Source organism: Chiloscyllium plagiosum, unplaced genomic scaffold (assembly GCF_037043375.1).
Source record: "Chiloscyllium plagiosum isolate Xiang-an unplaced genomic scaffold, Cpla_swu_hap1 HiC_scaffold_3, whole genome shotgun sequence".
NCBI classification, from domain to species: Eukaryota; Metazoa; Chordata; class Chondrichthyes; order Orectolobiformes; family Hemiscylliidae; genus Chiloscyllium; species Chiloscyllium plagiosum.
This window is the reverse complement of record NW_028270141.1, coordinates 18401399-18473182: the sequence shown is the minus strand read 5'-3', so window position 1 is coordinate 18473182 and position 71784 is coordinate 18401399.

Below are 71784 nucleotides of genomic sequence, written 5' to 3'. Positions count from 1 at the left end.
TGATAACATCACTAGGCCATCACCTTCCCTGAAGACTTTGCTAGCCTCCTAAGAATGTTTCATGTTTCAACGGCATTGTCACTATAGATCTAGATGCAACTACTTGGAATAAATTGATTTCCTGCAGTGGCTGCTTATCTGGATAAGGGTCTTAAATTTTTCAGTAATAATACATATTTTATCAGCCTAAAGTGCCACTGTCTGATGAAAAATATAACTTGTTGCATTAAATATTGAGAATTGGCTGGAGTTTGCCAAAGAACAAACAAAATCTAAAATTACCTTTTAAGTATTTGACATTAAGTACAATCTAACTTTTTCATAGAATCCCTACACTATAGAAGCAAGCCATTAGGCCCATTGAGACCACATCAACCCTCCAAAGAGTATCCCATTCAAACCCTATCCCTGCCTTTCCCTGCTAATCCACCTAGCCTGCGCATTCCTGGATACTATGGCCAATTTAGCATGGTCAACTCACCTAACCTACACATCTGTGGACTGTGGGAAGAAACTGGAGCACCTGGAGGAAGCCCATGAAGACACGGGGTGAATGTGCAAACTCCAGACGGACAGTCACCCAAGGGTGGAATTGAACCTGGAAACCTGGTGCTGAGGCAGCAAGTTAACCATGCCACCATGCCACCCCCTCAGATTTAGCTGGAAATGATACCAACTGTCATTGACACAAAGTGCACTTTTGGCATCTGAAGTTGTGGGATTACTGCCCCCTTGGCCATGACCCCACCTCCCACCACCAAACCATCATCTCCCAGACCATCCATAACCTCATCACCTCAGGAGATCTCCCATCCACCGCCTCCAACCTCATAGTCCCACAACCCCGCACCGCCCGTTTCTACCTCCTGCCCAAAATCCACAAACCTGACTGCCCCGACCGACCCATTGTCTCAGCCTGCTCCTGCCCCACCAAACTCATCTCTGCATACCTCGACACGGTCCTGTCCCCCTTAGTCCAAGAACTCCCCACCTACGTTCGGGACACCACCCACACCCTCCACCTCCTCCATGATTTTTGCTTCCCCGGCCCCCAACACCTTATCTTCACCATGGACATCCAGTCCCTATACACCTCCATCCCCCATCATGAAGGCCTCAAAGCCCTCCGCTTCTTCCTTTCCCACCATACCAACCAGTACCCTTCCATTGACACCCTCCTTCGACTGACTGAACTGGTCCTCATTCTGAACAACTTCTCTTTCCAATCCTCCCACTTCCTCCAAACCAAAGAAGTAGCCATGGGCACCCGCATGGGCCCCAGCTATGCCTGCCTCTTTGTTGGATATGTGGAACACTCCATCTTCCGCAGCTACACTGGCACCACCCCCCACCTTGATGACTGCATCGGCGCTACCTCATGCTCCCACGAGGAGGTTGAACAGTTCATCCACTTTACTAACACCTTCCACCCTGACCTCAAATTTACCTGGACCATCTCAGACTCCTCCCTCCCCTTCCTAGGCCTCTCCATTTCTAAATCAGGCAACCGAATCAACACAGACATTTACTACAAACCGACCGACTCCCACAGCTACCTAGATTACACCTCCTCCCACCCTGCCCCCTGTGAAAGCGCCATCGCATATTCCCAATTCCTTCGCCTCCATTGCATCTGCTCCCAGGAGGACCAATTCCAATACCCGAACAACCCAGATGGCCTCCTTCTTCAAAGACTGCAATTTCCCCTCAGACGTGGTTGTCGATGCACTCCACCTCATCTCCTCCACTTCCTGCTCCTCTGCCCTTGAACCCCGCCCCTCCAATCGCCACCAGGTCAAACCCCACTCGTCCTCACCTACCACCCCAGCAACCTCCAGATACATCATATCATCCTTTCGTCATTTCTGCCACCTCCAAACAGACCCCACCACCAGGGATATATTTCCCTCCCCTCCCCTATCAGCGTTCTGGAAAAACCACTCCCTCTGCGACTCCCTCGCCAGGTCCACACCCCCCACCAACCCAACCTCCACTCCCGGCACCTTCCCCTGCAACCGCAAGAAATGCAAAACTTGCACCCACACCTGCCCCCTTACTTCCCTCCAAGGCCCCAAGGGATCCTTCCATATCCGCCACAAGCTCACCTGCACCTCCACACACATCATTTACTGCACCCGATGTGGCCTCCTCTACATTGGGGAGACAGGCCGCCTACTTGCGGAACGTTTCAGAGAACACCTCTGGGACACCCGCACCAACCAACCCAACCATCCTGTGGCTGAGCACTTTAATTCCCCCTCCCACTCTGCCAAGGACATGCAGGTCCTTGGTCTCCTCCATCGCCAGACCATGGCAACACGATGCCTGGAGGAAGATCACCTCATCTTCCGCCAAGGAACCCTTCAGCCACAAGGGATGAATGCAGATTTCTCCAGCTTCCTCATTTCCCCTCCCCCCACCTTTTCTCAGTCCCAACCCTCAGACTCAGCACCGCCTTCTTGACCTGCAATCTTCTTCCCGACCTCTCCGCCCCCACCCCCTCTCCAGCCTATCACCCTCAACCTTAACCTCCTTCCACCTATCGCATTCCCAACGCCCCTCCCCCAAGTCCCTCCTCCCTACCTTTTATCTTAGCCTGCTTGGCACACCCTCCTCATTCCTGAAGAAGGGCTTATGCCCGAAACGTCGATTCTCCTGCTCCTTGGATACTGCCTGACCTGCTGCGCTTTTCCAGCAACACAACTTTCAGCTCTGATCGCCAGCATCTGCAGTCCTCACTTTCCCCTAGAGTAGATGACAGAATCAATAAGGAATTTTGGATAGAAATCATATCTTGCTATCCCAGTGTAAAACTGTCTCAAGCTAGTAGTTGATGGTAATTACTTTACACAGTTTATCTTTAGTACTTGGTCTGCAGTTTCAGAAGTTGGTGGAAGCTTTGTTCATCATCCCAGAATTGAATGAAGGAAAATATCAAGAGGGCATATTTGTGGGGCCATAACAAAGAGACAGACTCATTTTGAGCTGAATGGAGTGTGAAAATGTTACACAAAAATTTTTCATTCTCCAATAACTCCTCGTGGGAAGCGATTTCAAAGTTCACTTGACAAGAGATAAGTTGAATCCTGAAGCAACACAAGCTGTTTGAAGCCTGAGTCCTGCTAAGTACTGCAGTTTATGTATATATTGTTTTTTTCTAGTCATTTGTTGAGCAGAATGGAATCTGATGTGCCATCAGTACATTCAAATAAACAACAAGCAAAAAGATATTTGTGCCAACAATGCAATGCATGTGGCAATAATTTATCAGAATATTGTAACCTGTAACCATTTAAAACATCAGCATAGTTGTGAAAACCTGCTTTTCTGTAAAAAATGTTTTATATAATGCATTTCTGAACATGTTGGGAAGGTTTATGAATTTGAAGGAGTTGTACTAGGTCACAATTTTCCATGTTGCCCTTGAGTCTGTATGAAATTTCTTCAAAGGAGCAAGCAAGCAGACTCCCCTGGCTCAAGCCTTGGCAACAAAAGTAGATGGGCTTTTTTTCTGGTCATATGAGACACTTCCTAGAGTAAGTTCGACTACTACCAACTTATGGTTGGTGTAATTTGCTGTCACCATCCTCTTTGCTTGATTAGGTCCAGGAGCCTACTTCATTTAGACTCAGAATCTGCTAAACATAGTCACTCTATAAAGTGAGGAGAAAGTGAGGACTGCAGATGCTGGAGATCAGAGCTGAAAATGTGTTGCTGGAAAAGCGCAGCAGGTCAGGCAGCCTCCAGGGAACAGGAGAATCGACGTTTCGGGCATCCTGTTCCCTGGATGCTGCCTGACCTGCTGCGCTTTTCCAGCAACACATTTTCAGCTCACTCTATAAAGTGGCATGTTGTTCAGTGGTTAGCACTGTTGGCTCACAGTGCCAGGGTCCTGGCTTCGCTTCAAGCCTCAGGTAACTGTCTGTGTGGAAGCTGCACATTCTCCCTACGTGTGCATGGGGTTCCCCTGGGTGCTCTGGTTTCCTCCCACAGTCCAAAGATGTCATGCTAAGTGGATTGCCATGGTAAATTGTCAATCATGTCCTGGGAAGTGCAGGCTAGGTGGATTAGCAATTGGAAATGCAGGGTGACGGGGTAGGAGGCTGAGTCTGGGAGGCGTGCTCTTTGGAGGATTGGTGTTGACTTGATAGGCCGAATGACCTGCTTCCAAACAGTAGAGATTCTTTGATAAGAATCAGGAAGCCTCAAAACAGATCTGATAGATGCCCCACAAGCCATTGTTACACAAAATTAAGGTTAATGAGATCAGAGGTAATATAGGAGAACAGTTTGTATATCTGTTAATGGACAGACTGTAAGAATAGACTTGAATAAAAGGAAAATACTGTGGATGCTAGAAATCTGAAACTAGCACAAAGCATTCTGGGGGAAACCCAGCAGGTTTGGTAGCATCTGTGGAGAGAGGAAATAAGAGTTAATGTTTTGAATATAATCTGATTCTTCTTCATAATTCTACCAGATTCAAAACATAAACTATAGCACTCTTTCCACAGATTTTTGATTGTTTGAGTAAGACTAATCTGATAATTTTCAGAATAACAGCTATAACTAGCAGAGTGCTGCAAAAAAAAATCAATACTTGGGCTGCAGGTATTTATAATCAAAATCAAAAAGTTGGTTGAAGGGACCAAGTGTTCTTTATCCCAATTAAATGGATAGTACAAAGCTGGAGAACAGATTCTGGGTAATCCAAGATGGAGGATGGGAGAAGTTTCTGGCCGTAACTTTCTGGCTGCTCCATTTTCGAGGTATTTTAGGTGTGGGAGGTGATTTCCTCAAATTCCAAGAGCAGCAATTACTGTTTTATATGCTGTTGCACTGTTTTGGAACTTTGGAGAAAAAAATAGTCAAAACAACAGCACTTTTAAAAGGGAGAGGAACAGACAAAGGAGGCACATGGTAAAGGCAGTGCAAGAGAGAGAGAGAGAGAAAGAAACCCACACTGCTAACTGATATTGCAGTGAACCTGCACAGTTACTGCCTTTGCTGTTTGAATTCATGTAACTTTGGACATCAGAGTGCGTCTGGGAAAGTTAACAAACCATGAAATTCACAACTGACCTTGGAGGAACCTGCTTGGGAGAGGTCACAGCACAGAAACATATAAGTAAATATTTTAAGCGCGGTCTGCAGTAGTGAGTAATGTGGGTTCTTTCTTGGTTATATGTTATATTGAGATATGTCTCTTGATTAAACTTAAAAATGTAAGCCATAAGTATTCATTTAACCTTTAGCAGTGTTTTGTAGAGGAATAAGACAATGCTATTTTCTGGATCTGTAGATTGAAAGAAGCAAAAATGGCCTCTAATAGAATGAAATGGTCTTTTTGTCGGATGTGGGAGTTCACGGAGAGTTTACAGGTTACTGAGGATTATATCTGCAATAAATGCTGTTGGCTGCGAATCCTATCAGATTGAATAGATCGATTGAAGAGACAATTAGAGGCAAAGAGGAATTTACAAGAGCAAGGGGATGTGATAGATGGCAGTTATAGGAAGGGGGAAAAGTTGCAGATACAGTCACATAGATGGGTTAACTCCAGGAAAAGTAAGAGAGGTAGGCAGGTAGTACAGGATACTTCTGTGGCTATCCCCATTTCAAACAAGTATGCTGTTTTGGAAAATGTAGGGGTGATGCACATTCAGGGGAACATAGCATGAACAGCCAAGTTTCTGGTATTGAGACTAACTCTAATGAAATAAGGGGTATGTTGGGTTCCAAACAATCAATTGTGTTAGTGGACTCTCTATTTTGAGGCACAGACAGGCGTTTCTGTGTCCAGCAGCAAAAAAATCAGAATGGTATGTTGCTTCCCTGGTGCCGGGATCAAGGATGTCTCAGAGAGGGTGCAGAATGTTCTCATGGGCGAGAGGGTCAGCAGGAGATAATTGTACACATTGGAACCAACGACATAGGAAGGGAAAAGGTTGAGACTCTGAAGGGAGATTACAGAGAGTTAGGCAGGAATTTAAAAAGGAGGTCCTCAAGGGTAGTAATATCTGGATTACTCCCAGTGCTATGAGCTAGTGAGGGCAGGAATAGGAGGATAGAGCAGATGAATGCATGGCTGAGGAGCTGGAGTGTGGGAGAAGGATTCATATTTTTGGATCATTGGAATTTCTTTTGGGGTAGAAGTTACCTGTACAAGAAGGACGGATTGCACCTAAATTGGAAGGGGACTAATATACTGGCAGGGAAATTTGCTAGAGCTGCTCGGGAGGATTTAATCTAGTAAGGTGGGGGGAGGGGGGGGGGAGTGTGGGGGAGGGGGGGGGGAGAGATGGATCCCAGGGAGATCAATCTGAGACAGGTACAGTTGAGAACAGAAGTGAGTTAAACAGTCAGGGCAGGCAGGGACAAGATGGGACTAATAAATTAAACTGCATTTACTTCAATGCAAGAGGCCTAACAGGGAAGGCAGACGAACTCAGGGATGGACTGGACTGGCAGCTTAATGGTCCAGGATACAAATGCTACAGGAAGGACAGAAGGGAGACAAGGGAGGAGGGGAAGTGGCATTTTTGATAAGGGATAGCATTACAGCTGTGCTGAGGGAGGATATTCCTGGAAATACATCCAGGGAAGTTATTTGGGGGGAACTGAGAAATAAGAAAGGGATGATCACCTTATTGGGATTGTATTATAGACCCCCCAATAGTCAGAGGGAAATCGAGAAACAAACTTGAAAGGAGATCTCAGTTATCTGTAAGAATAATAGGGTGGTTATGGTAGGGGATTTTAACTTTCCAAACATAGTCTGGGACTGCCATAGTGTTAAGGGTTTAGATGGAGAGCAATTTGTTAAGTGTGTACAAAAAAATTTTCTGATTCAGTATGTGGATGTACCTACTAGAGAAGGTGCAAAACTTGACCTAGTCTTGGGAAATAAGGCAGGGCAGGTGACTGAGGTGTCAGTGGGGGAGTACTTTGGGGCCAGCGACCATAATTCTATTAGATTTAAAATAGTGATGGAAGAGGATAGACCAGATCTAAAAGTTGAAGTTCGAAACTGGAGAAAGGCCAATTTTGATGGTATTAGGCAAGAACTTTCAAAAGCTGATTGGGGGCAGATGTTCGCAGGTAAAGGGATGGCTGGAAAATGGGAAGCCTTCAGAAATGAGATAACAAGAATCCAGAGAAAGTATATTCCTGTTAGGATGAAAGGGAAGTCTGGTAGGTATAGGGAATGCTGGATGGCTAAAGAAATTGAGGGTTTGGTTAAGAGAAAGAAGGAAGCATATGTAAGGTATATGTAAGGTATATGTCTATGTAAGGTATAGACTGGATAGATCGAGTGAATCCTTAGAAGAGTATAAAGGCAGTAGGAGTATACTTAAGAGGGGAATCAGGAGGGCAAAAAGGGGACATGAGATAGCTTTGGCAAATAGAATTAAGGAGAGTCCAAAGGTTTGTTACAAATACATTAAGGACAAAAGGATAACGAGGGAGAGAATAGGGCCACTCAAAGATCAGCAAGGCGGCCTTTGAGTGGAGCCACAGAAAATGGGGGAGATACTAAATGAGTATCCTGCATCAGTATTTACTGTGGAAAAGGATATGGAAGATATAGACTGTAGGGAAATAGATTCATGGGTGGCACAGTGGCACAGTAGTTAGCACTGCTGCCTCACAGTGCCAGAGATCCGGGTTCAATTCCCGACTCAGGAGACTGTCTGTGTGGAGTTTGCACATTCTCCCCGTGTCTGCGTGGGTTTCCTCCGGGTGGTCTGGTTTCCTCCTACAGTCCAAAAATGTGCAGGTCAGGTGAATTGGCCATGCTAAATTACCTGTAGTGTTATGTGAGGAGATAAATGTAGGGGAATGGGTCTGGGTGGGTTGCGCTTCGGTGGGTCGGTGTGGACTTGTTGGGCCAAAGGGCCTGTTTCCACACTGTAAGTAAATAATCTAAAAAAAATCTAATCATGTAGGCATCTTGAAAAATGTCCATATTAGAGAGGAGGAAGTGCTGGATGTCTTGAAATGTGTAAAAGTGGATAATTCCTCAGGACTTGATCAGGTGTACCCTAGAACTCTGTGGGAAGCTAGGAAAGTGATTGCTGGGCCTCTTGCTGTGATATTTGTATCATCAATAGTCACAGGTGAGGTGTCGGAAGACTGGAGGTTGGCTAATGTGGTGCCACTGTTTAAGAAGGGTGGTAAGGTCAAGCCAGGGAACTATAGACCAGTGAGCCTGACGTTAGTGGTGGGCAAGTTGTTGGAAGGAATCCTGAGGGACAGGTACATGTGTTTGGAAAGGCAAAGACTGATTAGGGAGACTGGTGAGCAATTTTAGATCTCATGGAATACAGGGAGAACTAGCCATTTGGATATAGATCTGGCTCAAAGGCAGAAGACAGAGGGTGGTGGTGAAGGCCTGTGACCAGTAGAGTGCCACAAGGATCAGTACTGGGTCCATTACTTTCCATCATTTATATAAATGATTTGGATGTGAGCATTAGAGGTATAGTTAGTAAGTTTGCAGATGACACCAAAATTGGAGGTGTAGTGGACAGCGAAGAGGGTTACCTCAGATTACAACAGGATCTGGACCAGATGGGCCAATGGGGTGAGAAGTGGCAGATGGAGTTTAATTTAGATAAATGTGAGGTGCTGAATTTTGGGAAAGCAAACCTTAGCAGGACATATACACTTAATGGTTAGGTCCTTGGGAGTACTGCTGAACAGAGACCTTGGAGAGCAGGTTCATAGCCCTTTGAACGTGGAGTCACAGGTAGTTAGGATAGTGCAGAAGGCGTTTGGTATGCTTTCTTTTATTGGTCAGAGTATTGAGTGTAGGGGTTAGGAGGTCATGATGCAGCTGTACAGGACATTGGTTAGGCCACTGTTGGAATATTGCGTGCAATTCTGACCTCCTTGCAATCGGAAAGGTGTTGTGCAACTTGAAAGGTTCAGAACAGATTTACAAGGATGTTGCCAGGGTTGAAGGATTTGAGCTATAGGGAGAAGTTGAACAGGCTTGGTCTGTTTTTCCTGGAGCGTCAGAGGCTGAGTTGTGAACTTTTTGAGGTTTACAAAATTATGAGGGCCATGAATAGAATAAATAGACAAAGTCTTTTTCCTGGGATGGGGGAGTCCAGAACTAGGTTAAGGGTGAGAGGGACAAGATAAAAAAGAGACCTACGGGGCAACCCTTTCATGCAGAGCGTGGTATGTGTATGGCATGAGCTGCCAGAGGAAGTGGCGGAGGCTGGTACAATTGCAACATTTAAGAGGCATTTGGATGGGTATATGAATAGGAAGGGTTTGGAGGGATATGGGCCAGGTGCTGGAGGGTGGGACTAGATTGGATTGGGATATCTGGTCAGCATGGACGGGTTGGATTGAAGGGTCTGTTCCTGTGCTGTACACATTTGTGCTGACAAGAGAACTCAACAGGAAGGTGCAAAGAGGTTTGGAAAGTAATTAGGCAAGAAGATGGCAATGGGAGTGGAATGGTTGGGATGATTGATTTGATTTGATTTGATTTATTGTTGTCACATATACAGAAATACAGTGAAAAGTATTGTTTCCCCTGCTTATGCAAGCAGACCATATTATCCAATATGGTATGAAGAATTTAAAAGTGGAATATATTTTATGAGATGACAGATGTTTAAATTGTGGTATAAAAATTAAAAATTTTGGAGATATCAGACAATTATGAAATGGTATTTTGGTAGGAAGGGTGAAGACAGGCAGCATAAAATAAAATAAATACAGCAGAGAGACCTGGGATGAGACGTGTAGATAGGTGACAGGGAATGTTGAGAAATCAAATGGGGGAAAGGGAGGTTATGATAAATGCATCCTAAACTCTATGCCAACCTCCAATTGATATTGTGTCCAATTATGGGCACTACAGGTTAGGAAAGATGTAAAACAACCAGGAGGTTCGAGAAAAGAGTCATGAGAGTTTCCAAGTATGAGACATGTAGCTATGTGGATATATTAGAGAGCTGTGGGCTCTTCTCAGAGACAAAAAAGAATGACAGCAGGTTTTACAGAGGTGTTCAAAATCATGCAGCATCCCTATGGAGTATTTACAGGAAGGATTGAGAATGAGAGGACACAATTTAAGGTGATTGGCCAAAGAAGCATTGGCAACACAAACAAACTGTTATTGTTGACCTTTAAAGGTAATTTTTACTTCAAGGAGAAACTTACTGGTATCTCCTTGTTGAGGCTAACTATTGGTACTTTGGGCAGTTAGGACTATTCTATTGTGATTTATTAACAGAACATTGAGCCTTCTGACATATATATATCCCTTATGCTTTTCAGATGTGGCATTCAGTGCTCTCTATATCATTCTCCCACAGAGGTAAAGACTTAAGTGGAACACAGTTAGACTGCTGGGAGTAACTGAGACAAGGCTCGTCAAGATAAATCAGTCCCCATTTTAATGTCATACATTCTGATCTTGTATTTAATGTACTATTATGACTTGTTGCCATTTTTCTTTAGCTGGGTAGGACTTTGACAATTTGGGAAGCAGAAAAGTAATTTAATATAGTTATTTGAAGCATACAAAGGCAACTATGCCCGAATGCAAATAAAATTGGCAAGCTGGCAGCCCGCTTTGTGTCTCGAGTCTTGTTTCGGTTGACTTTAATTGGGAGAGGTGCAAAACAAACTGCAAAATTGCAATTGCCATTTTATGCTGTTGCAGAAAGACAAATTGCCCTGAAGGGGTTCTCTGTAGTGAAGGATGAAGAACTGGCAATCACAAATACTTCTGCTGAGAGAGTGCTGACAGAGGAATTTATTCGAGAAGGAAAAATTGAGACTGAAGTATAAAGATGTGACAACCAAGAGTAAGTTTTAATCAATGAAGCACAGATACTAAAACATTTATGGGTATAATTTTGCTTATATGTGTATTTCTTCTGTTACTTAAACAGGGACTAACTGTTTATGACACAATTTTAATTCATTTTCAGATAATGGGGCAAAGTAGTAAGTAATGTTGATCTTGACTGTAAACCTGTTCTTTACTGTTCAGGTGCTCTTAAGCCCTACAGAAACATATCCTTCTACTTCTTATCTTCATTGTTTTAATTAGCATCAAAAGACTCCTATTAGTCACAAGTTCTGTTTTATTTTCAATGATTCACGGATATGGCTGCAACTGCCTAAGCCATTATTCACATCCAGAAGAGGGTGGTGGTAAGTCACCTTCAGGAACCACGATAGTTCTTGATATGTAAGGGTCAGCAGCTCAGTAGTCAGCACTGCTACTTCTCAGCACCAGGGACTCAGGTTCAATTCCACCCTCAGGTGACTATCTGTGTAGACTTTACATGTTCTCCCCATATATTTATGGGTTTCCTCCCATGGTCCAAAAATGTGCTGATTAGGCGGATTGGCCTTACTAGGTTGTCCAGAGATGTGCAGGCTAGGTGGATTAGCCAAGGCAAATGCAAGTTTACAGGATGGAGTGAGTCTGGGTGGGATGCTTTTCGGAGGGTTGGTGTGGGCTCAATTGAACTGCTTCTACACTGTCGGGATTCTATGTAGCAAAGCCCACTGTGCTGCTGGGAAGGGAGTTGCAGAATTTTGACCAAGCAACACTGGAGGAAAGGTAGTGTACTCCATGTCAGGGTGGTGTCTAACTGGGAACTGCAGGTGGGGGAGGTTCCTGTGTATCTGCTGTCTGAGACTTTTCTGTGGCTTCTAAAACCAACTTCACCTAAGGAGACATTGATCACTTCATCACCAGCTCCAAATTGGTTAGGAGACAATGACAGCCACCTGTTTGATGTAATTGAGGTGATGACAAAACCCATGTGAAGGCAATTGTATAATATTCAAGTTCCCATCATCCCACAGGACCAGCTAGACAAGAGGCAGATCACAATGCACATTCAATTAAAGCTTTCTGGCCAGGGCACCAATTGAAGCGATTTTTGCTTTTATTACTGTCTGAGTTGATTAGTCAGCAAACTGGGGCAGCCTCAGAAAGGACGGACTCGAACTGTGAGAAAGGGAAGGAAGAAGCATGAGGTCTACAGCTCCACAATATCGGTACATCAGACCAGTGTCTGTCTCTGCAAACAGGACCAATGGACAGCGCACGCTCTATGGAACAGGTATAGCTTTGAGGACTTTGACCAGAGAAGACACAACCCAGCAGCCAAAGTCATCAGTCAGGATGAATATTTCACCTGCAGCTTGCAGATGCTCAAATCACCACCATATATGGATTCCTGAAGAAGGGCTTATGCCCGAAACGTCGATTCTCCTGCTCCTCAGATGCTGCCTGACCTGCTGCGCCTTTCCAGCACCACACTTTTCAACTCTGGTCTCCAGCATCTGCAGTCCTCACTTTCTCCTAATCATCCCTCATGTCCTGATTAAACCTTAGGTGTCTTTGGCAGTAACTAAAGGAACCCGTAAGGAAAGAAATCTGTTTTGTTATTTTAAGAATGTTTAGCATTGGTTGTGCCATATTCATTGCATATATTAAACATGCTATTATTATTTAAAATCTGTGATGATTGCATCATTTGTCATCCTTCAGCTTGATTTATAGAGACAAACTCTGACCTTCGAGAATAAATAAGTGAGTTTGGTGGTAACCAGCAGGACCCACTTAACCAAAACAATCCCATGGTCTGGGATGGTGCTAGGTTTCTCCAGTAATGTTCATCCAGGTGAGTGGAAAATATTCTCTCACTCTCTGGCTTTGTGATGGTCTTGGGGAGACAGGAATTGAATTGTTCACTGCAGGATTCATAGCCACTGTACCCCCGACCTCACCAAGGACAACGGACCTACAATCACATTCACACAAGGGCTCTCACCTACCTTATCCTCTGTCATTGCAGACCCTTTCAGCTCACACACTTCACCACCTCCCTCATTCCTGCATCACCACTGACCGCTTTTCCATCTGCCACCGCCATACTCAAACTCTCTCTCTCTCTCTTGTCTCATTGCAGGAGTAATTGGCCCAAAACTGGGCCAAAGTTCCAATGAGGGTGGTGGACATTGGTTTTCTAACTCGCTTCAAGGAGAAAACAGAGGAGCTGAGTCAGCAAAGAATCTTGAATCTAACCAAGTTATGATCACTCTCTGCAAAATGTTCTCTCGCTCAAAATTTAACCACTCGCCTGGCTTCATTACCTGAATTTAAGGCCAGGGCTGTTCCTTCTCTTGTTGGGCCTTCTTTAAAAACCCTCCTGGATGCATTTTAAGAAGAATCATCGGACGTCTGGACTTGTTTTCCTTGGAGCAGAGGAGACAGAAGGGGGTTGCGATTGAAATGTGTAAAGGGCACAGACAGGATAGTCAGGAAGAAATGTTTCCCCGTGGTGGAGGGATCAATGACCAGGGGCATTCCTGATGAAGGGCTTATGCCTGAAACGCTGACTCTCCTGCTCCTCGGATGCTGCCTGACCTGTTGAGCTTTTTCAGCACCACACTTTTGACTCTGATCTCCAGCATCTGCAGTCCTCACTTTCTTGCATAGATTTAAGGTAAAGGGCATGAGGTTTAGAGGGGAGTGATAGAATCCCTACAGTGTAGAAATAGGCTATTCTGCCCATCAAGTCCATACCAACCCTCCAAACAGCATCCCGCCCAGACCCAACCCTCTAACCTAATACTGTAATCCTGCATTCCCTGTGGCTGATCCACCTAGCCTGTACTGGCTGCCTGGAAGGGTGGTAGAGGCAGGAACACTCAGAACATTTCAGAATTATTCAGATGTACACTTGTGATGCCCAGGCAAACAAGGCTATAGACCAAATGCTGGAAAATGGAATTAGATTAGTGGAGTGGTCATCTTTGACTGGCACAGATTTGCAGAGTCTTTATATATGCCGTAGACCTCGATGACTCAATGACCTGCTAGACCCCTTGGCAACCCTCTCCCATTCACTACAGGGTGTCCCCCTACCATCTGCAATTGCATCCTCTCACTGTTATCATTCTTTCAGTGACCGAATTCAATGAAGCTCAATCCCTAGGCTTTAGTTGTTAGAACTCCATGGACTGCACCTTGAAATGAACCCTTAGCATTATTGATCAAATCAGGCCAAGGCCCGAGACTGGTGTCTCCACAATACCCCAACTGATCTAGCTGCATTCCTCATACTTCTTACACTTGACTTGCAGGACTGATTGTGGCCCAGTGCTCATGCTGCAAGAATATGGAGGCCTAGACTCTTGTCGTACCAATCTCCTGACAGACAGCAGTCAATCCCCTGTAATGCAATGCAATGAGCCCCGAGACTAACTGCCATCCTCCTTCATCCCACTAAAGACTCTTCCCCTTTAAGTTTCATCCATCACCATTTTCTTGAAGCATGTGCAGTGTGTTTGCCACAGAAGCTGCTGGTGCAGGCTGCAGGGACATAGAACAATGCTGTCTCCTTATCTGACTGATAACTGTGCTGTTCAATGCTCCTACCATCACAAGCCTTTCCCACTGAATTAAACTGGAGGCTAAACCACAGCCTGAACTCAGTGCTGAATTATTTGAGTGCTAAGAACGGAAACTGAGAACTATAAGATGCATGTGTCCCTGTCAGCACAAAGGCATCCTGTGTACATTCATAAGATGCATAGGCTGTTCTTGCACGCAAAGCACAGTTAGTGTGAGAGCAGGCAGGAGGCTGTTTGTTTGCCAATGATGAGTTACATTGATGAATGGTTAAAGTAGATGCTACCCATGGAGTGTGCAGAACATTGTGCAGAAGAAGCATTTGCATGATGACCAGTACAGAATTCAGCCAACTCCAGCCACCTCCAAGATTTTATCGTTTGGGGTTTTGCATCATCTCATTTCTCAATAAGAAAGTGCAATGTAAGTAAGGCGCGTTGGGATATTAACAATACAAATAAGCTAGATACTACTCATGGGCGCAACTCTGAAGTTACCAGTTAATACGAGAGGAGAAAATCGTGCAAGATTTTCTTGATGTCAAGAATCAGATATTCTATTCCTTCTTGCAAAATGCAGTCACCTTACCTACCATTGCTCTTCCCACACCAATGAAGGGAAACTTCCACCCATTCTATGAATGAGCAAAGTGCACCCAATACAAATTTTGCCTTTTTAGTGGAGTTTTCCCAAATATTGTAAAACTCCTGGCTATAATATTTGAAACAAATGTATTAAACCTATAAGCTGTAAACGTAACTTTTCTCTGGAGATTTAGCACCTTTTTTGACCTGAGAATTAAACCCATGAACTCTATTAACAATGTATTAGTGACTAGTAATGATAATGAATGTCAAACCAAAAGCTTTACAAATCCCAAAGCTTTCTAATATCTCAAAGCTCCCAAAGGGAATGTTTATCTCAGAGAAATGTTTGAAATGCACCCAGTGATTGAGCAGCAATTTCCAGGATCTTAGAACTGTTCAGGCAGTCGGGAACTTCCATACAATTCCATATGGGTCATTCAGGATGAGTTAGAACTTCTTCAATGTAACCCAGAATGGAACGAGCTGCCAACACAATGGGATGCAAAGCAGAACTTAGTGTAAAGCCTACTTTATAGTTTACTTGGATTGCCATTAGCTAAACACCAACATCTACTGATTTAACTTCCATTAAACAGTGTTGTACAAATGTTGTTATGTGGCTTCTAGTGATTTTACCAGGAAATATGTACAACACAATATCAAGACAATTATTGAGGTGCTTTAGCCATCAAGGTTCCTAAGAAAGTGGAAGTTCCTGCACAGTCAAGGACATGGACACTAGAAATAAAAAAGGGAATTAATTTGGTTGCATGTCTTGTCAGTTCCTTCTTGCAGTTTAAATCCCTTGATAACACCACAGTTTTCAAAGTGGTGACTGCCTTAAGGTTTTAGGAAAGTACCTTCTATAATGGTGAAGGGTGAGTTTGAAACTGGACTAGTATATGCCAATGAGCAATTCAACTTTTACATTCCAGTCACAGATGCTGAGCGACACAATTTGTCTCCAAAAAAGAAGTGCGTTTGCTCTAAAATTACATTTAATCTGTTTCCAATCAAGAAAGATTTGTCACTCAGAGAAGCTTTTTGGCTTCTTGCAGCAAGTTCATGAAATAGATAAAGAAGCAATTGTCAATTATTCCTTCAAAGTGAAAGCAGGAAAGTGATACGAGGATTGGGCTATTTCACGATGTTTCATATCATTTTGTCATCTCTGGACGTGACTATTCCAACACATTCATTGGTAGTCTCCTAACTGCTAAGCTGTAAATTTATTTGAAATTGGCTGGCTGCAATTTAACTTTACCACATCCCATTCACTCATAACCCTACGCTAGTTAAATCTACGCTGGCTCTCACTTTAACACCTCAGCTTTTACATTCTTACCATTGTTTTCACATCCATCTATGGCCTCACCCTAATGTCTTATTGAAGCCACACCAGGAAGTCTGCGCTTGGACAATTCCAGCCTTCTTGCTCTTCACTCATTTTACTTGCTCCACCAATGATGGCAAAGCTCTAAAATTCATCGAAAGTATCTTTGCCTCTCTTAGGCAGGAACAGGATACTGATTGTGGATGATCAGCCATAATCATAATGAATGGTGGTGCTGGCTTGAAGGGCCGAATGGCCTACTCCTACAACAATTGTCTGTTGTGTATTGTCTATACTTCTCCTTCCTTCATCTATACTTCCCAGTGCCTCTGGAAAGCAGCCAACATAATCAAAGAGGTCTATTGCCCAGGGTAGGGGTGTCCAACACTAGAGGCATCTGGATTGGTATATGAATAGGAAGGGTTTAGAGGGATATGGGCCAAATGGGACTAAATTAATTTAGGATATCTGATTGGCAAGGACAAATTGGACCGAAGAGTTTGTTTCGATGCTGTATATCTCTATGACTCTATGACTCTAACTACCCAAATCATTACTGATTATCTGTGGCTAGATCTTATATCATAATTCTGTGGAACACTTCCTTGTCAATGGCAAGCAAGATTTGCCTTCTCGGGATTACTTGTTTCCATGCTATACATCTCTATGACTCACTCAATCCTCCCACCCTGGTTATACTCTCTTCCACAGTCTTCAGGCAGCCAAGTGATACGAAAGCTTGAAAACATGTACTGACAGACTCAAGAACAGCTTCTTCCCTGCTGTTATCAGATGTTTGAAGGAACCTCTCAAATATTAAAGTTGATCTCTCTTTGCTCCTTGTCTGTAGCTGTGACACTATAGTCTGCACTCTGTTCTATCACCCTGATGTACTTGCATAAGGTACAATTTGTCTGTGCAGTACAATACAAAACAATAATTTTCACTGTATTTCAGTACATGTGATAATAATAAATCAAACCAAATCATTTAAGTTGTTCTGAAAACCTACTGCTTTGACTAAGCTTTTAGTCATTTGGCCTATTGTTTCTATTGTGGCTCTGCATCAAATGGATTTGAATGATCCTTTTTTTATATATATATATAAAATGTGTTCAAGGCATAATGGTTATGACCAGGTGAGAAAGGGAAATAAGGTCTCGTCTATTTAACTCACTTTCAGTCAGTCTAAAGTTTGTTTTTTCTTTTTAGCACATAGAAGAATGTTAGCTATTAGAATTAAAATTTCTATTGCTAGAAAATGAAAAATCCAATTACCAAGGTGCTCTGAAATAAAAGAGTTATTTTATTGTCTAATAGCTCAGAAATAAAATTAAAACACAAGATTAAATATACGCACAAATACAGGGTAATAAGTTTTTTTATGTTTAGGGTGGCATGGACAGGGGGGAATAAATAGTTTGAGTCCTTAGAAGCTTTGAGATATTAGATACTAAACCTATGATGGTGGATTAATGGCTGACTTGTATCCATAGCAGTAGCACAATCTATAGGCATTTTTAGTTCTGTGTGGATAGTTATTTTCTCAATTTATATTTTTTTAATCAGACACTATTTTCTAAGATGATGAAGTAGGTAGGAAGAAAGAGTTCCAACTCTCATTGTCACAGATTAATTTTGTCTTCACTTCACGTTACTCTTCATAAAAACAAGTCAGCTAGGTTGCTTCAGTCAACTTGCTTATTAACAAACTTGTTCAAGCAAAGATGCAGATTAATGACAGTTTGGATTATGCAAATACATACGTTCAAATTTTTAATAAAAATTGATATAGATACTCAGCACAAACAGATGAACAAACACACTGTCTGAGGTGAATCAAAGAATGAAATGCTGTAGAGAGTTACTTTAAAGTACTTTGGCCTAGTAATAATTAAACCTCATGATAAATGGATAAGTCATGAATTGTCCCGGAAGGTATTCTGATTCTAAAGCAATTCTGTATACACACAACCTACTGACACTGTGTCCTCCAGGAATAGCTGTAATTTGTTGAATTTTCTTTGCTTCAGACAATCAGGTAGACACCAAGAAATCCTCTTCAGGATCTCTCCTCGAGTAGTAATGGAGACTTTCAGTGTCTTTTCATCTGATACATTTTGCTGAGATATTTTGCAAAGTGAGAGAGAGAGCAATGGATTACTGTTTCTCAGGTGGGTCTCAAATTTCATCCTGATTGAGTTCAAACTTTGCAATGGTCTTATACTATCGAAAAACTGGATCATTTAACCTCCCTCTAAAAATTCTCCAGATTGTGTGACTTAATTCAGGTTTTCTGCTCTTAGCAGGTCTTAGCCCTCTCAACCACAACCTCAGCTCCCATCACCAAACCATCAGCTCCCAGACCACCCACAACCTCATCATCCATAGACTCCCAACCTCATCGGCTGCAAACCCCACAAGCCCAATTCTACCTCCTACTGAAGATTCACAAACCTGGCTACCCCAGTCAAGCCAATGTCTCGACCTGCTCCTGTCTCACTGAACTCATCTCTGCATACCTTGACACCGTCCTGTCCCCCTTAGTCCAGGAACTCCCCATTTATATTTGGGACACCACCCACATCCATCATCTTCTCCAAGATGTTCATTTCCCCGGACCCCTACACCTTATCTTCACCATGGAAATCCAGTCCCTGTACAGATTTATCTGCCACGACGAAAGCATGCAAGCCCTCCATTTCTTCCTCTCATGCTGTCCCAACTAGTACCCTTCCACCCTCATCCACCTGGTTGAACTGGTCCTCGCCCATAACAACTTCTCCTTCCAAACCTTCCATTTCCTCCAAACCAAAGAGGTGGCCATGGGCATCTGATGGGCCCCGGCTATACCTGCCTCTTTGTTGGGTATGTGGAACAGTCCATTTTCTGCAGCTACACCGGCACCATTCCCCACCTTTTTCCTCCGTTATATCAATGACTGTATTCGGGCCACCTCATGCTTCCATGAGGAGGTTGAACAGTTCATCAACTTCTCTAACACCTTTTATCCCAACCTCAAGCTCACCTGGATCATCTCGGACACCTCCCTCACCTTCCTGGACCTCTCCATCTCCATCTCCGGTGACCGACTAATAACAGACATATACGACAAACCCACAGATTTGCACAGCCATCTGGTCTACACCTCATCCCATCCTGCCTCCTGTAAAAACACCGTCCCTTATTCCAAGTTCCTTTGCCTCCGCCACATCTGTTCCCAGCAAGAGCAATTCAACCAAAGAAAATCCCAGATGGCCTCCTTTTTCAAAGACCACAATCTCCCATCCAATTTGGTTAACGATACCCTCCAGCACACCTCCTCCACATCCCACACCTCCACCCTTCAACCCCACCCCTCCCAATACAACAAGGACAGAATGCCCCTAGTCCTCACTTTCCACTCACCAACCTCTGTATACATCGCATCATCCTCTGCCAATCCCACCATCTACAAACAGATATATTTCCCTTCCCAGCCCTATCAGCATTCCAGAGAGACCATTCCCTCCGCAACTCCCTTGGCAGATCTATACCCCCCACCAGCCCTCACCCCACTCCCGGTATCTTCCCCTGCCACTGCAGGATGTACAAAACCTGCACCCAACCTCCCTCCTCACCTCTATCCAAGGCCCCAAAGAACACTTCCACATCCAACATAAATTTACCTGCACCTCCACGAATGTCATCTACTGTATCTGTTGCACCCGATGTGGTCTCTTCTACATAGGGAGACAAGACGTCAAATTGCGGATCGTTTGAGAGAACATCTCTGGGACACCCGCACCAACCAACCCCACCACCCCGTGGCTAAACACTTGAACTCCCCCTCCCAGTCCACCAAGAACGTCGCCAAACGCTAACCACCCGACTCCTGGAGGAAGAACGCCTCACCTTCCGCCTTGGGACACTGAAACCATACGGGATTAATGGGGATTTCACCAGTTTCCTCTATTCCCCTCCTCCAAGCTCATCCCAGTCCCAAGCTTCTAACTAGGCACTGCCCTCTTAACCTGTCCATCATCCATCTATCCACTCCACCCTCCTCTCTGACCTATCCCCTTCTCCCCCACCTTCATCTACTTATTACATTCTCAGCTACCTCGCCCCCATCCCCACCCCCTCCCATTTATCTCTCAGCCCCCCAGCCCACAAACCTCAATTCTGATGAAGGTTTTATGCCTGAAACGTTGACTTTCCTGCTCCTCGGATGCCACCTGACCTCATGGAATCATAGAGATTAGATTACATTAGATTCCCTACAGTGCGGAAACAGGGCCTTCGGCCCAACCAGTCCACACCGACCCTCCGAAGAGTAACCCACCCAGACCCATTTTCCTCTGAATGATGCACCTAACACAATGGGCAATTTAGCGTGGCCAATTCACCTGACCTGCACATCTTTGGACTGTGGGAGGAAACCAGAGCAAACTCCACACAGACAGTCACCCAAGGCTGGTTTCGAACCCAGGTCTCTGGTGCTGTGAGGCAGCAGTGCTAACCACTGAGCCACCGCGCTGCCCGTGCCGCCCGGATGTACAGCACGGAAACAGACCCTTTGGTCCAACCCGTCCATACTGACAAGGTGTGCTTTTCCAGCACTGCAGTCTTGAATCTGATCTCTAACATCTGCAGCCCTCACTTTCTCTTCCTGTTAGCAGGTGTAATGTTGGTGTTGTTATTCTCTTAGCAAGGTGATCTTTACTTGAAAGTCAACATATATTTCTGTGAGTCCATACATTCTTATAAGAGTGAATATTTGGATCACATCTCTTCATAACACTGTTCACATCCGTTTCAGAGAAACTGGTGTTTCTCCATTTTTCTTTGTTCAGCTCACAGCCAGAACGTGAGGCAATCATTAAATTTGAATTGTGATAAATGTCCAGTCAACAGGAGGCGTAAATATACACTTGGATTCACCTCCCATGTGCATAATCATGAAGGCCAACTCACTTATGTTTATTTACATTCTTAAAACCTTCAGGAGAACTGAGCTAAATTTTTTGTCTGTCACCTGACTCACAGCAGCCATCAGTGCAAACCTGACGCCTTCCCTGGGCATGACATAGGTACTGCAATGTCCCCTCCCACGTGATTGATGATGCCCTCCTGTGCATCGCATCCTCTTCCTGCATAACCGCCCTCGAACTCTACCCTCCAACTGCAACAAGGACAGAATGCCCCTGGTTCTTACCTTCCACCCCACCAATCACTGTATACATCACATCATCCTCCGTCATTTCTGCCACGTATAAATGGACTCCACCACCAGAGATCTATTTCCCTCCCCACCCCTATCCACTTTCCGTAAAGACCATTTCCTCCTCGTCAGGTCCACGCCCCACACCAACTTATCCTCCCCCCTCCCCGGCACCCTCTCCTGCCACCGCAGGAATTGCAAAACCTGCGCCCACACCTCCCCCCTCACCTCTGTTCAAGGCCCCAAAGGAGCCTTCCACATCCATCAAAGTTTCGTTTGCACTTCCACACGTCATTTACTGTACCTGTCTCTCCTCATATAGTCTCCTCTGGGGAGACAGGATGTCTACTCGCTGAGCGCTTCAGAGAACATCTCTGGGACACCTGCACCAATCAACCCCACCGCCCCGTGGCTGAACACTTCAACTTCCCCTGCCACTCTGCTGAGGACATGCAGGTCATGGGTGTCCTTCATCGCCACTCCCTAACCACCCGATGTCTGGAGGAAGAATGCCTCATCTTCCACCTCAGGACCCTCTGACCTCACGGCATCGATGTAGACTTCACCAGTTTTCTTATTTCCCCTCCCCCAACCTTATCCCAGATCCAACCTTCCAACTTGACTTGTCCCACCTGTCCATCTTCCTTCCCACCTATCCGCTCCATCCTTCTTTCTGACCTATCACCACTACTGCCAACTCCATCCACCTCTCGCATTCTCAGCTACCTCCCCCGCAGCCCCATCCCCTCCCATTTATCTCACCCCTCAGGTTCCCAGCCTCATTCCTGATGAAGGGCTTTAACCGAAACGTCGATTCTCCTGCTCCTCGGATGCTGCCTGACCTGCTGTGCTTTTCCAGCACCACACTCTCAACTCTTATCTCCAGCATCTGCAGTCCTCACTTTTGCAGAGGTACCATTACTTAAATCATTAGCAATTCAGTTCAAACTCACAACTGCAAAGGAAGTCAATGCTTACATTCTCTGCCTGCTCTTCACCCAGACTTTCCAAACTAAGTTCTGAATAACAGAAGTGAAACTTTTGCATTCAACATTTATTTTCATTACATAGTTCTCTATAAATCAAATATCTAATTATTTGGAAACACTTATATCTCTTTTGGTTTGTAAATAATCAATACTGTGGTTGTTTCTTTTTGTTTATTCAGGCAAGTGCCAGAGTCGATCAGAAGCCATTATAACATGGCATTGCAGAACAAGAACACACATCATCCACAAAAAACGATTGTAGGCTACGATTTTGTGAAAGATTCATTTGTTTCTTCATCCAACATCTGAAAGAGATCTCCAGGTTTTAAAGGTCACCTTCTGCGGGTAATGCTTCAAACTGAGAAATAGCCATGTCATGGCCATACATTTTCTTTCTAAATGCAGAATGATAACAATGCTAAGGAAGGATTCTGAACAAGCCATGCTCCTGTGCTACAAGGTCACTTTCACAAATATACCATGAGATAGCATGACCAGCTGTTGAGATTACTTTCAGAAATGTCTTGCTGCATTTCTGATTTGATGAGACTGGAATTTAAAGTGGTTATTAATCCTTTCTGTGTTGCTATTGTCACATTGGACTTTAAAAGGTGTCTAATTACTGGATAAATTAACAATGCATTTTGAGGCATGGGGCATCACAGTTATACAGTCATAGATTCACAGAGATATACAGCACAGAAACAGACATTTCAGTCCAACTTGTCCATGCAAACCAGGAAACCTACATAAATCTAGTCCCATTTGCCAGCATTTGGCCCATATCCCTCTAAACCTTTCCTATTCATACACCCATCCAGATGCCTTTTAAATGTTCCAGCCTCTACCACTTCCTCTGGCAGCTCATTCCATACACGCACCAGTCTCTGCGTCAAAAAGATGTCCCTTAGCTTCCTTTAATTTCTTTCCCCCTTACCTTAAACCTCTAGTTTTGGACTCCCCCACCCCAGGGGAAAGACCTTGTCTATTTACCCTATCCATGTCCCTCATGATTTTATAAACCTCTATAAGGTCACCTCTCAGCCTCTGTGCTCCAGAAACAAGCAGCTCCTATTCAGCCTATTCCCTACAGCTCAAACTCTCCAGCCTGGCAACATCCTTGTAAATCTTTTCTGAACCCTTTCAAGTTTCACAACATTCTCCATATAGGAGGGAGACCAGAATTGCACATAATATTTCAAAAGTGGCCGAACCAATGCCCTGAGCAGCCACAACATGACCTCCCAACTCCTGTACTCAATGCACTGACCAATAAAGACAAGCATACCAAACACTTTCTTCACTATCCCATCTACCTGTGACACTACTTTCAAGGAACTATGAACCTGCACTCCAAGGTCTCTTTGTTCAGCAAAACTCTCCAGGATCTTATCAATAAGTGTATAGGTCCTGCTCAGATTTGCCTTTCCAAAATGCAGCACCATTCATTTACCTAAATTAGACTCTGTCTGCCACTCCTCAGCCCATTGGCCCACCTGATCAAGATAACATTGTACTGAGGTCACCTTTTTCGCTGTCCACTAAACCTCCAATTTTGTTGTCATCTGCAAACTTACTAACCTATATTCACATCCAAATCAGTTTTATAAATTACAAAAAGCAGTGGACCCAGCACCAATCCTTGTGGCACACCACTGGTCACAGGCCTCCAGTCTAAAAATCAACCCTGTACCATCACTCTCTGTCTTCTAACTTCGGGCCAGCTCTGTATCCAAATGGCTGACTCTCCCTGTATTCCATGAGATCTAATCTTGTTAACCAGTCTCCCATGGGGAACCTTGCCAATTGCCTTGCTGAAGTCCATATAGATCACAGCCACTGCTCTGCCCTCATCAATCATTTTTATTAGTTCTTCAAAAAAACTCAGTCAAGTCCATGGGACATGACTTCCCACGCACAAAGTCATGTCCGCTATCTTTAATCAGCCATTGTCTTTCCAAATGCATGTGAGTCTTCTCCCGTAGGATTCCCTCCAACAACTTGCCCACCACTGACATCAGGCTCATTGGTCTATCGTTCCCTGGTTCGTCCTCACCACTCTTCTTAAACAGTGGCACCACCTTAGCCAACCTCCAGTCTTGTGGCACCTTGCCTGAAGCTATTAATGATCCAAATATCTCAGCAAGAGGCCCAGCAATCACTTCCCTAGTTTCCCACAGAGTTCTAGGGTACACCTGGGGGATTTATCCACTTTTATGCGTTTTAAATATCCGGCATCTCCTCCTCTGTAATACAGACAATTTTTAAAGAAGTCACTATTTATTTCCCCATGTTCTCTATCTTCCATATTCTTCTCCTTGGTAAACACTGATGCAAAATACTAGTTTAGTGTCTCTTCCATCTTCTGCGGTTCCACAAGTAGGTGGCCTTGCTGATCAGTAAGGGGCCCTATTCTCGCCCTAGTTACCCTTTTGTCCTTAAAGTATTTGTAGAATCCCTTTACAGTTGTTTCACTCCTTCTAATGTCTTCGGGGCAGTTTTTTCTCCATCCAGTCAGTCTACTAGGATGGGAAATCTTAGCAACTATTGGTAGATCTATCATTTAATTAACAACAAATAAGAAACAATAACATGTCAATGTTTTTGGTTGAATAAGAGGTGCAACTCCATGCAATACCATTGCCTTCAGACACCTTTGGCAGGGTCATTATATTATCCCTGATTTTGCAGCCATTCCCTGACTGAGTTTACCTGTCTGTGCAATTGATTCTAGGACTTCATAATGATGTTGTCAGTAGTTGAGTTTTAATGATATCATAAAACATTCCAATCAGCTAATCACATTAAAGAACTTTACAGTCAAACAACCAGGAAATGAAATGGGTGAATATGTAAATTACTTTTTAATAAGCTTCACCGAGAGAAACATCAAGTTTGAGACTTAATCATGTGGTTAAGGCAGAAACTGAAATACAAACTTTCACAAACAAGTATATATTTCAAGGATCTAGTTTACAAAACCAACACTTAATCATTATGGAGATACTGCATAACATTCTACAAATGCAAAATTACTTTTTTGGAGCAGGTTGGTTGTTTAGACACGGTTATAACCAGATCACCACAGGAATAAGGGCTTTATTAATGGAGTTTCTAATAGCAATGTGGGAGCAGAGCAGAGGTCATTCTCACCAATTGAACTAATTTCATAGCTTAAAAAAAACTGAAAGAACTGTGGATGCTGAAAATCAGAAACAAAAACAGAAATTGCTCATCAGGTCTGACAGCATCTCTGGAGAGAAATCAGAGTTAATGTTTCAGGTCAAGTGACCCTTCCTCAGATTCTGTTTATGTTTCTAATTTCACGGCTTGTTGGCTTGGAGCAAGGTGACAACTTGTGGTGGAGCAGTGAGTTACAGGTCCCAACTGCAGGACATCCACATTAATTTGTGTTCATGTTAAATCTTAGAAGGTTCATCAGATCAAGAAAGCTAATGCCAGGAAAAAGTTCACCATCAAACTCCCTCAAATTCTGGTCCAATTCAAAAAGAGTTGGTGTACATCCCTCCGGAAACAGGACTAACTTGTTCCTTGCCTTGGGTGGTAAAACATTCTTGTCATACCTTCATTTAAATGGACAATGACAGTGTTGCTTCTATTTTGTCTGTATGTATTTGTGTTGGCTTCTTATTTGGGTTACACAGAAAAGTATTGAGTAAACTATTGGGATTGAAGGAAAACAAGTCTCCAGGGTCTAATGGTCTACATCATAGGGTCTTAAAGTAAGTGACTGGAGAGATAGAGGATCCACTGACTGTACTATTCCAAAATTCCTTGGATTCATGATAGGATCCAATGGATTTGAAAAATGCTAATGTAACAACCTTATTCAAAAAGGCAGGGAGGCAGGAAGTACCAGACTACAAACTAGTTAACATGTGTTGTTAGGAAATTGTTAGAATTGTAAGAAACTAAGAACACTTAGAAGGTCAAACTACAATACATCAGAGTCACAGCTTTATGAAGAGTAAATCACTTTTAAGACATTTGTGAGAGTTCTTTGAAAATGTAACAAGCAAAATGGACAACGCGTATCCTGTAGTTGTAGGAAATCTGGACTTCCAGAAGGTGTTTGCTAAGGAACAGCACAAAAGGTTGTTACACAAGGTAAGGTCACATGGGGTTGGGGTAATTTATTACTTTGGATAGAGATAACTATTTACAATTTATATAGAATTTACCACCCCAGAGTGTAGTGGATGCTGGACCATTCAGTAAATTTAAAAGAGGAGGTAGAGAGATTTTTAATTAATAATGGGTTGAACGGTTATGGAGAGTGGGCAGGAAAGTGAGATTGAGGTCAAGATGCAATTTACCATGATCATATCAAATGGCAGAACAGATTCAACAGGCTGAATACCTACTTCTGCTCCTAGTTTTTATGTTCTTATCATCGAATAGTTTTATTCCTGCAGAATTTTCATAACATCAAGGAAGGTCCTGGAATGTTGCATTCAAGTATCTTGAGTAACTCTGTAAGAAAAAAGATTTTTTGCTGAATGTGTGTTTAGTGTTCACTCCACTTCCCAGTAAAACCTGGAAAGGTTAACAGTACACTTAAATCTGAGGAGTTCAAGTTGATGCAAATTCCAAGTGCTTCCTTATGTATTAGGCTTCGTAACATATACCACAATTACTGGGTTTTTGTTCAGACAGTTATATTGAAATTTGCACGGTGGCTCAGTGGTTAGCACTGCTGCCTCACAGCACCAGGGTCCCAGGTCCGATTCCGGCCTTGGGCGACTGTCTGTGTGGAGTCTGCACATTCTCCCCGTGTCTGCGTGGGTTTCCTCCGGGTGCTCCGGTTTCCTACCACAGTCCAAAGATGTGCAGGTTAGGAGAATTGGCCGTGCTAAATTGCCCATAGTGTTAGGTGCATTAGCCAGAGGGAAATGGGACTGGGTGGGTTACTCTTCGGAGGGTCGATGTGGACTTGTTGGGCAGAAGGGCCTGTTTCCAAACTGTAGGGAATCTAATCTAAAAAAAACCCTTGTATCAGAATTGTCCGTGCCGTGATAGTACCTAACTGCCTTAAAGTTACAATGCCTTTTTCGGATCTGTGTAATAGCATAATACAAATAACCTAAGACCTGGCATTTTCCTCAAGTAATCCAAAGATATCTATGTGCAACCACAGCATATTTTGCATGCGCACATTTATTTTTGATAATTCTGTATGAAATGCTTGGGGACATTGTTCAATATTAAAGCTGCTACATGAATGCAAGTTGTTGTTGTCACAGCAGGTTCTAAATGAATGTGATGCAACCTGAACCATCACAGATTCAAAAGAAAGAATGAATGTAAAAATCTGAAGTAAAAATAGAAACTGCTACAAGTGCATTGCAGGTCAGTCAGCAGCTGGAAGATGCTGACATGGAACTCGTTCAGAGTCAAAGAGTCCCCAAAGGATGATCCTATCTGAAGCACCAATCTGCATTTCTTTCTGAAATTGCTGCATGCTGCCACCAATTTCTGACTTCATTTAGTTTCCAGCACTCTGTGGCTCTTTAGAGAAGAGAAACCAGCGATAAAGCTAAATTAATGTGAGGCACTTATCTTTTGATGTGCTCTATTTGATATTTTTTTTCAAAAATATCATTATCTGGTGAGAATTAGGATTCAGAGTCTTGGTAAAGGCCAAAACACATTCATTTCCATAATGATGGGGAAAAAAGGGTTCCTGTTGACAGTCACTAAGTGCAAAGTGGTGACTGCTCACTTCACTAATAATGGATAGAGTTGGTTACTTTCTGAATTATATTGTTTTCTTTTAACAATCAATGCTGGCAATGTTTTTTTTGTGAAACACAAGGATTAGAAAAGTCAGATCATTTTCTTCTGACATCCCTTCTTTCGTGTGTCTTGAAGGTGCTGCTTTCATTAGGAATGTGTGTGGGAAAGATTTTATGTAAAAATCTACTTCAATTTAAGATTACATTCTGTAACAAACAAACTTCTTTCCCAGAATCTGCCAGCAACAAAAGTCTGGAAAATGTTCAAAGCTCATCTTTGATAATCCACACCAATATGGCTGATGCAGTTGGCATCTTCAGGAGAGTTACTTGTTCTTTCCAAAGCTCCACCAGCTAAGATAATCTTATTACTGTCTTGGAAACATAGGTCAAAAATCACTCGACATCAGGTTAAAGTCCAATGGGTTTATTTGAAAACACTAGCTTTTGGAGCACTGCTCCTTCATCAGGTGCTGAGGGAGCAGAGCTCTGGAAGCTAGTGTTTTCAAATAAAACCGCTGGACAGTTAGATAATTTCATGACACAGACGATTCTGATAGAAAGGTTCAGTAGTGTTAATAAATTTTAACATGTCAGTCTGAACAAAAACTTAGTCATTGTGGTAAACGTTACAAGGCCTAATGTACAGGGAAGCACTCAGACCTAAGAAATCGCATCAATTTGAACTCCTCAGATTTAAGCATATTGTTAGCCTTTCCAGGTATTTCTGGGCATGTGGAATGACTACTGAACACAAGTAAATCATACAGCAAAAAAATCTTTTTTCTTACAGAGTTACTCAAGATATTTGAATGCAACATCCCAAGATCTTCCTTGATGTTTTGTAAGTTTTGATTTTTGACCTTGTCCAACCCAGTTCAACACCGGCACTTCCACATCTTGGAAACATAGGGTGATCTTTCAACAAATGATCATGTTTTCTGCCTCACCACCCTAAGGTTCAGCAAGGAATATATTTCCATTTATACTGGCTGCTCACAACCATTTAAAAAAAACCTTATTGAAGGTGATACACCACTCCCAAAGTGCACAGACAACTAAGACTTTCCCCACTCTATGAATTTCTCCTGCCTATCTCATAATTGAGGCTGGGTGAAAAATTGATCTTAAGGGGTTATGGGTGTTTTGATTGGGCCTGGCTTGGACCTAACCTGTCCTCCATGCGATTGTGGACAGGCCAGGACAAGCAGGAAGGCTACAGAATGGACAGGAGAATGTGGGATGGAGTGAAGGGCTGTGAGATAGCCATCCAGGAGATTTTATGGGCCTACCCTATGTGCACACTCACCTGCGTTTACTTGTACAATTCAACAAAGATCCTAGTTTGCCTTCCACCAACCTGGAATTCAAGTGTCCCAGGGATTATGGTGTTGTTCACAATGGTGAGCATTATTGATTAAGAAGTCTACAGTTATCCAGAATGGAGGCAAGGAAAGTTCATAGCGATATGAAACTTTGGAAACAATGTTTTCTCCAAAGAATGCAATCCGTACTAGGCATCATGTCTAAAGACTACCAGAAGTGTAGATGGGTAAGATAGTGAAAACTTACAGATTCCGACACAAGTCTTCGGTAACTGGAATGACACATTAATGGGAATCAAGATTAAAGGTCAAGAAGTGCGCAGCATAATGCAATGATCTTCTAGCTGAAGATAAAAGCAAGTCCGTTGTCATGAACATTACGAGGAACTCAGTAGCTAATCACCATGTGACTGAGCCCAGCAACTGCAACACGCGATCTCCTGCAGCCTTCACATTGCTATGTGTGTCATTTCCTCTAATAAATCTATATCTGGACTGCACATTCCTGACACAGATATAACATCTCCATGTTTATCTGCCTTGCAGCATTAATCAGCATTGAGGTATGTGTCCGTGAGTGCTGACCACTGTCCTGTGCCATGGGTAAGTAACCATCATATACGAATGAACCTTTATGATCACAGCAGAAATTTATTTGTCCTGCTTCCATCAGCAGAGCAGGTCAATGGTTAGCACTGCTGCCTCACAGCGCTAGGGACAGGGGATTCAATTCTACCCACGGGTGATTTCCTGTGTGGAGTTTGCACATTCTCCCCATGTCTATGTGGGTTGGCTCAGTTCACAGATGTGCAGGTTAGGTGTATTGGCCATGGGGAATGCAGGGTTACAGGGATAGGGTAGGGGGTGGTTCTGGGGGGGGATGCTCTTTGGAAGGTTGGTATGGGTTTGATGGGCTGAATTACCTGCTGCCACACTATAAAAATTCTATGCTCTCCACAATGTGTCAGTTAGGCTAGACACAATGGCATTACCATCTTTCCTCTCCCTCCCCCAGCCTCTAATCACTCTCCACTCATGACCATTTCCTGGCTGCAGCAGAGATCCCCAATCATCTACAACAACTTATATTTGTATCGCACTGCAACATAACACAACACTCCTAGGTGCTTCACAGAAGCATTTTATTCCAAAGTATGATAGTGAGCCACACAAGGAGATATTAGATAAAAACTTGGGTCAAAACACAGGTTTTAGGAAGGGTCTTAAAGGAGGAAAGTGGAGTAGAAAGGCAGAGATATTTAAGAGTGAAGGTCAGGCACCAATAGTGGATCCATTATGATTGGGAGTGCACAAGATGCCAGTATTGGGAGTATAGTTACCTCAGAGAATTGTAGGATTAGAATGGATTACAGAAATAGAGAATTAAAAGGTTTTAATGGATTTAAAACAAGGATGAGAGTTTAGAAATGAAGACATTGCCTGATGGGAGCTAATATGCTCAAGATGACCATAGTGGATCCAGACGACATGAATTAAACATGGGTAAGGGAGTCTTACATGACCTCCCATTTATGGAATCTGATATGGTTGTGCTGGAGTATTGAAGTATAGAGGTAATGAAGATACAGACAAAGAGTTTTAAAAAGCTTTTCAAATAGGATGCCCTGCAAATATTGCCTATCCCTAACTGCCCTTGAACTGAGCGATGATTTTAGCAGGCAGTTCTAAGGCACGTTGTTGAGAGTCACTTGAGGTAAGGATCACTGATTTCCCTCCCTAAAAGGCATTAGGGAGCCAGATGAGTTTTACAACAATCCATGATAAATTCATGGAACCCATTACTTTCAATTCCCGATTTTTTTCATTAAATTTAAATTCCACCAGCTGCCATATCCCCATATAATTAAGGCGTCTGGATCATCACCATCTCCCCCTGTTTTAGCACCAGCTGAACTGAACAAGGATGAAGTTGCATGAGACCATTCTCGCTCCCTTGATCTTTGCTCCTTCAACCTATTACCCAAATCTTGCATCAACACCACCGTTCATCACTCAGTCTAATCCCTTGCCCCAATGCTTAACCTTACCCTCATACAAATCTGGTATCCAATCAAAATTCAAGACTAGATTAAAATTTGGGTAAAGGAAAAATTGTTGAAAGGACATTAGAACAGGATGAGTAGACTTAATTAGAACCATTTGGTTGTTTTTTGAGGTTGGTGAGAATGCTTGGGCTTTTTGTGCTGTACTTTTGACATTGTCTCCATCCAATCTATTCACATTTGTAATGCGTTTCAACAACAGCAACTTACATTTATGGAGCACATTCAACATAATAAAACCATCCAAGACAGGTCACAGGAGCACATTTAGCTAGAAACATCTTCTGATCAAAGAAGGAAAAACATTAAGTGATTAAATACTTAGTCAATAATGTAGGCTTTAAGGAGCATCATAAAGGAAAATAAAAAAAGAGGGAATTTAAGAGTTTGGAGGCTGCCCAGTGCCCACCGTGAGTCAAGGAGAACTGGGAATGCACAAAGAAGTCCAGGGTTGGATGATTGTGGAATTCTTGGATGGTTTACACTGATTTTTTTCCCTTCTGATCTTTGTTTAATATGCATCTTCTTTTATGTTAATTTATTCATGCAAACTTTCTGCTGGAGAATATTAAAAATGCTGCTTAAACAATGAAATTCCAATTTGCAACCATCTTTACCCACTGTATTCTACAATTAATAATTGGAAAGTACCAATTTTCTTGTAACAAGGCTCTTCACACAAAGGAAGGGTTGAGTAACTTGCGTCAATAAATACTCTTTACTCAAAGAGCGCTCACTTCTCTACAAAGTGATGAGATAATAGCCATTGAAAGAGACTATTGTTCAGACATGTTGAGGTCTCTGAGATTGGGTCTTGAGCTCCTGCATATCTCTGCACATCACAAGTGCAGTAATTGGTAGTTTGCATGAGGGAAGTTTGGTAGTAGGATACGGTCATGAGACCTTGAGGGCAAAAGAAATGAAATATTAATTTTGAAGCAAAAAAAACCGATGTTCAAGTGATACGGACATCGATTGGACGGACAGCTGTGTTCATATAAGATTCTATGGGTGTTGTCTCCAGTTCTTTATCTGAATAATCCATATTCCTGTCTGAAAGAAAATCCGTGATGGGGATATTGTGGAGTCTCACCATGTTCTTAACCTGTCATTCAAATCACAGAATATGTATTTTATCTGCTGTCATCATTACAGTGATCAGCAAAGGAACTCACGTTGATATTCTTCTCCTTCTGTGCACATTCACCAAAAACAGTTTTCGAGCTCAGTCCCTATAATCTCTGGACGAGATGAGTTAACTCAAAAGAGCTAAATGGAAGACTAGCAACTGCTTTCCTGCATGTCAAGAAACTTCATGCCAACCCCTGAGCTTTCCCTTGTACTTCACTGGTGCAGTACTGTTTCACTACTGTGACAGCAGTGAGAGACAAACAGATGGTTGACAACATTTAAGCTAAAACTATACATAGGAATGGAGTGACATGGACCAACGGCAGGCAGAAGGGATTCGATTAACTTGATGCACTTTTGGCACAACATTGTGGGCCGAAGGGCCCATTCCTTGCTGGAGAGGTCGTTCTGCTATAACGCCCATTTTGTCAATGTGAATTAGCTGTAACGCGATTGAAGAATTTCGACCATTATTTGTAGAATGCAAGCTTTCCTTACCCAACGTGATTCTGGCCTCATTAGTCTAAATGGCGTGGCTATTGCGTGATTTTCGTATAACGGGAGATCACGAGAATGGAACTATCACGTTATATCAGAACCAACTGTTCTATGTTATATGTTCTGTATGCTTGATTCTTAGAGAGTCAAATTTTAAGCTTTCAAATGACCTGATTGGTTGGAAAACGGACAAAGCAATAACACAGATGAGGAAGTGAACCCCATAAGATGTACTGTTCCAAGAGCTTTGAATTGCAATCAAGAATGAGAATATCTTTGAATTATAGTGAGTTGTAGGTACTGAAAAGGTAAGATCAGGAGCATGCACATGTCAACACATGGTGAAAGAGCATGGAGCTGATACTGATTGACAATAATCGACTGACCCCCTACAATGTTATCCTGACTTCCTGGCTCTCCACAGATGTTATCTGATCTGTTGAAGGATTTTTTTTTGTTTTTAATTTCAGATTATCTGCAACTGAAGCATTCTGCTTTTTGCCACTTTGATTTGGTTCTTGGCTTCCAATTTACTTGGAGTGCTCAATATAGCAATAAATGTACCAACATGCTTAAACATTGATATCCCTAATCTGTGCATGGGTTTAATTGATAAATGCCATTTTATCCCATTTTAGATGTCTGTAATGATTTCATCATAATTATTCAGCTTTCAAAGATGATTTTATTTTATTAGTGATAAAATTCTTGATAGCTTTTCTTCGAAAACGGTTCCAATATTTGGACAGCACTGGCTGTTTGATTTTGAATGCATGAAGTTGACCTAAAAATGGTAGACTGTTGGAATAGATATTACAACATTATTGAAGCAATTGAGAAGAGTCCACTGAAATAATGGGTTATTTAAAAGCGAGCCTTAAATTAAATAAGCAATTATAAATAGATAATGACAGAAGAGCCGGAGATGAAAACAGACTAAATTACAAGTAAGAATTAACTATTTCAACATTCTCTGTAATGATCTTTGCTATTCAATCTGCTTTTAGTCTGCAGATAGCCTGAGGAGTTATCAGAATTCAACATTCATAGCCAGTGTGATGGATACAATCACCCATTTTGTGTCAGATCAACCCCTCCTGTGGCAGTCTTTCAGAATTTAAATGAATAAGGTAACTATTGGCATAAAGATATGGTTAATTCATTGCTTTAAGCTGTGTTTAGATTTGAAATTATTTTATTCTCTCCAGAATACTTCTTATCTAAAGTTGAAAGTCTAAGTTCTCAATGCATTCATGGTTCTGGTATAATATTGCCCCAGATCGTATACAGAGCAGTAATCATCATTGGATTACCACTCTGCTTGAACTTTCCTCTGCCTCAATGCTGGTCCACATTTCTTGCTGTCTTAGGACCCCTGTTTCTCCAGAAATGTAGAGTGTAATGTTCCTCAGAGAGTTCTCTCACAGTGCTGTACAGTGGAAAGACACAACACTGCCCCATTTTAACAGCATTGCAGCCATAAGGTCAGTTCAAAGGCCCATGATTGTTTTGTGATTGGGAAATGGAACGAATGTTGTGAGTGGGTGAGTGTATGAATTTGAGAAAGAGAAAGGTGTGGCCTGGGTGGGTGGGTGATGTAAGTAAACAGAGTGAGTGAGCGAGAACTTGGATAGGGTAGGATATGGCTAGAGTTGCAGTTGGGTGAGACAAGGGTTGGATAAGGTGGGTAGGAAGGCAAGTGCGTATGGTAGGAAGGAGTCAAATGATGGGGGGGAGGTCACAGGTCAGAAAGTGCAAGTCAAACCTGGGATTGGGGAGGGGGCGGGGCAGAGGAGGGTGTAGTCAGGTAAAGTTGGATGGGTAACTCAGAGGTGTGGGAGTAGTCAGGTTTGGTTTGTGGATGGGTGGCCATGTGGTCAGGGGGCTCAGAAGGGTGGGTGGGTTAGCCAGGCAGGGAGTCAGAGGACGGAAAGGTTTCAGAAAGTGTTTATTTTAAATGCAATCCATGTGGTGTAGGTGGACCCACAATACTGTTAGTGAGGATTTCCAAGATTTGACTCAGTGACACTATGGAACAACAATACATTTCTAAGTCAGGATGGTAAATGGCTTGGATGGCAACCTATGTTCGAATGCATATGATCCATCTAGATGTTAGTGACCAAGGGTTGGAAAGCACTCTCCAACTGGTGGACAGTGGACCGGTGGACAGTGAAGAACATTCCTGTGCCCCCAAGTGAACCCTTGCCATTCTCAGTGATTCCTCCAAATAGTGTTCAATACTGATGCATCAGCTGAGGTAGGTTGTAATAATTCAGAGATTTCCTAGCCCATATTTGGCCTGATGCTTTGAGACATCATGGGGTCTACCATCTGTGCTGATGACTCCCAGCGCAGCTCCCTCCAGGCTATACACAACTGCTGGCACCAGCTCTGTTGGGTCTGTCGGGATAGTGACCAGGTAACGATGGCAGATTTCCTTCCCTAAAGGACATCAGTGCACCAGGTGGATTTTTACAAGTGATAATTGGTCACCATCAGACTTTTAATTCCACAGGTTTTATTGAATCCCGCCACGGAGGGATCCCAACCCAGAATGTTTCCTAAGTCTCTGAGTTAAGAGATCAGTGACAAGAGTAAGTGTCACAGGCAGACAGATGGTAAAGAAGGCATTTGGCATGCTTGCCTTCATTGGTCAGAACATTGAGTGTCGGAGTTGGGATGTCATATTGCAGCCATACAGGACACTGGGGAGTCCACTTTTGGAGTCCAGGTCATTCTGCTATAATGTGTGTTTCGTCAGTGCCAGTTGACTGTATTGCAATTGATGAATCGTTATTTGGATAACTTGAACTTTATATTTAACGGGGATAGTGATTTTTTTATCAGTGATGTTCCACAGGAAGCATGTTTCCGCTGATGGGTGAGTGCCGAACCAGAGGACACAGCTTAAAAATACGGGGTAGACCATTTAGGACAGAGATGAGGAGAAACTTCTTCACCCAGAGAGTGGTGGCTGTGTGGAATGCTCTGCCCCAGAGGGCAGCGGAGGCCCAGTCTCTGGATTCATTTAAGAAAGAGTTGGATAGAGCTCTCAAGGATAGTGGAATCAAGGGTTATGGAGATAAAGCAGGAAGAGAATACTGATTAAGGATGATCAGCCATGATCATATTGAATGGTGGTGCAGGCTCGAAGGGCAGAATGGCCTATTCCTGCACCTATTGTCTATTGTCTATAGTGGTTTTCCATAGTGTAATTTTCTATAGTGTGAGGTCACAGCGGAACACAACTGTTGCGTTATAGTAGAACAACCTGTATCACGTACAATTCAGGTCACCCTACTATAGGAAGGATGTTATTAAACTGGAAAGGGCACAGATGTTACCGAGACTGGAAGATTTAAATTATAACGACAGTTTGGATAGGCTGGAGCAAAGGCAGTTGAGAGGTGACCTTATAGAGGTTTATAAAATCGTGAGTGGCATAGATAAAGTGAATAGTAAAGGTCTTTTCCCCAGGGTGGGGAGTTTCAAAAGTAGAGGGCATTGATTTAAGGCGAGAGGGGAAAGATTTGAAAGGGACCTGAGGGGCAATGTTTTCACACAGAAGGTTGTGTGTATATAGAACAAACTGCCAGAGGAGGTGACAAAGGCAGGTACAGATACAACATTTAAAAGGCAAATCGACAGGTACCTGAATGGAAAAGATTTAGAGGGATATGGGCCAAACGCAGGCAAATCGGACTAGTTTTAGTTTGGGAAACCCTGAGAGTTGGGCCGAAGGATCTGTTTCATGTTGTGCAACTCTATGGCTCTATGTGTATTAAGCTGGTTCTCAGGTTGTCCATTGTATTTGAGAAGGCAAACCTTTCAGTTGTGAAGAAGATCTAGCAACCATTAATATGGCTCTATTAAATAACATGACAGAGCTGGTAACACACTGCACCACTGTTTTACATATCCAGCTTGCTAACAGCTTCAAATGTTTACATGTGCCATCCTGACTGCTGATCCTGAGCAGCGATATAGGTCATGTTTGTCTCTATATCAAGCAGCCAATACACCAGATGCTTGGCATTGTCAGGAAAAGGAAGGCTCCACCTGCTGGCACCAAGATGTAAATTGAAAGCCATAGATCCACCATGTGTCTGGTCTGTCTGATGTTAATTTTTCTGCCGTTGAAATGTAAAGGCTTTCTCTCACTCTTCCAACATTTTCAACCACTTTTCCAGTAAAACTGGCTCTTCACAACCCACTTTGTCAAACTGTCATTAAATCTAGTTCTTAAATTGACTCTGATTTTCATATCATCCATTAAGCGTCTCGTATTCAAAGACCCATCAGCTTTTCTTGTATTTAATATGAAATCATATTTTTCACTGTCCATTGACAAAGTAGAATTGACAGATGATCCTGTTCTGTACTTAGGAAATGAGGCAGATGTTGGTTACAAGAAAAGTAATAACTCAGTTTTATCAGACTTTTCACATGCTCAGAATGTCCCAAGCTGCTTGACTAGCAGTTAAAAGTTTTGTTTTACAGTGAATTATCGTGAGTTCTTTGCATCTTGATGCAAGTTCAGGCCAGACATCTTATTAACTCTTAAACAATGTCTATTGTTACAGCAGGTCAGGCAGCATCCAGGGAACAGGAGATTCGACGTTTCGGGCACAGGCCCTTCTTCAGGAATTCCTGAAGAAGGGCCTGTGCCCGAAACGTCGAATCTCCTGTTCCCTGGATGCTGCCTGACCTGCTGTGCTGTTCCAGCAATAAAGTTTCAACTTTGATCTCCAGCATCTGCAGACCTCACTTTCTCCTATTGTTACACCGTATTAAGGCTACAGAGCAGTATGCTCCAAATAGCACAAAGTCCAATCACTCAGTAGGAGACTAACAAATGTTAGAATAGTCAGATTCTAGGAATTAGAGAGGATCAAAGGGGCCTGGGTGTACTTGCCCATCGATTCCGAAAGGCAGCAGGACTGGCAGATAACATGGAACCATAGGTAAGCAATTCGGCCCTTTAAGCTTAATGCGCTATTGAATAGGATCATGACTGATCGTCTAAGTTGGACCTTGTTCCCACTTTAACCCCATACCCCTTAATCCCTTTAGTCCTAAGAACAATATCTAACTCTTTGAAAACATTCAATTTTTTTTTTGTCTCAACTGACTTCTGTGGCAGAGAATTCCATACGCTCATCACTCTGTGGACGAAGAAATTTCTCCTCATCTCTGTCCAAAATAGCTTACTCCGTGGTTAAGAAGGCATATAGGATACATATCTTTCTTAGTAAAGATATTGAATAAACGAATAAGGAGGTTATGATGGAGGTCTATATAATGCTAGTTAGGGCACAGCTAGAATGTTGCTTGCAGTTCTGGTTGTCACACTGTAGAAAGAATGTGATTGCATGAGAGAGGGTGCACAAGAAATCCACCAGGATGTGGCAAGGTTAGAGTGATTCAACTATGAAGGGAGACTAGATAGTTATAGAGTAATTGTCATTACAGCTTAGAAACAGGTCCTTCGACCCTCTACGTCTATATAGACCAACTAACACTAAACTATACTAATCCCATTTACCAGCATTGGAGCCATAGCCTGCTATACCCTGGCATTTTAAATATGGGATCGTTTTCCTTAGAGTGGAGAAGGCTGAGGGGTATCTGACTGAGGTATACAAAGTTATGGTGGACATAGATAGGGTTGATAGGGAAAAGATTTTCCCCTGACTAGAGAGGTCAATAACCAAGGGCCAAAGTTTGAAAGTAAAGAGCAGGAAGCTTAGAGGGGATTTGAGAAAATTGTTTTTCATCTGGAGGGTGGTGGGTAACAGGAAACATGGGAGAGGTGGCACCCTCAAGATATGTAATAACAACTTAGATGAACACTTGAAGCACCATGGCATACAAGTCTATGACAGCATCTGCAGTGCTCACTTTCTCCCATACAAGTCTATGAGTCAAGTGCTGGAAAATGGGATTAGAGTGGATGAAGGTTTGATTAACACAATGGGCAAAGGACTTCTGTCCGTGCTACACTAATCCTGGCAAGGCAGGACTGATGTAATGAAGAGAGATGGGATCAGTTCGGACCGCATTCACAGGAGTTTGGAAGAATGAGGGGAATCTCTTGGGAATGTAAACATTTCTAACAGGACTTGACTGGGTAAACACAGGAAGGATGTTCCCAAGGACCAGGGAGTCCAGAATCTGGGGTCAGAGTCTAAGCATACACAGTAGGCCATTGCGGGCTGAGATTAAGATTCACCGTGAGAATGTTGAGCCTGTGGAATTCATGACAGAAAACAATTAGGGCCAGAACACTGAAAGAAGGAGTTAGATATAGCTCTTTGGGCTCAATGGATCAAAGGGTGTGGGGATAAAGCAAGAACAGGACTAGGTGATCAATTGTGGCCAGACTGAATGGCAGAGCAGGCTCAAAAAGGCTGAATGGCCTACTCCTGCTCCTATTTCCTGTGTTTCTACATTTCTATCTATGACTCTTGAAATGATGAATGTGGTCACGGTGACATCTCAGCTGACCTCTTGAGGTATTCATTAAACCCTATCTCTACAACTGCACTTCTCCATCCCAACTCAAAGTAAACTTTACCAGTATCCATCTAAAAAAACCCTCTTAATGATATAACTCCACAGAGGCCTGTATCCCGTCACCACGTTACCCCAGGTACATGTCTTGGATACAAAAGAGGAAGAAAAGGAAAAGTAGCAGCATTACTTGCAGTGACTAAAAAAATGAATTAGAAGTAATATAGTTATAACATAGTTAAAGGATTGACATTGCAGTCCAGTAAAGAATTTCACATTGACATTACAATGCAACAGTTCAGCGAGCACGTGGCCTGACCACTCTCCCCAGACCCCAGTCCAGCACCACTCCAAGCTCCACCAGGCACTCAGCTGCACCAATGTAAGTTGCTTCCCCTCTCCTTGCTGCAGGACTCATTTTCCCTCCTCCTGTTCCATGACTCACTTCCCCTCGCGATGTTCCAGGACTCACTTCCCCTCGCGCTGTTCCGGGACTCACTTCCCCTCGCGCTGCTCCGGGACTCACTTCCCCTCGCGCTGTTCCAGGACTCACTTCCCCTCGCGCTGCTCCGGGACTCACTTCCCGTCACGCTGTTCCGGGACTCACTTTCCCTCGCGCTGCTCTGGGACTCACTTCCCCTCGCGTTGTTCCGGGACTCATTTCCGCTCGCGCTGTTCCGGGACTCACTTGCCCTCGCGCTGCTCCGGGACTCGCCTCCCCTCGCGCTGCTCCGGGACTCGCCTCCCCTCGCGCTGCTCCGGGACTCGCCTCCCCTCGCGCTGCTCCGGGACTCGCCTCCCCTCGCGCTGCTCCGGGACTCGCCTCCCCTCGCGCTGCTCCGGGACTCGCTTCCCCTCGCGCTGTTCCAGGACTCACTTCCCCTCACTCTGCTCCAGGACTTGCTTCCCCTCGCGCTGTTCCGACTCACTTCCCCTCGCGCTGTTCCGACTCACTTCCCCTCGCGCTGTTCCGGGACTCACTTCCTCTCGCGCTGTTCCGGGACTCACTTCCTCTCGCGCTGCTCTGGGACCCTCAGAGCAGGGTGAGGGGAAGCGAGTCCCGATGCAGCGCGAGAGGAAATGAGTTGCAGAGCAGGGTGAGGGGAAGCGAGTCCCAGAGCAACGCAAGGGGAAGCAAGTCCTGGAGCAGAGTGAGGGGAAGTGAGTTATGGAGCAGCGCGAGGGGAAGTGAGTCATGGAGCAGCGTGAGGGGAAGTGAGTCCCGAAGCACTGCGAGGGGAAGTGAGTCCCAGAACAGCGCGAGGGGAAGTGAGTCATGGAACAGGGTAAGGGGAAGTGAGTTATGGAGCAGCGCGAGGAGAAGTGAGTCATGGAGAAGCGCGAGGAGAAGTGAGTCCTGGAACAGGGTAAGGGGAAGTGTGTCCCGAAGCAGCGCGAGGGGAAGTGAATCATGGAGCAGCGCGAGGGGAAGTGAGTCCTGGAGCAGCGCAAGGGGAAGTGAGTCCTGGAGCAGCGCAAGGGGAAGTGAGTCCTGGAGCAGCGCAAGGGGAAGTGAGTCCTGGAGCAGCGCAAGGGGAAGTGAGTCATGGAGCAGCGCAAGGGAAAGTGAGTCCCGGGACAGCGTGAGGGGAAGTGAGTCATGGAACAGCGCGAGGGGAAAGGAGTCCCAGTGCAGTGCAAGGGGAAGTGAGTCCCGTAACAGTGCGAGGGGAAATGAGTTCTGGAGCAGCGCGAGGGGAAGTGAGTCCCGGAACAGGGTGAGGGGAAGTTAGTCCCGGAACAGCGCGAGGGGAAGTGAGTTGCAGAGCAGGGTGAGGGGAAGCGAGTCCCAGAGCAACGCGAGGAGAAGCAAGTCCTGGAGCAGAGTGAGGGGAAGTGAGTTATGGAGCAGCGCGAGGAGAAGTGAGTCATGGAGCAGCGTGAGGGGAAGTGAGTCCCGAAGCAGTGCGAGGGGAAGTGAGTCATGGAACAGCGTGAGGGGAAGTGAGTTATGGAGCAGCGCGAGGAGAAGTGAGTCATGGAGCAGTGCGAGGGGAAGTGAATCATGGAGCAGCGTGAGGGGAAGTGAGTCATGAAGCAGTGCGAGGGGAAGTGAGTCCTGGAACAGCGCGAGGGGAAGTGAGTCCCAGAACAGCGCGAGGGGAAGTGAGTCCCGGAACAGCGCGAGGGGAAGTGAGTCCCAGAGCAGCGCGAGTGGAAGCGAGTTCCAGAACAGCGTGAGGGGAAGTGAGTCATGGAGCAGCGCAAGGGGAAGTGAGTCCAGTGCAGTGCAAGGGGAAGTGAGTCATGGAACAGCGTGAGGTGAAGTGAGTCATGGAACAGTGCGAGGGGAAGTGAGTCCCGGAACAGCGTGAGGGGAAGTGAGTCCCGGAACAGCGCGAGGGGAAGTGAGTCCCGGACAGTGCGAGGGGAAGTGAGTCCCGGAACAGTGCGAGGGGAAGTGAGTCCCAGAACAGCGCGAGGGGAAGTGAGTCCCAGAACAGCGCGAGGGGAAGTGAGTCCCGGAACAGGGTGAGGGGAAGTGAGTCCCGGAACAGCGCGAGGGGAAGTGAGTCCCGGAACAGCGCGAGTGGAAGTGAGTCCCGGAAAAGCGTGAGGGGAAGTGAGTCATGGAGCAGCGCAAGGGGAAGTGAGTCCAGAACAGCGTGACGGGAAGTGAGTCCCAGAGCAGCGCGAGTGGAAGCGAGTCCCAGAACAGCGTGAGGGGAAATGAGTCATGGAGCAGCGCAAGGGAAAGTGAGTCCCGTAACAGTGCAAGGTGAAGTGAGTTCTGGAGCAGCGCGAGGGGAAGTGAGTCCTGGAGCAGCGCGAGGGGAAGTGAGTCATGGAACAGCGTGAGGGGAAGTGAGTCATGGAACAGTGCGAGGGGAAGTGAGTCCCGGAACAGTGCGAGGGGAAGTGAGTCCCAGAACAGCGCGAGGGGAAGTGAGTTGCAGAGCAGGGTGAGGGGAAGCGAGTCCCAGAGCAACGCGAGGGGAAGCAAGTCCTGGAGCAGAGTGAGGGGAAGTGAGTTATGGAGCAGCGCGAGGAGAAGTGAGTCATGGAGCAGCGTGAGGGGAAGTGAGTCCCGAAGCAGTGCGAGGGGAAGTGAGTCATGGAACAGCGTGAGGGGAAGTGAGTTATGGAGCAGCGCGAGGGGAAGTGAGTTATGGAGCAGCGCGAGGGGAAGTGAGTTATGGAGCAGCGCGAGGAGAACTGAGTCATGGAGCAGTGCGAGGGGAAGTGAATCATGGAGCAGCGTGAGGGGAAGTGAGTCCCGGAACAGCGCGAGGGGAAGTGAGTCCCTGAACAGCGTGAGGGGAAGTGAGTCCTGGAACAGCGCGAGGGGAAGTGAGTCCGGGAACAGCGCGAGGGAAAGTGAGTCCCGGGACAGCGTGAGGGGAAGTGAGTCCCAGAGCAGCGCGAGGGGAAGTGAGTCCCGGAACAGCGCGAGGGGAAGTGAGTCCCGGAACAGCGCGAGGGGAAGTGAGTCCCAGAGCAGCGCGAGGGGAAGTGAGTCCCGGAACAGGGTGAGGGGAAGTGAGTCCCGGAACAGCGCGAGTGGAAGTGAGTCCCGGAACAGTGCGAGGGGAAGTGAGTCCCGGAGCAGTGCGAGGGGAAGTGAGTCCCGGAGCAGTGCGAGGGGAAGTGAGTCCTGGAACAGCGCGAGGGGAAGTGAGTCCGGGAACAGCGCGAGGGAAAGTGAGTCCCGGGACAGCGTGAGGGGAAGTGAGTCCCGGAACAGCGCGAGTGGAAGTGAGTCCCGGAACAGTGCGAGGGGAAGTGAGTCCCGGAGCAGTGCGAGTGGAAGTGAGTCCTGGAACAGCGCGAGGGGAAGTGAGTCCGGGTTCAGCGCAAGGGAAAGTGAGTCCCAGTGCAGTGCAAGGGGAAGTGAGTCCCGGAACAGTGCGAGTGGAAGTGAGTCCCGGAACAGTGCGAGCTGAAGTGAGTTCTGGAGCAGCGCGAGGGGAAGTGAGTCCCAGAACAGCGCGAGGGGAAGTGAGTCCCGGAACAGTGCGAGGTGAAGTGAGTCCCGGAACTGCGCAAGGGGAAGTGAGTTGCAGAGCAGGGTGAGGGGAAGCGAGTCCCAGAGCAAAGCGAGGGGAAGCAAGTCCTGGAGCAGAGTGAGGGGAAGTGAGTTATGGAGCAGCGCGAGGAGAAGTGAGTCATGGAGCAGCGTGAGGGGAAGTGAGTCCCGAAGCAGTGCGAGGGGAAGTGAGTCATGGAACAGCGTGAGGGGAAGTGAGTTATGGAGCAGCACGAGGAGATGTGAGTCATGGAGCAGTGCGAGGGGAAGTGAATCATGGAGCAGCGTGAGGGGAAGTGAGTTATGGAGCTGCGCGAGGGGAAGTGAGTCCCGGAACAGCGCGAGGGGAAGTGAGTCCCGGAACAGCGCGAGGGGAAGTGAGTCCCAGAGCAGCGCGAGGGGAAGCGAGTTCCAGAACAGCGTGAGGGGAAGTGAGTCATGGAGCAGCGCAAGGGGAAGTGAGTCCAGTGCAGTGCAAGGGGAAGTGAGTCATGGAACAGCGTGAGGGGAAGTGAGTCATGGAACAGTGCAAGGGGAAGTGAGTCCCGGAACAGCGTGAGGGGAAGTGAGTCCCGGAACAGCGCGAGGGGAAGTGAGTCCCGGAACAGCGCGAAGGGGAAGTGAGTCCCAGAACAGCGCGAGGGGAAGTGAGCCCGGAACAGGGTGAGGGGAAGTGAGTCCCGGAACAGGGTGAGGGGAAGTGAGTCCCGGAACAGCGCGAGTGGAAGTGAGTCCCGGAACAGGGTGAGGGGAAGTGAGTCCCGGAGCAGCGCGAGGGGAAGTGAGTCCTGGAACAGCGCGAGGGGAAGTGAGTCCGGGAACAGCGCGAGGGGAAGTGAGTCCTGGAACAGCGCGAGGGGAAGTGAGTCCTGGAACAGCGTGAGGGGAAGTGAGTCCCGGAACAGTGCGAGGGGGAGTGAGTTATGGAACAGCGCGAGGGGAAGTGAGTCCTGGCGCAGCGCGAGGGAAAGTGAGTCCCGGTGCAGCGCAAGGGGAAGTGAGTCCCGGAGCAGCATGAGGGGAAGTGAGTCCTGGAGCAGGGTGAGGGGAAGTGAATCCCGGAACAGCGAGTGTGGAAGTGAGTCATGGAACAGCACGAGGGGAAGTGAGTCCCGGAACAGGGTGAGGGGAAGTGAGTCCCGGAACAGCGCGAGGGGAAGTGTGTCCCGGAACAGCGCGAGGGGAAGTGAGTCCCGGAACAGGGTGAGGGGAAGTGAGTCATGGAGCAGTGCAAGGAGAAGTGAGTCCAGAACAGCGTGTGGGGAAGTGAGTCCCAGAGCAGCGCGAGTGGAAGCGAGTCCCAGAACAGCGTGAGGGGAAGTGAGTCATGGAACAGCGCGAGGGGAAGTGAGTCATGGAACAGTGCGAGGGGAAGTGAGTCCCAGAACAGCGCGAGGGGAAGTGAGTCCCGGAACAGGGTGAGGGGAATTGAGTCCCGGAACAGCGCGAGGGGAAGCGAGTCCCAGAGCAACGCGAGGGGAAGTGTGTCCTGGAGCAGAGTGAGGGGAAGTGAGTTATGGAGCAGCGCGAGGAGAAGTGAGTCATGGAGCAGTGCGAGGGGAAGTGAGTCCCGGTACAGCGCGAGGGGAAGTGAGTACCAGAGCAGCGCGAGTGGAAGCGAGTTCCAGAACAGCGTGAGGGGAAGTGAGTCATGGAGCAGCGCAAGGGGAAGTGAGTCCAGTGCAGTGCAAGGGGAAGTGAGTCATGGAACAGCACGAGGGGAAGTGAGTCCTGGAGCAGGGTGAGGGGAAGTGAATCCCGGAACAGCGAGTGGGGAAGTGAGTCATGGAACAGCTTGAGGGGAAGTGAGTCCCGGAACAGCGCGAGGGGAAGTGAGTCCCGGAACAGCGCGAGGGAAAGTGAGTCCCGGTGCAACACAGGGGGAAGTGAGTCCCGGAGCAGCATGAGGGGAAGTGAGTCCTGGAGCAGGGTGAGGGGAAGTGAATCCCGGAACAGCGAGTGGGGAAGTGAGTCATGGAACAGCGTGAGGGGAAGGGAGTCCCGGAACAGCGCGAGCGGAAGTGAGTCCCGGAACAGCGCGAGGCGAAGTGAGTCCCGGAACAGTGCGAGGGGAAGTGAGTCCCAGAACAGCGCGAGGGGAAGTGAGTCCCGGAACAGGGTGAGGGGAAGTGAGTCCCGGAACAGCGCGAGTGGAAGTGAGTCCCGGAACAGTGCGAGGGGAAGTGAGTCCCGGAGCAGTGCGAGGGGAAGTGAGTCCTGGAATAGCGCGAGGGGAAGTGAGTCCTGGAACAGCGTGAGGGGAAGTGAGTCCCGGAACAGTGCGAGGGGGAGTCAGTTATGGAACAGAGCGAGGGGAAGTGAGTCCTGGCGCAGCGCGAGGGAAAGTGAGTCCCGGTGCAGCGCAGGGGGAAGTGAGTCCCGGAGCAGCATGAGGGGAAGTGAATCCTGGAGCAGGGTGAGGGGAAGTGAATCCCGGAACAGCGAGTGGGGAAGTGAGTCATGGAACAGCGTGAGGGGAAGTGAGTCATGGAACAGTGCGAGGGGAAGTGAGTCCCAGAACAGCGCGAGGGGAAGTGAGTCCTGGAGCAGGGTGAGGGGAAGTGAATCCCGGAACAGCGAGTGGGGAAGTGAGTCATGGAACAGCGTGAGGGGAAGTGAGTCCCGGAACAGCGCGAGGGGAAGTGAGTCCCGGAACAGCGCGAGGGGAAGTGAGTCCCGGAACAGCGTGAGGGGAAGTGAGTCACGGAAAACAGTGTGAGGGGAAGTGAGTCCCGGAACAGCGCGAGTGGAAGTGAGTCCCGGAACAGTGCGAGGGGAAGTGAGTCCCGGAGCAGTGCGAGAGGGAGTGAGTCCCGGAACAGGGTGAGGGGAAGTGAGTCCCGGAACAGGGTGAGGGGAAGTGAGTCCCGGAACAGCGCGAGTGGAAGTGAGTCCCGGAACAGCGCGAGGGGAAGTGAGTCCCGGAGCAGTGCGAGGGGAAGTGAGTCCTGGAATATCGCGAGGGAAAGTGAGTCCGGGAACAGCGCGAGGGGAAGTGAGTCCTGGAACAGCGCGAGGGGAAGTGAGTCCCGGAACAGTGCGAGGGGGAGTGAGTTATGGAACAGCGCGAGGGGAAGTGAGTCCCAGAGCAGCATGAGGGGAAGTGAGTCCTGGAGCAGGGTGAGGGGAAGTGAATCCCGGAACAGCGAGTGGGGAAGTGAGTCATGGAACAGCGCGAGGGGAAGTGAGTCCCGGAACAGCGTGAGGGGAAGTGAGTCCTGGAACAGCGCGAGGGGAAGTGAGTCCCGGAACAGGGTGAGGGGAAGTGAGTCCCGGAACAGGGCGAGTGGAAGTGAGTCACAGAACAGTGCGAGGGGAAGTGAGTCCTGGAACAGCGCGAGGGGAAGTGAGTCCTGGAACAGCGTGAGGGGAAGTGAGTCCCGGAACAGTGCGAGGGGGAGTGAGTTATGGAACAGCGCGAGGGGAAGTGAGTCCTGGCGCAGCGCGAGGGAAAGTGAGTCCCGGTGCAGCGCAAGGGGAAGTGAGTCCCGGAGCAGCATGAGGGGAAGTGAGTCCTGGAGCAGGGTGAGGGGAAGTGAATCCCGGAACAGCGAGTGGGGAAGTGAGTCATGGAACAGCGTGAGGGGAAGTGAGTCATGGAACAGTGCGAGGGGAAGTGAGTCCCAGAACAGCGCGAGGGGAAGTGAGTCCTGGAGCAGGGTGAGGGGAAGTGAATCCCGGAACAGCGAGTGGGGAAGTGAGTCATGGAACAGCTTGAGGGGAAGTGAGTCCCGGAACAGCGCGAGGGGAAGTGAGTCCCGGCACAGCGCAAGGGGAAGTGAGTCCCGGAACAGCGGGAGGGGAAGTGAGTCACGGAACAGTGCGAGGGGAAGTGAGTCCCGGAACAGCGCGAGGGGAAGTGAGTCCCGGAACAGGGTGAGGGGAAGTGAGTCCCGGAACAGTGTGAGGGGAAGTGAGTCCCGGAACAGCGCGAGTGGAAGTGAGTCCCGGAACAGTGCGAGGGGAAGTGAGTCCCGGAGCAGTGCGAGGGGGAGTGAGTCCCGGAACAGGGTGAGGGGAATTGAGTCCCGGAACAGGGTGAGGGGAAGTGAGTCCCGGAACAGCGCGAGTGGAAGTGAGTCCCGGAACAGCGCGAGGGGAAGTGAGTCCCGGAGCAGTGCGAGGGGAAGTGAATCCTGGAACATCGCGAGGGGAAGTGAGTCCGGGAACAGCGCGAGGGGAAGTGAGTCCTGGAACAGCGCGAGGGGAAGTGAGTCCCGGAACAGTGCGAGGGGGAGTGCGTTATGGAGCAGCGCAAGGGGAAGTGAGTCCCGTAACAGTGCGAGGTGAAGTGAGTTCTGGAGCAGCGCGAGGGGAAGTGAGTCCCGGAGCAGTGCTAGGGGAAGTGAGTCCTGGAACAGCGCGAGGGGAAGTGAGTTCCGGAACAGTGCAAGGGGAAGTGAGTCCTGGAACAGCGCGAGGGGAAGTGAGTCCTGGAACAGCGTGAGGGGAAGTGAGTCCCGGAACAGTGCGAGGGGGAGTCAGTTATGGAACAGAGCGAGGGGAAGTGAGTCCTGGCGCAGCGCGAGGGAAAGTGAGTCCCGGTGCAGCGCGAGGGGAAGTGAGTCCCGGAGCAGCGAGTGGGGAAGTGAGTCATGGAACAGCGTGAGGGGAAGAGAGTCATGGAGCAGGGTGAGGGGAAGTGAATCCCGGAACAGCGAGTGGGGAAGTGAGTCATGGAACAGCGTGAGGGGAAGTGAGTCATGGAACAGCTTGAGGGGAAGTGAGTCCCGGAACAGCGTGAGGGGGAGTGAGTCCCGGAACAGGGTGAGGGGAATTGAGTCCCGGAACAGGGTGAGGGGAAGTGAGTCCCGGAACAGCGCGAGTGGAAGTGAGTCCCGGAACAGCGCGAGGGGAAGTGAGTCCCGGAGCAGTGCGAGGGGAAGTGAGTCCTGGAACATCGCGAGGGGAAGTGAGTCCGGGAACAGCGTGAGGGGAAGTGAGTCCTGGAACAGCGCGAGGGGAAGTGAGTCCCGGAACAGTGCGAGGGGGAGTGCGTTATGGAGCAGCGCAAGGGGAAGTGAGTCCCGTAACAGTGCGAGGTGAAGTGAGTTCTGGAGCAGCGCGAGGGGAAGTGAGTCCCGGAGCAGTGCGAGGGGAAGTGAGTCCTGGAACAGCGCGAGGGGAAGTGAGTTCCGGAACAGTGCAAGGGGAAGTGAGTCCTGGAACAGCGCGAGGGGAAGTGAGTCCTGGAACAGCGTGAGGGGAAGTGAGTCCCGGAACAGTGCGAGGGGGAGTCAGTTATGGAACAGAGCGAGGGGAAGTGAGTCCTGGCGCAGCGCGAGGGAAAGTGAGTCCCGGTGCAGCGCGAGGGGAAGTGAGTCATGGAACAGCGTGAGGGGAAGTGAGTCATGGAGCAGGGTGAGGGGAAGTGAATCCCGGAACAGCGAGTGGGGAAGTGAGTCATGGAACAGCGTGAGGGGAAGTGAGTCATGGAACAGCTTGAGGGGAAGTGAGTCCCGGAACAGCGTGAGGGGAAGTGAGTCCCGGAACAGCGCGAGGGGAAGTGAGTCCCGGAACAGCGCGAGGGGAAGCCAGTCCTGGAACAGCGCGAGGGGAAGTGAGTCCCGGAACAGCGCGAGGGGAAGTGAGTCCCGGAACAGGGTGAGGGGAAGTGAGTCCCGGAACAGGGTGAGGGGAAGTGAGTCCCGGAACAGGGTGAGGCGAAGTGAGTCCCGGAACAGCGCGAGTGGAAGTGAGTCCCGGAACAGTGCGAGGGGAAGTGAGTCCCGGAGCAGTGCGAGGGGAAGTGAGTCCGGGAACAGCGCGAGGGGAAGTGAGTCCTGGAACAGCGCGAGGGGAAGTGAGTCCTGGAACAGCGTGAGGGGAAGTGAGTCCCGGAACAGTGCGAGGGGGAGTGAGTTATGGAACAGCGCGAGGGGAAGTGAGTCCTGGCGCAGCGCGAGGGAAAGTGAGTCCCGGTGCAGCGCAAGGGGAAGTGAGTCCCGGAGCAGCATGAGGGGAAGTGAGTCCTGGAGCAGGGTGAGGGGAAGTGAATCCCGGAACAGCGAGTGTGGAAGTGAGTCATGGAACAGCGCGAGGGGAAGTGAATCATGGAGCAGCGCGAGGCGAAGTGAGTCCCGAAGCAGCGCGAGGGGAAGTGAGTCCTGGAGCAGCGCAAGGGGAAGTGAGTCCTGGAGCAGCGCGAGGGGAAGTAAGTGCTGGAGCAGCGCAAGGGGAAGTGAGTCCAGAGCAGCGCGAGGGGAAGTGAGTCATGGAGCAGCGCAAGGGAAGGTGAGTCCCGGGACAGCGTGAGGGGAAGTGAGTCCTGGAACAGTGCGAGGGGAAGTGAGTCCCGGAACAGGGTGAGGGGAAGTGAGTCCCGGAACAGCGCGAGGGGAAGTGAGTTGCAGAGCAAGGTGAGGGGAAGCGAGTCCAGAGCAACGCGAGGGGAAGCAAGTCCTGGAGCAGAGTGAGGGGAAGTGAGTTATGGAGCAGCGCGAGGAGAAGTGAGTCATGGAGCAGCGCGAGGGGAAGTGAGTCCCGGAGCAGTGCGAGGGGAAGTGAGTCCCGGAACAGCGCGAGGGGATGTGAGTCCTGGAACAGCGCGAGGGGAAGTGAATCCCAGAGCAGCGCGAGTGGAAGCGAGTCCCAGAACAGCGCGAGGGGAAGTGAGTCATGGAACAGCGTGAGGGGAAGTGAGTTATGGAGCAGCGCGAGGAGAAGTGAGTCCCGTAACAGTGCGAGGTGAAGTGAGTTCTGGAGCAGCGCGAGGGGAAGTGAGTCATGGAACAGCGTGAGGGGAAGTGAGTCATGGAACAGTGCGAGGGGAAGTGAGTCCCGGAACAGCGCGAGGGGAAGTGAGTCCCGGAGCAGCATGAGGGGAAGTGAGTCCTGGAGCAGGGTGAGGGGAAGTGAATCCCGGAACAGCGAGTGTGGAAGTGAGTCATGGAACAGCACGAGGGGAAGTGAGTCCCGGAACAGGGTGAGGGGAAGTGAGTCCCGGAACAGCGCGAGGGGAAGTGTGTCCCGGAACAGCGCGAGGGGAAGTGAGTCCCGGAACAGGGTGAGGGGAAGTGAGTCATGGAGCAGTGCAAGGAGAAGTGAGTCCAGAACAGCGTGTGGGGAAGTGAGTCCCAGAGCAGCGCGAGTGGAAGCGAGTCCCAGAACAGCGTGAGGGGAAGTGAGTCATGGAACAGCGCGAGGGGAAGTGAGTCATGGAACAGCGCGAGGGGAAGTGAGTCCCGGAACAGGGTGAGGGGAATTGAGTCCCGGAACAGCGCGAGGGGAAGCGAGTCCCAGAGCAACGCGAGGGGAAGTGTGTCCTGGAGCAGAGTGAGGGGAAGTGAGTTATGGAGCAGCGCGAGGAGAAGTGAGTCATGGAGCAGTGCGAGGGGAAGTGAGTCCCGGAACAGCGCGAGGGGAAGTGAGTACCAGAGCAGCGCGAGTGGAAGCGAGTTCCAGAACAGCGTGAGGGGAAGTGAGTCATGGAGCAGCGCGAGGGGAAGTGAGTCCAGTGCAGTGCAAGGGGAAGTGAGTCATGGAACAGCGCGAGGGGAAGTGAGTCCTGGAGCAGGGTGAGGGGAAGTGAATCCCGGAACAGCGAGTGGGGAAGTGAGTCATGGAACAGCTTGAGGGGAAGTGAGTCCCGGAACAGCGCGAGGGGAAGTGAGTCCCGGAACAGCGCGAGGGGAAGTGAGTCCCGGAACAGCGCGAGGGAAAGTGAGTCCCGGTGCAACACAGGGGGAAGTGAGTCCCGGAGCAGCATGAGGGGAAGTGAGTCCTGGAGCAGGGTGAGGGGAAGTGAATCCCGGAACAGCGAGTGGGGAAGTGAGTCATGGAACAGCGTGAGGGGAAGTGAGTCCCGGAACAGCGCGAGCGGAAGTGAGTCCCGGAACAGCGCGAGGCGAAGTGAGTCCCGGAACAGTGCGAGGGGAAGTGAGTCCCAGAACAGCGCGAGGGGAAGTGAGTCCCGGAACAGGGTGAGGGGAAGTGAGTCCCGGAACAGCGCGAGTGGAAGTGAGTCCCGGAACAGTGCGAGGGGAAGTGAGTCCCGGAGCAGTGCGAGGGGAAGTGAGTCCTGGAATAGCGCGAGGGGAAGTGAGTCCTGGAACAGCGTGAGGGGAAGTGAGTCCCGGAACAGTGCGAGGGGGAGTCAGTTATGGAACAGAGCGAGGGGAAGTGAGTCCTGGCGCAGCGCGAGGGAAAGTGAGTCCCGGTGCAGCGCAGGGGGAAGTGAGTCCCGGAGCAGCATGAGGGGAAGTGAATCCTGGAGCAGGGTGAGGGGAAGTGAATCCCGGAACAGCGAGTGGGGAAGTGAGTCATGGAACAGCGTGAGGGGAAGTGAGTCATGGAACAGTGCGAGGGGAAGTGAGTCCCAGAACAGCGCGAGGGGAAGTGAGTCCTGGAGCAGGGTGAGGGGAAGTGAATCCCGGAACAGCGAGTGGGGAAGTGAGTCATGGAACAGCGTGAGGGGAAGTGAGTCCCGGAACAGCGCGAGGGGAAGTGAGTCCCGGAACAGCGCGAGGGGAAGTGAGTCCCGGAACAGCGTGAGGGGAAGTGAGTCACGGAAAACAGTGTGAGGGGAAGTGAGTCCCGGAACAGCGCGAGTGGAAGTGAGTCCCGGAACAGTGCGAGGGGAAGTGAGTCCCGGAGCAGTGCGAGAGGGAGTGAGTCCCGGAACAGGGTGAGGGGAAGTGAGTCCCGGAACAGGGTGAGGGGAAGTGAGTCCCGGAACAGCGCGAGTGGAAGTGAGTCCCGGAACAGCGCGAGGGGAAGTGAGTCCCGGAGCAGTGCGAGGGGAAGTGAGTCCTGGAATATCGCGAGGGAAAGTGAGTCCGGGAACAGCGCGAGGGGAAGTGAGTCCTGGAACAGCGCGAGGGGAAGTGAGTCCCGGAACAGTGCGAGGGGGAGTGAGTTATGGAACAGCGCGAGGGGAAGTGAGTCCCAGAGCAGCATGAGGGGAAGTGAGTCCTGGAGCAGGGTGAGGGGAAGTGAATCCCGGAACAGCGAGTGGGGAAGTGAGTCATGGAACAGCGCGAGGGGAAGTGAGTCCCGGAACAGCGTGAGGGGAAGTGAGTCCTGGAACAGCGCGAGGGGAAGTGAGTCCCGGAACAGGGTGAGGGGAAGTGAGTCCCGGAACAGGGCGAGTGGAAGTGAGTCACAGAACAGTGCGAGGGGAAGTGAGTCCTGGAACAGCGCGAGGGGAAGTGAGTCCTGGAACAGCGTGAGGGGAAGTGAGTCCCGGAACAGTGCGAGGGGGAGTGAGTTATGGAACAGCGCGAGGGGAAGTGAGTCCTGGCGCAGCGCGAGGGAAAGTGAGTCCCGGTGCAGCGCAAGGGGAAGTGAGTCCCGGAGCAGCATGAGGGGAAGTGAGTCCTGGAGCAGGGTGAGGGGAAGTGAATCCCGGAACAGCGAGTGGGGAAGTGAGTCATGGAACAGCGTGAGGGGAAGTGAGTCATGGAACAGTGCGAGGGGAAGTGAGTCCCAGAACAGCGCGAGGGGAAGTGAGTCCTGGAGCAGGGTGAGGGGAAGTGAATCCCGGAACAGCGAGTGGGGAAGTGAGTCATGGAACAGCTTGAGGGGAAGTGAGTCCCGGAACAGCGCGAGGGGAAGTGAGTCCCGGCACAGCGCAAGGGGAAGTGAGTCCCGGAACAGCGGGAGGGGAAGTGAGTCACGGAACAGTGCGAGGGGAAGTGAGTCCCGGAACAGCGCGAGGGGAAGTGAGTCCCGGAACAGGGTGAGGGGAAGTGAGTCCCGGAACAGTGTGAGGGGAAGTGAGTCCCGGAACAGCGCGAGTGGAAGTGAGTCCCGGAACAGTGCGAGGGGAAGTGAGTCCCGGAGCAGTGCGAGGGGGAGTGAGTCCCGGAACAGGGTGAGGGGAATTGAGTCCCGGAACAGGGTGAGGGGAAGTGAGTCCCGGAACAGCGCGAGTGGAAGTGAGTCCCGGAACAGCGCGAGGGGAAGTGAGTCCCGGAGCAGTGCGAGGGGAAGTGAGTCCTGGAACATCGCGAGGGGAAGTGAGTCCGGGAACAGCGCGAGGGGAAGTGAGTCCTGGAACAGCGCGAGGGGAAGTGAGTCCCGGAACAGTGCGAGGGGGAGTGCGTTATGGAGCAGCGCAAGGGGAAGTGAGTCCCGTAACAGTGCGAGGTGAAGTGAGTTCTGGAGCAGCGCGAGGGGAAGTGAGTCCCGGAGCAGTGCGAGGGGAAGTGAGTCCTGGAACAGCGCGAGGGGAAGTGAGTTCCGGAACAGTGCAAGGGGAAGTGAGTCCTGGAACAGCGCGAGGGGAAGTGAGTCCTGGAACAGCGTGAGGGGAAGTGAGTCCCGGAACAGTGCGAGGGGGAGTCAGTTATGGAACAGAGCGAGGGGAAGTGAGTCCTGGCGCAGCGCGAGGGAAAGTGAGTCCCGGTGCAGCGCGAGGGGAAGTGAGTCCCGGAGCAGCGAGTGGGGAAGTGAGTCATGGAACAGCATGAGGGGAAGAGAGTCATGGAGCAGGGTGAGGGGAAGTGAATCCCGGAACAGCGAGTGGGGAAGTGAGTCATGGAACAGCGTGAGGGGAAGTGAGTCATGGAACAGCTTGAGGGGAAGTGAGTCCCGGAACAGCGTGAGGGGGAGTGAGTCCCGGAACAGGGTGAGGGGAATTGAGTCCCGGAACAGGGTGAGGGGAAGTGAGTCCCGGAACAGCGCGAGTGGAAGTGAGTCCCGGAACAGCGCGAGGGGAAGTGAGTCCCGGAGCAGTGCGAGGGGAAGTGAGTCCTGGAACATCGCGAGGGGAAGTGAGTCCGGGAACAGCGTGAGGGGAAGTGAGTCCTGGAACAGCGCGAGGGGAAGTGAGTCCCGGAACAGTGCGAGGGGGAGTGCGTTATGGAGCAGCGCAAGGGGAAGTGAGTCCCGTAACAGTGCGAGGTGAAGTGAGTTCTGGAGCAGCGCGAGGGGAAGTGAGTCCCGGAGCAGTGCGAGGGGAAGTGAGTCCTGGAACAGCGCGAGGGGAAGTGAGTTCCGGAACAGTGCAAGGGGAAGTGAGTCCTGGAACAGCGCGAGGGGAAGTGAGTCCTGGAACAGCGTGAGGGGAAGTGAGTCCCGGAACAGTGCGAGGGGGAGTCAGTTATGGAACAGAGCGAGGGGAAGTGAGTCCTGGCGCAGCGCGAGGGAAAGTGAGTCCCGGTGCAGCGCGAGGGGAAGTGAGTCATGGAACAGCGTGAGGGGAAGTGAGTCATGGAGCAGGGTGAGGGGAAGTGAATCCCGGAACAGCGAGTGGGGAAGTGAGTCATGGAACAGCGTGAGGGGAAGTGAGTCATGGAACAGCTTGAGGGGAAGTGAGTCCCGGAACAGCGTGAGGGGAAGTGAGTCCCGGAACAGCGCGAGGGGAAGTGAGTCCCGGAACAGCGCGAGGGGAAGCCAGTCCTGGAACAGCGCGAGGGGAAGTGAGTCCCGGAACAGGGTGAGGGGAAGTGAGTCCCGGAACAGGGTGAGGGGAAGTGAGTCCCGGAACAGGGTGAGGCGAAGTGAGTCCCGGAACAGCGCGAGTGGAAGTGAGTCCCGGAACAGTGCGAGGGGAAGTGAGTCCCGGAGCAGTGCGAGGGGAAGTGAGTCCGGGAACAGCGCGAGGGGAAGTGAGTCCTGGAACAGCGCGAGGGGAAGTGAGTCCTGGAACAGCGTGAGGGGAAGTGAGTCCCGGAACAGTGCGAGGGGGAGTGAGTTATGGAACAGCGCGAGGGGAAGTGAGTCCTGGCGCAGCGCGAGGGAAAGTGAGTCCCGGTGCAGCGCAAGGGGAAGTGAGTCCCGGAGCAGCATGAGGGGAAGTGAGTCCTGGAGCAGGGTGAGGGGAAGTGAATCCCGGAACAGCGAGTGTGGAAGTGAGTCATGGAACAGCGCGAGGGGAAGTGAATCATGGAGCAGCGCGAGGCGAAGTGAGTCCCGAAGCAGCGCGAGGGGAAGTGAGTCCTGGAGCAGCGCAAGGGGAAGTGAGTCCTGGAGCAGCGCGAGGGGAAGTAAGTGCTGGAGCAGCGCAAGGGGAAGTGAGTCCAGAGCAGCGCGAGGGGAAGTGAGTCATGGAGCAGCGCAAGGGAAGGTGAGTCCCGGGACAGCGTGAGGGGAAGTGAGTCCTGGAACAGTGCGAGGGGAAGTGAGTCCCGGAACAGGGTGAGGGGAAGTGAGTCCCGGAACAGCGCGAGGGGAAGTGAGTTGCAGAGCAAGGTGAGGGGAAGCGAGTCCAGAGCAACGCGAGGGGAAGCAAGTCCTGGAGCAGAGTGAGGGGAAGTGAGTTATGGAGCAGCGCGAGGAGAAGTGAGTCATGGAGCAGCGCGAGGGGAAGTGAGTCCCGGAGCAGTGCGAGGGGAAGTGAGTCCCGGAACAGCGCGAGGGGATGTGAGTCCTGGAACAGCGCGAGGGGAAGTGAATCCCAGAGCAGCGCGAGTGGAAGCGAGTCCCAGAACAGCGCGAGGGGAAGTGAGTCATGGAACAGCGTGAGGGGAAGTGAGTTATGGAGCAGCGCGAGGAGAAGTGAGTCCCGTAACAGTGCGAGGTGAAGTGAGTTCTGGAGCAGCGCGAGGGGAAGTGAGTCATGGAACAGCGTGAGGGGAAGTGAGTCATGGAACAGTGCGAGGGGAAGTGAGTCCCGGAACAGCGCGAGGGGAAGTGAGTCCGGGAACAGCGCGAGGGGAAGTGAGTCCCGGAACAGGGTGAGGGGAAGTGAGTCCCGGAGCAGGGCGAGGGGAAGTGAGTCCCGGAGCAGCGCGAGTGGAAGTGAGTCCCGGAACAGCGTGAGGGGAAGTGAGTCCCGGAACAGTGCGAGGGGGAGTGAGTTATGGAACAGCGCGAGGGGAAGTGAGTCCGGGAACAGCGCGAGGAGAAGTGAGTCCCGGAACAGCGCGAGGGGGAGTGAGTTATGGAACAGCGCGAGGGGAAGTGAGTCCTGGCGCAGTGCGAGGGAAAGTGAGTCCCGGTGCAGCGCAAGGGGAAGTGAGTCCCGGAGCAGCATGAGGGGAAGTGAGTCCTGGAGCAGGGTGAGGGGAAGTGAGTCCCGGAACAGCGAGTGGGGAAGTGAGTCATGGAGCAGGGTGAGGGGAAGTGAGTCCCGGAACAGCGAGTGGGGAAGTGAGTCATGGAACAGCGCGAGGGGAAGTGAGTCATGGAACAGCGCGAGGGGAAGTGAGTCCTGGAACAGCGTGAGGGGAAGTGAGTCATGGTGCAGCACGAGGCGAAGTGAGTCCTGGAGCAGCGCGAGGGGAAGTGAGTCATGGAGCAGCGCGAGGGGAAGTGAGTCCCGGAACAGCGCGAGGGGAAGTGAGTCCTGGAGCAGCGCGAGCGGAAGTGAGTCATGGAGCAGCGCGAGGGGAAGTGAGTCCCGGAACAGCGCGAGGGGAAGTGAGTCCTGGAGCAGCGCGAGGGGAAGTGAGTCCCGGAACAGCACGAGGGGAAGTGAGTCATGGAACAGCGCGAGGGGAAGTGAGTCCTGGAGCAGCGCGAGGGGAAGTGAGTCATGGAGCAGCGCGAGGGGAAGTGAGTCCCGGAACAGCGCGAGGGGAAGTGAGTCCTGGAGCAGCGCGAGCGGAAGTGAGTCATGGAGCAGCGCGAGGGTAAGTGAGTCCCGGAACAGCGCGAGGGGAAGTGAGTCCTGGAGCAGCGCGAGGGGAAGTGAGTCCTGGAACAGCACGAGGGGAAGTGAGTCATGGAACAGCGCGAGGGGAAGTGAGTCCTGGAGCAGCGCGAGGGGAAGTGAGTCATGGAGCAGCGCGAGGGGAAGTGAGTCCCGGAACAGCGCGAGGGGAAGTGAGTCCTGGAGCAGCGCGAGCGGAAGTGAATCCCGGAATAGCGTGAGGGGAAGTGCGTCAAGGAGCAGTGCAAGGGGAAGTGAGTCCCGATGCAGCGCGAGGGGAAGTGAGTCCCGAAGCAGTGCGAGGGGAAGTGAGTCCCGGAGCAGCGCGAGGGGAAGTGAGTCTTGGAACAGCGCGAGGGGAAGTGAGTCCTGGAACAGCGCGAGGGGAAGTGAGTCATGGAGCAGCGTGAGGCGAAGTGAGTCCCGTAACAGTGCGAGGTGAAGTGAGTTCTGGAGCAGCGCGAGGGGAGGTGAGTCCCAGAACAGCGCGAGGGGAAGTGAGTCCCGGAACAGGGTGAGGGGAAGTGAGTCCCGGAACAGCGCGAGGAGAAGTGAGTTGCAGAGCAAGGTGAGGGGAAGCGTGTCCAGAGCAACGCGAGGGGAAGCAAGTCCTGGAGCAGAGTGAGGGGAAGTGAGTTATGGAGCAGCGCGAGGAGAAGTGAGTCATGGAGCAGCGTGAGGGAAGTGAGTCCCGAAGCAGTGCGAGGGGAAGTGAGTCCCAGAGCAACCCGAGGGGATGTGAGTCATGGAACAGCGTGAGGGGAAGTGAGTTATGGAACAGCGTGAGGGGAAGTGAGTCCCGTAACAGTGCGAGGGGAAGTGAGTCATGGAGCAGCGCGAGGGGAATTGAGTCCTGGAGCAGCGTGAGGGGAAGTGAGTCATGGAACAGCGTGAGGGGAAGTGAGTCATGGAACAGTGCGAGGGGAAGTGAGTCATGGAACAGCGCGAGGGGAAGTGAGTCCCGGAACAGGGTGAGGTGAAGTGAGTCCCGGAACAGCGCGAGGGGAAGTGAGTCCCGGAGCAGCGCGAGTGGAAGTGAGTCCCGGAACAGCGTGAGGGGAAGTGAGTCCCGGAACAGTGCGAGGGGGAGTGAGTTATGGAACAGTGCGAGGGGAAGTGAGTCCCGGAACAGTGCGAGGGGGAGTGAGTTATGGAACAGTGCGAGGGGAAGTGAGTCCTGGCGCAGCGCGAGGGAAAGTGAGTCCGGGAACAGCGCGAGGAGAAGTGAGTCCCGGAACAGTGCGAGGGGGAGTGAGTTATGGAACAGCGCGAGGGGAAGTGAGTCCGGGAACAGCGCGAGGAGAAGTGAGTCCCGGAACAGTGCGAGGGGGAGTGAGTTATGGAACAGTGCGAGGGGAAGTGAGTCCTGGCGCAGCGCGAGGGAAAGTGAGTCCCGGAACAGTGCGAGGGGGAGTGAGTTATGGAACAGTGCGAGGGGAAGTGAGTCCCGGAACAGTGCGAGGGGGAGTGAGTTATGGAACAGTTCGAGGGGAAGTGAGTCCTGGCGCAGCGCGAGGGAAAGTGAGTCCGGGAACAGCGCGAGGAGAAGTGAGTCCCGGAACAGTGCGAGGGGGAGTGAGTTATGGAACAGTGCGAGGGGAAGTGAGTCCTGGCGCAGCGCAAGGGGAAGTGAGTCCCGGAGCAGCATGAGGGGAAGTGAGTCCTGGAGCAGGGTGAGGAGAAGTGAGTCCCGGAACAGCGAGTGGGGAAGTGAGTCATGGAACAGCGCGAGGGGAAGTGAGTCATGGAGCAGTGTGAGGGAAAGTGAGTCATGGAACAGTGCGAGGGGAAGTGAGTCACGGAGCAGCGCGAGGGGAAGTGAGTCCCGGAGCAACGCGAGGGAAAGTGAGTCCCGGAGCAGCGCGAGGGGAAGTGAGTCCTGGAGCAGCGCGAGGGGAAGTGAGTCATGGAACAGCGTGAGGGGAAGTGAGTCCTGGAGCGCGCGAGAGGAAGTGAGTCATGGAACAGCGTGAGGGGAAGTGAGTCATGGTGCAGCACGAGGGGAAGTGAGTCCTGGAGCAGCGCGAGGGGAAGTGAGTCATGGAACAGCGCGAGGGGAAGTGAGTCCTGGAGCAGCGCGAGGGGAAGTGAGTCCTGGAGCAGCGCGAGCGGAAGTGAATCCCGGAATAGCGTGAGGGGAAGTGCGTCAAGGAGCAGCGCGAGGGGAAGTGAGTCCCGATGCAGCGCGAGGGGAAGTGAGTCCCGAAGCAGTGCGAGGGGAAGTGAGTCCCGGAGCAGCGCGAGGGGAAGTGAGTCTTGGAACAGCGCGAGGGGAAGTGAGTCCTGGAACAGCGCGAGGGGAAGTGAGTCCTGGAACAGCGCGAGGGGAAGTGAGTCATGGAGCAGCGCGAGGGGAAGTGAGTCATGGAGCAGCGCGAGGGGAAGTGAGTCCCGATGCAGCGCGAGGGGAAGTGAGTCCCGGAGCAGCGCGAGGGGAAGCAAGTCCTGGAGCAGCAATTCCCCTCACACTGTTCCGGGACTCTTTTCCCCTCGCGCTGTTCCGGGATTCACTTCCCCTCACGATGTTCCAAGATTCACTTCCCCTCACCCTATTCCATGATTCACTTCCCCTCGCGCTGTTCCGGGACTCACTTCCCCTCGCGCTGTTCCGGGACTCACTTCCCCTCACCCTGTTCTGGGACTCACTTCCCCTCGCACTGTTCCGGGACTCACTTCCCCTCGCGCTATTCTGGGACTCACTTCCCCTCGCACTGTTCCGGGACTCACTTCCCCTCGCACTGTTCCGGGACTCACATCCTCTCACACTGTTCCGGGACTCACTTTCCCTCGTGCTGCACCGGGACTCACTTCCCCTCACGATGTTCCGGGACTCACTTCCCCTCACACTGCTCCATGACTCACCTCCCCTCGCGCTGCACCGGGACTCACTTCCCCTCACGCTGTTCCATGACTCACCTCCCCTCACGCTGCACCAGGACTCACTTCCCCTCGCGCTGTTCCGGGATTCACTTCCCCTCACGATGTTCCGGGATTCACTTCCCCTCACCCTGTTCCATGATTCACTTCCCTTCGTGCTGTTCCGGGACTCGTTCCGGGACTCACTTCCCCTCGCACTGTTCCGGGACTCACTTCCCCTCGCGCTGCTCCGGGACTCACTTTCCCTCGCACTGCTCCGGGACTCAATTCCCATCGCACTGCTCCGGGACTCACTTTCCCTCACGCTGTTCCAGGACTCACTTTCCCTCGCGCTGTTCCAGGACTCACTTCCCCTCGCACTGTTCCGGGACTCACTTCCCCTCGCACTGCTCCGGGACTCACTTCCCCTCGCACTGTTCCGGGACTCACTTTCCCTCCCGCTGTTCCATGACTCATTTCCCCTCACGCTGTCCCAGGACTCACTTTCCCTCGCGCTGTTCCATGATTCACTTCCCCTCACGCTGTCCCGGGACTCACTTTCCCTCGCGCTGTTCCATGATTCACTTCCCCTCACGCTGCTCCGGGACTCACTACACCTCGCGCTGTTCCAGGACTCATTTCCCCTCGCGCTGTTCCGGGACTCACTTCCCCTCGCGCTGTTCCGGGACTCAGTTACCCTCACGCTATTCCGGGAATCACTTCCCCTCACGATGTTCTGGGATTCACTTCCCTTCACCCTGTTCCATGATTCACTTCCCCTCGCGCTGTTCCGGGACTCCCTTCCGCTCACGCTGTTCTGGGACTCACTTACCCTCACGCTATTCCGGGATTCACCTCCCCTCACGCTGCACCAGGACTCACTTCCCCTCGCGCTGTTCCGGGATTCACTTCCCCTCACGATGTTCCGGGATTCACTTCCCCTCACCCTGTTCCATGATTCACTTCCCCTCGTGCTGTTCCGGGACTCACTTCCCCTCTCGCTGCTCCGGGACTCACGTTCCCTCGCACTGCTCCGGGACTCACTTCCCATCGCACTGCTCCGGGACTCACTTTCCCTCGCGCTGTTCCAGGACTCACTTCCCCTCACGCTGTTCCATGACTCACTTCCCCTCGTGCTGTTCCGGAACTCACTTCCCGTTGCACTGTTGCAGGACTCACTTCCCCTCGCGCTGCTCCATGACTCACTTCCCCTCACGCTGCTCCGGGACTCACTTCCACTCGCGTTGCTCCAGGACTCACTTCCCCTCACGCTGTTCCGGGACTCACTTCCCCTCGCACTGCGCCGGGACTCATTTCACCTCGCACTCTTCTGGGACACACTTCCCCTCGCGCTGCACCGGGACTCACTTCACCTCGCGCAGCTCCAGGACTCACTTCACCTCGCACTGTTCTGGGACTCACTTCCCCTCACGCTGTTCCAGGACTCACTTCCCCTCGCACTGTTCCAGGACTCACTTCCCCTCGCACTGTTCTGGGACTCACTTCCCCTCGCGCTGTTCCAGGACACACTTCCCCTCGCATTGTTCTGGGACTCACTTCCCCTCGCGCTGTTCCAGGACTCACTTCCCCTCGCACTGTTCCGGGACTCACTTCCCCTCGCACTGTTCTGGGACTCACTAACCCTCGCACTGTTCTGGGACTCACTACTCCTTGCGCTGTTCCAGGACTCACTTCCCCTCGCACTGTTCCAGGACTCACTTCCCCTCACGCTGTTCCGGGACTCACTTCCCCTCGCGCTGCACCGGGACTCACTTCCCCTCGCGCTGTTCCGGGACTCGCTTCCCCTCGCGCTGTTCCGGGACTCGCTTCCCCTCGCGCTGTTCCGGGACTCATTTCCCCTCACCCTGTTCTGGGGACTCACTTCCCCTCGCGCGGTTCCATGAATCTCTTCCCCTCACGCTGTTCCGGGGCTCACTTCCCCTCGCGCTGCTCCGGGACTCACTTCCTCTCGCGATGCTCCTGGATTCACTTCCCCTCACGCTGTTCCGGGACTCACTTCCCCTCGCGCTGCACCGGGACTCACTTCCCCTCGCGCTGTTCCGGGACTCATTTCCCCTCGCACTGCTCCGGGACTCACTTCCACTTGCGCTGCTCCGGGACTCACTTCCCCTCGCGCTGCTCTTTGATTCACTTCCCCTCACGCTGTTCCAGGATTCACTTCCCCTCACAATGTTCCGGGATTCACTTCCCCTCAACCTGTTCCATGATTCACTTCCCCTCGCGCTGTTCCGGGACTCACTTCCCCTCGCACTGTTCTGGGACTCACTACCCCTCACGCTGTTCCGGGATTCACTTCCCCTCGCGCTGTTCTGGGACTCACTTCCCCTCGCGCTGCTCCGGGACTCACTTCCCCTCGCGCTGCTCCGGGACTCACTTCCCCTCGCGCTGTTCCAGGACTCACTTCCCCTCGCGCTGTTCCAGGACTCACTTCCCCTCGCGCTGTTCCGCGACTCACTTCCCCTCGCACTGTTCCGGGACTAACTTCCCCTCGCGATGTTCCGGGACTCACTTTCCCTCGCACTGCTCCGGGACTCACTTCCCATCGCACTGTTCCAGGACTCACTTCCCCTCACGCTGTTCCATGACTCACTTCCACTCGTGCTGTTCCGGAACTCACTTCCCGTTGCACTGTTCCAGGACTCACTTCCCCTCGCGCTGCTCCATGACTCACTTCCCCTCACGCTGCTCCGGGACTCACTTCCCCTCGCGTTGCTCCAGGACTCACTTCCCCTCACGCTGTTCCGGGACTCACTTCCCCTCGCACTGCGCCGGGACTCATTTCGCCTCGCACTCTTCTGGGACACACTTCCCCTCGCGCTGCACCGGGACTCATTTCACCTCGCGCAGCTCCAGGACTCACTTCCCCTTGCGTTCCACGGGACTCACTTCCCCTCGCGCTGTTCCAGGACTCACTTCCCCTCGCACTGTTCTGGGACTCACTTCCCCTCACGCTGTTCCAGGACTCACTTCCCCTCGCACTGTTCCAGGACTCACTTCCCCTCGCACTGTTCTGGGACTCACTTCCCCTCGCGCTGTTCCAGGACACACTTCCCCTCGCACTGTTCTGGGACTCACTTCCCCTCGCGCTGTTCCAGGACACACTTCCCCTCGCACTGTTCTGGGACTCACTTCCCCTCGCGCTGTTCCAGGACTCACTTCCCCTCGCACTGTTCCGGGACTCACTTCCCCTCGCGCTGTTCCAGGACTCACTTCCCCTCGCGCTGTTCCAGGACACACTTCCCCTCGCGCTGCACCGGGACTCACTTCACCTCGCGCAGCTCCAGGACTCACTTCCCCTTGCGTTCCACGGGACTCACTTCCCCTCGCGCTGTTCCAGGACTCACTTCCCCTCGCACTGTTCTGGGACTCATTCCCCTCACGCTGTTCCAGGACTCACTTCCCCTCGCACTGTTCCAGGACTCACTTCCCCTCGCACTGTTCTGGGACTCACTTCCCCTCGCGCTGTTCCAGGACACACTTCCCCTCGCACTGTTCTGGGACTCACTTCCCCTCGCGCTGTTCCAGGACTCACTTCCCCTCGCACTGTTCCGGGACTCACTTCCCCTCGCACTGTTCTGGGACTCACTAACCCTCGCACTGTTCAGGGACTCACTACCCCTTGCGCTGTTCCAGGACTCACTTCCCCTCACGCTGTTCCATGACTCACTTCCACTCGTGCTGTTCCGGAACTCACTTCCCGTTGCACTGTTCCAGGACTCACTTCCCCTCGCGCTGCTCCATGACTCACTTCCCCTCACGCTGCTCCGGGACTCACTTCCCCTCGCGTTGCTCCAGGACTCACTTCCCCTCACGCTGTTCCGGGACTCACTTCCCCTCGCACTGCGCCGGGACTCATTTCGCCTCGCACTCTTCTGGGACACACTTCCCCTCGCGCTGCACCGGGACTCACTTCCACTTGCACTGCTCCGGGACTCACTTCCCCTCGCGCTGCTCTTTGATTCACTTCCCCTCACGCTGTTCCGGGATTCACTTCCCCTCACGATGTTCCGGGATTCACTTCCCCTCACCCTGTTCCATGATTCACTTCCCCTCGCGCTGTTCCGGGACTCACTTCCCCTCGCACTGTTCTGGGACTCACTACCCCTCACGCTGTTCCGGGATTCACTTCCCCTCGCGCTGTTCCGGGACTCACTTCCCCTCGCACTGTTCTGGGACTCACTTCCCCTCGCGCTGTTCCGGGATTCGCTTCCCCTTGCGCTGTTCCATGGCTCATTTCCCCTCGCGCTGTTCCGGGACTCATTTCCCCTCACCCTGTTCTGGGGACTCACTTCCCCTCGCGCGGTTCCATGAATCTCTTCCCCTCACGCTGTTCCGGGGCTCACTTCCCCTCGCGCTGCTCCGGGACTCACTTCCTCTCGCGCTGCTCCTGGACTCTCTTCCCCTCACGCTGTTCCATGGCTCATTTCCCCTCGCACTGCTCCGGGACTCACTTCCACTTGCGCTGCTCCGGGACTCACTTCCCCTCGCGCTGCTCTTTGATTCACTTCCCCTCGCGCTGTTCTGGGACACACTTCCCCTCGCGCTGTTCCAGGACTCACTTCCCCTCGCGCTGCTCCGGGACTCACTTCACCTCGCGCAGCTCCAGGACTCACTTCCCCTCACGCTGTTCCCGGACTCACTTCCCCTCGCATTGCGCCGGGACTCATTTCGCCTCGCACTCTTCTGGGACACACTTCCCCTCGCGCTGCACCGGGACTCACTTCACCTCGCGCAGCTCCAGGACTCACTTCCCCTTGCGTTCCACGGGACTCACTTCCCCTCGCGCTGTTCCAGGACTCACTTCCCCTCGCACTGTTCTGGGACTCACTTCCCCTCGCGCTGTTCCAGGACACACTTCCCCTCGCACTGTTCTGGGACTCACTTCCCCTCGCGCTGTTCCAGGACTTACTTCCCCTCGCACTGTTCCGGGACTCACTTCCCCTCGCACTGTTCTGGGACTCACTAACCCTCGCACTGTTCTGGGACTCACTACCCCTTGCGCTGTTCCAGGACTCACTTCCCCTCGCACTGTTCCAGGACTCACTTCCCCTCATGCTGTTCCGGGACTCACTTCCCCTCGCGCTGCACCGGGACTCACTTCCCCTCGCGCTGTTCCGGGACTCGCTTCCCCTCGCGCTGTTCCATGGCTCATTTTCCCTCGCGCTGTTCCGGGACTCATTTCCCCTCACCCTGTTCTGGGGACTCACTTCCCCTCGCGCGGTTCCATGAATCTCTTCCCCTCACGCTGTTCCGGGGCTCACTTCCCCTCGCGCTGCTCCGGGACTCACTTCCTCTCGCGCTGCTCCTGGACTCAATTCCCATCGCACTGCTCCGGGACTCACTTTCCCTCACACTGTTCCAGGACTCACTTTCCCTCGCGCTGTTCCAGGACTCACTTCCCCTCGCACTGTTCCGGGACTCACTTCCCCTCGCACTGCTCCGGGACTCACTTCCCCTCGCACTGTTCCGGGACTCACTTTCCCTCGCGCTGTTCCATGACTCATTTCCCCTCACGCTCTCCCAGGACTCACTTTCCCTCGCGCTGTTCCATGATTCACTTCCCCTCACGCTGTCCCGGGACTCACCTTCCCTCGCGCTGTTCCAGGACTCATTTCCCCTCGCGCTGTTCCGGGACTCACTTCCCCTCGCGCTGTTCCGGGACTCAGTTACCCTCACGCTATTCCGGGATTCACTTCCCCTCACGATGTTCCGGGATTCACTTCCCCTCACCCTGTTCCATGATTCACTTCCCCTCGCGCTGTTCCGGGACTCCCTTCCGCTCACGCTGTTCTGGGACTCACTTACCCTCACGCTATTCCGGATTTCACCTCCCCTCACGCTGCACCAGGACTCACTTCCCCTCGCGCTGTTCCGGGATTCACTTTCCCTCACGATGTTCCGGGATTCACTTCCCCTCACCCTGATCCATGATTCACTTCCCCTCGTGCTGTTCCGGAACTCACTTCCCGTTGCACTGTTCCAGGACTCACTTCCCCTCGCGCTGCTCCATGACTCACTTCCCCTCACGCTGCTCCGGGACTCACTTTCCCTCGCACTGCTCCGGGACTCACTTCCCATCGCACTGCTCCGGGACTCACTTTCCCTCGCGCTGTTCCAGGACTCACTTCCCCTCACGCTGTTCCATGACTCACTTCCCCTCGTGCTGTTCCGGAACTCACTTCCCGTTGCACTGTTCCAGGACTCACTTCCCCTCGCGCTGCTCCATGACTCACTTCCCCTCACGCTGCTCCGGGACTCACTTCCACTCGCGTTGCTCCAGGACTCACTTCCCCTCACGCTGTTCCGGGACTCACTTCCCCTCGCACTGCGCCGGGACTCATTTCACCTCGCACTCTTCTGGGACACACTTCCCCTCGCGCTGCACCGGGACTCACTTCACCTCGCGCAGCTCCAGGACTCACTTCACCTCGCACTGTTCTGGGACTCACTTCCCCTCGCGCTGCACCGGGACTCACTTCCCCTCGCGCTGTTCCGGGACTCGCTTCCCCTCGCGCTGTTCCATGATTCACTTCCCCTCGTGCTGTTCCGGGACTCACTTCCCCTCTCGCTGCTCCGGGACTCACTTTCCCTCGCACTGCTCCGGGACTCACTTCCCATCGCACTGCTCCGGGACTCACTTTCCCTCGCGCTGTTCCAGGACTCACTTCCCCTCACGCTGTTCCATGACTCACTTCCCCTCGTGCTGTTCCGGAACTCACTTCCCGTTGCACTGTTCCGGGACTCACTTCCCCTCGCGCTGCTCCATGACTCACTTCCCCTCACGCTGCTCCGGGACTCACTTCCACTCGCGTTGCTCCAGGACTCACTTCCCCTCACGCTGTTCCGGGACTCACTTCCCCTCGCACTGCGCCGGGACTCATTTCACCTCGCACTCTTCTGGGACACACTTCCCCTCGCGCTGCACCGGGACTCACTTCACCTCGCGCAGCTCCAGGACTCACTTCACCTCGCACTGTTCTGGGACTCACTTCCCCTCACGCTGTTCCAGGACTCACTTCCCCTCGCACTGTTCCAGGACTCACTTCCCCTCGCACTGTTCTGGGACTCACTTCCCCTCGCGCTGTTCCAGGACACACTTCCCCTCGCACTGTTCTGGGACTCACTTCCCCTCGCGCTGTTCCAGGACTCACTTCCCCTCGCACTGTTCCGGGACTCACTTCCCCTCGCACTGTTCTGGGACTCACTAACCCTCGCACTGTTCTGGGACTCACTACTCCTTGCGCTGTTCCAGGACTCACTTCCCCTCGCACTGTTCCAGGACTCACTTCCCCTCACGCTGTTCCGGGACTCACTTCCCCTCGCGCTGCACCGGGACTCACTTCCCCTCGCGCTGTTCCGGGACTCGCTTCCCCTCGCGCTGTTCCATGGCTCATTTCCCCTTGCGCTGTTCCGGGACTCATTTCCCCTCACCCTGTTCTGGGGACTCACTTCCCCTCGCGCGGTTCCATGAATCTCTTCCCCTCACGCTGTTCCGGGGCTCACTTCCCCTCGCGCTGCTCCGGGACTCACTTCCTCTCGCGATGCTCCTGGATTCACTTCCCCTCACGCTGTTCCGGGACTCACTTCCCCTCGCGCTGCACCGGGACTCACTTCCCCTCGCGCTGTTCCGGGACTCATTTCCCCTCGCACTGCTCCGGGACTCACTTCCACTTGCGCTGCTCCGGGACTCACTTTCCCTCGCGCTGCTCTTTGATTCACTTCCCCTCACGCTGTTCCGGGATTCACTTCCCCTCACGATGTTCCGGGATTCACTTCCCCTCACCCTGTTCCATGATTCACTTCCCCTCGCGCTGTTCCGGGACTCACTTCCCCTCGCACTGTTCTGGGACTCACTAGCCCTCACGCTGTTCCGGGATTCACTTCCCCTCGCGCTGTTCTGGGACTCACTTCCCCTCGCGCTGCTCCGGGACTCACTTCCCCTCGCGCTGCTCCGGGACTCACTTCCCCTCGCGCTGTTCCAGGACTCACTTCCCCTCGCGCTGTTCCAGGACTCACTTCCCCTCACGCTGTTCCATGACTCACTTCCACTCGTGCTGTTCCGGAACTCACTTCCCGTTGCACTGTTCCAGGACTCACTTCCCCTCGCGCTGCTCCATGACTCACTTCCCCTCACGCTGCTCCGGGACTCACTTCCCCTCGCGTTGCTCCAGGACTCACTTCCCCTCACGCTGTTCCGGGACTCACTTCCCCTCGCACTGCGCCGGGACTCATTTCGCCTCGCACTCTTCTGGGACACACTTCCCCTCGCGCTGCACCGGGACTCATTTCACCTCGCGCAGCTCCAGGACTCACTTCCCCTTGCGTTCCACGGGACTCACTTCCCCTCGCGCTGTTCCAGGACTCACTTCCCCTCGCACTGTTCTGGGACTCACTTCCCCTCACGCTGTTCCAGGACTCACTTCCCCTCGCACTGTTCCAGGACTCACTTCCCCTCGCACTGTTCTGGGACTCACTTCCCCTCGCGCTGTTCCAGGACACACTTCCCCTCGCACTGTTCTGGGACTCACTTCCCCTCGCGCTGTTCCAGGACACACTTCCCCTCGCACTGTTCTGGGACTCACTTCCCCTCGCGCTGTTCCAGGACTCACTTCCCCTCGCACTGTTCCGGGACTCACTTCCCCTCGCACTGTTCCGGGACTCACTAACCCTCGCACTGTTCTGGGACTCACTACCCCTTGCGCTGTTCCAGGACTCACTTCCCCTCACGCTGTTCCATGACTCACTTCCACTCGTGCTGTTCCGGAACTCACTTCCCGTTGCACTGTTCCAGGACTCACTTCCCCTCGCGCTGCTCCATGACTCACTTCCCCTCACGCTGCTCCGGGACTCACTTCCCCTCGCGTTGCTCCAGGACTCACTTCCCCTCACGCTGTTCCGGGACTCACTTCCCCTCGCACTGCGCCGGGACTCATTTCGCCTCGCACTCTTCTGGGACACACTTCCCCTCGCGCTGCACCGGGACTCACTTCCACTTGCGCTGCTCCGGGACTCAGTTCCCCTCGCGCTGCTCTTTGATTCACTTCCCCTCACGCTGTTCCGGGATTCACTTCCCCTCACGATGTTCCGGGATTCACTTCCCCTCACCCTGTTCCATGATTCACTTCCCCTCGCGCTGTTCCGGGACTCACTTCCCCTCGCACTGTTCTGGGACTCACTACCCCTCACGCTGTTCCGGGATTCACTTCCCCTCGCGCTGTTCCGGGACTCACTTCCCCTCGCACTGTTCTGGGACTCACTTCCCCTCGCGCTGTTCCGGGATTCGCTTCCCCTTGCGCTGTTCCATGGCTCATTTCCCCTCGCGCTGTTCCGGGACTCATTTCCCCTCACCCTGTTCTGGGGACTCACTTCCCCTCGCGCGGTTCCATGAATCTCTTCCCCTCACGCTGTTCCGGGGCTCACTTCCCCTCGCGCTGCTCCGGGACTCACTTCCTCTCGCGCTGCTCCTGGACTCTCTTCCCCTCACGCTGTTCCATGGCTCATTTCCCCTCGCACTGCTCCGGGACTCACTTCCACTTGCGCTGCTCCGGGACTCACTTCCCCTCGCGCTGCTCTTTGATTCACTTCCCCTCGCGCTGTTCTGGGACACACTTCCCCTCCCGCTGTTCCAGGACTCACTTCCCCTCGCGCTGCTCCGGGACTCACTTCACCTCGCGCAGCTCCAGGACTCACTTCACCTCGCGCAGCTCCAGGACTCACTTCCCCTCACGCTGTTCCCGGACTCACTTCCCCTCGCACTGCGCCGGGACTCATTTCGCCTCGCACTCTTCTGGGACACACTTCCCCTCGCGCTGCACCGGGACTCACTTCACCTCGCGCAGCTCCAGGACTCACTTCCCCTTGCGTTCCACGGGACTCACTTCCCCTCGCGCTGTTCCAGGACTCACTTCCCCTCGCACTGTTCTGGGACTCACTTCCCCTCGCGCTGTTCCAGGACACACTTCCCCTCGCACTGTTCTGGGACTCACTTCCCCTCGCGCTGTTCCAGGACTCACTTCCCCTCGCACTGTTCCGGGACTCACTTCCCCTCGCACTGTTCTGGGACTCACTAACCCTCGCACTGTTCTGGGACTCACTACCCCTTGCGCTGTTCCAGGACTCACTTCCCCTCGCACTGTTCCAGGACTCACTTCCCCTCATGCTGTTCCGGGACTCACTTCCCCTCGCGCTGCACCGGGACTCACTTCCCCTCGCGCTGTTCCGGGACTCGCTTCCCCTCGCGCTGTTCCATGGCTCATTTTCCCTCGCGCTGTTCCGGGACTCATTTCCCCTCACCCTGTTCTGGGGACTCACTTCCCCTCGCGCGGTTCCATGAATCTCTTCCCCTCACGCTGTTCCGGGGCTCACTTCCCCTCGCGCTGCTCCGGGACTCACTTCCTCTCGCGCTGCTCCTGGACTCAATTCCCATCGCACTGCTCCGGGACTCACTTTCCCTCACGCTGTTCCAGGACTCACTTTCCCTCGCGCTGTTCCAGGACTCACTTCCCCTCGCACTGTTCCGGGACTCACTTCACCTCGCTCTGCTCCGGGACTCACTTCCCCTCGCACTGTTCCGGGACTCACTTTCCCTCGCGCTGTTCCATGACTCATTTCCCCTCACGCTGTCCCAGGACTCACTTTCCCTCGCGCTGTTCCATGATTCACTTCCCCTCACGCTGCTCCGGGACTCACTTCACCTCGCGCTGTTCCAGGACTCATTTCCCCTCGCGCTGTTCCGGGACTCACTTCCCCTCGCGCTGTTCCGGGACTCAGTTACCCTCACGCTATTCCGGGATTCACTTCCCCTCACGATGTTCCGGGATTCACTTCCCCTCACCCTGTTCCATGATTCACTTCCCCTCGCGCTGTTCCGGGACTCCCTTCCGCTCACGCTGTTCTGGGACTCACTTACCCTCACGCTATTCCGGGATTCACCTCCCCTCACGCTGCACCAGGACTCACTTCCCCTCGCGCTGTTCCGGGATTCACTTCCCCTCACGATGTTCCGGGATTCACTTCCCCTCACCCTGTTCCATGATTCACTTCCCCTCGTGCTGTTCCGGGACTCACTTCCCCTCTTGCTGCTCCGGGACTCACTTTCCCTCGCACTGCTCCGGGACTCACTTCCCATCGCACTGCTCCGGGACTCACTTTCCCTCGCGCTGTTCCAGGACTCACTTCCCCTCACGCTGTTCCATGACTCACTTCCCCTCGTGCTGTTCCGGAACTCACTTCCCGTTGCACTGTTCCAGGACTCACTTCCCCTCGCGCTGCTCCATGACTCACTTCCCCTCACGCTGCTCCGGGACTCACTTCCACTCGCGTTGCTCCAGGACTCACTTCCCCTCACGCTGTTCCGGGACTCACTTCCCCTCGCACTGCGCCGGGACTCATTTCACCTCGCACTCTTCTGGGACACACTTCCCCTCGCGCTGCACCGGGACTCACTTCACCTCGCGCAGCTCCAGGACTCACTTCACCTCGCACTGTTCTGGGACTCACTTCCCCTCACGCTGTTCCAGGACTCACTTCCCCTCGCACTGTTCCAGGACTCACTTCCCCTCGCACTGTTCTGGGACTCACTTCCCCTCGCGCTGT